This window comes from Tamandua tetradactyla, chromosome 13 (assembly GCF_023851605.1).
Source record: "Tamandua tetradactyla isolate mTamTet1 chromosome 13, mTamTet1.pri, whole genome shotgun sequence".
NCBI lineage: Eukaryota > Metazoa > Chordata > Mammalia > Pilosa > Myrmecophagidae > Tamandua > Tamandua tetradactyla.
In genome coordinates, this window is record NC_135339.1 from 93,182,064 (window position 1) to 93,254,152 (window position 72,089).

Below are 72,089 nucleotides of genomic sequence, written 5' to 3' on the forward strand. Positions count from 1 at the left end.
GGTCTGTCAGCTGTGGGATCCCAAACACACTGGAGGGATGCTTCTTTGTGACCTGGTTCTCCCAGGATGAATAAATCAGAGATTCCTTCCCGTTGCCTCTTCTTTATCATGATGCCGGTGATGTTCTTCAAAACCGGATATTCCAAATATTTCTGGAGCCCTCCCGCATGTTGGACCTGTGCTCGCACAGGGTTAACAAGATTAACCAGACAGATGTGCTCCCTGCAAAACGAAGCTTCACTCAGTGGGGACAGACACTCATCAGAAGAGGACACAGCGCATGGTTTAATTGTAGTTGGGAGACGTGTGATAGAGGAAAATCCCACGAACACTTAATGGACAACCTGGGACATTATTCCAATTTATTTAGAAATGGCTAAACCAGCCCCAGGCACCCACCCCCAGGCAGGTGAGGGCTGGAGAAGGCACCTTGGCCCCTGAGAGCAGGTTGGGTGCAGGATGCTGCCCCTGGGAGCAGGTTGGGTGCAGGATGCTGGCGACAGCTTTTACCTGTTCATCCTGCGCGGTGATGGGAGACCGCCTACAAGGGTCTGCCTCAGGGGACACGCTGTGGTTTTCCACCGCGCCTCGCCACTGGAGAAGCTTGATTTGCATGCTTGCAAACATGATGCTTGGGGACTCCCTAATGAGTGGCCCATCAGGTTGTGTTGGATTTCCAATCAAACTAATTAGGAGAGGTGGGTTTTCTAGGTAAATCATGTCATCAGCACATCGATGTTGAACATGTCTCCTTGGAGGGAAGAGAGTACTTAGGAAATAGCATCGGTCCAAGCTGTTCTCCAAAAATAAATACAAGCTGATTGCCACCTGCTGCAAAATCAAAGTTGATAAAGTTACAGCAGAAAGAGAATTTGTTTCCATACTAATGTCTTTTGGAAACTAATTCCGGAAGGTTCTGATCCTAAAATCCTTTATGAAAAATGAGACTCCGTTTGAATGTAATCCCTGCTGTGTGGATGCCCCTGGACCTGGGGGCTCGTGTGCATGGAGGACGGCCCGGGGGCTGCTGACCCCTCTCACCTGCTGGGGAAGCCGGGGCTTTGTGGGAAGACGAGGCCCTAGAGCCGTGTACCTGCTTCCACAGTGACTCGGAATCCCACGGCCTTTTCTGTCCCATGTGAAACAGCACTTCCCATCAGCAAAAGAATTATATTTGCACTTTAGAGAGCAGCACAGACACAGGGCATTTTTCAAAGCTGGAAAGGACGTGGAGGCTGGTGCTACACGTCTCTCCTCTTGACACGAGCCAGCTGAGAAATTGGGAGGCTAAGGCCCAAGGGCCACGAGAGGTTGCAGTCAGGCCTGCCACTTCCCTCCTTCTAAAATTCTGTTTCAGAAAACAAAGTTTCATCTGGATTTTCTGTGGGGACCAGCAGAGAGGTTTGAGGCACGGATTTGGGGTGTTTCTAAGGAAGTCCCCCCAGACCCCCCCACTAGCTTAGGCTGCACCCTGCTCGCCCTCGGGGGGCCCCCACCTGTTACTGCTCAGCTCTGCACAGTTCCTGCAGCATATGGGGCCTCGGGGGCCGTTTTGCTGGCTGAGCTCAGACCTGTTTTATCCCAGAGAGAAACGAGAGCAAGATTCCTGTGTTTGTCACCATCGCCTGGAGAATGAGGCTCTGCTGACTCCCAGCTGGTGCCTCGGGCCAGAGGGCAGGTCCTGGGGCACTGGTTGACCTTTGCTTCCGGGGACCCGCCTTGCCTCAGAGGGGCTGAGCCCAGGTGCCAGAAGTCATGGCTCACCGCAGTCTCCTGCCTTCCTGGGCCTGTGCTCTCTGCTTATTTGAAGAGTTTATACAGATGAGACAATGTTTATATGGTAGGAACTTCTCCCTGAACTTCTCACTTAACAAGAGCTCTTGAAAAGAAACTTGCTCTCCATGAATATCTGCCATCGGCTCAATCAGTGATATAGAAACCAAAAACTCAGGAGGCATGAACCCACTCCTTAAAATATTCCAGATGAGCATGGCAGGTCCCCTGTGAGGATCCATTTATAACCAGGTTCTGAGAATACGGCTCTTTCTGCTTCCCTAATGGCGTGGTGCCTCCTCTGGCTCAGCTGCCCTCTGGGGAGCTGAACTCAGTTCTTTGGTGTTGCTCATTTGTGGGAGCCAGGAAAATCCCTTAAGCTTTTCTGCAGAATCAGACTGTTACCTCTATAAATTCTGTGCTCTTTTCAGCTAAGTAGGTGAGAGGAAAAATGAGGTGGACTTTAAAATCTGTTGCGTGCTCCCTGGGCCTTTCCAGTTGAGTGATGTCTTGTAAACGTGTTAAATGTGAGCTCCAGTGGTCCCTGTGAGTAGATTAAGTGCCTCCAAGGAGCAGAGTCAATATGCACACTTGGCTTTGAGTCCCGAGGTGGTTTTCGGCCGAGAGAGCTGCTTTGAAGTGGCTGACTGGCTCAGTCAACTCATCAGGAGTTTGGTAACAAGTGTTCTGGCCATGAGATCTTAGAAAAGCCTCCAAGCTATGGGATGGTGGATGCTGAAGTTGGTCATCCATCAATCAATCGATTGCTCAACCCCATCGATCCATCCATCGATCCATTGATCCATCCATCAACCATCCATTGAATTTTCATCAAATGCTTCTATACCTACACTTTGTGCCTAATGAAAGCAAAATGCTATGGAATTAGAACACAGGGATGATTGCTGTGATATTAACTACTTAATTCTCTTACCCTAAAAGCCTTATTTGTACTTGAAGTTAGTAATCATGACAGCTTTCTCTTTTCAAAAGGACACATTTTAAGTATATGTCCCTAGGGCTTACTTTCTATGCGTTTATTCGTGGTGGGTTCTCTGTGGATCTGTAGGTTTCCTTCTTGCTCTCGGGCAGCTCAGGGCAGAAGCTCAGGGAAGAAGCTGGCCAAAGACCTGCTATCAGCCTCGTAGGAAATCGTGCCACTGCCCTCCCCAGGCATCTGACTTGTTCTCGTTTATTGATCTGTCAAAACCTACTCTTCTTAACCATCAATTCCTGCTCTTTTTTGTCGTTTCAACTGCTTCCACCCTAGAAATGTACTGTTTCTATCTTGCTGCTGAATTTTGGAGGATGATATATTAACATTTTCAACAGGATTTTAAATCTTAGCTCTTTCTGTTATCATTCAGCAAGTTGTAGAATGGGAAATGTCAGAGCTTTAGGTTTCTGAAGGCTAATATAACACAGACTTCTCTCCCTGAGTGAGGACTCGTTGGTTGATGAAGTATCTCCCCTTTCCACCCAGCCCCCACCATGCCCTTGGCCCAGCTGCTTCTTTATCAGCTCCAAGGAACACTGGTTCTTGCTAGTTCCCCATCTCTGAGATAAAGCCTGTGCAGGAAAGACATGGCCACATTCATGTCGCAATCAGGCTGATGGTTTACTTCTTTGCTTCTCACTACTGCTTCCTACCTTCCCCAGCAGGAGACGGCTCTCAAACAAACTGGTTGGTATTTTCCATTTGGCTTTACCACTGTTAAATTTGAGAATCTCAGCTTGAAATCCTTGGTGTTTTTGACACTAGTGTTGAACTGGTTGGTTTTGTGTTTCTAAAAAGAAGACTTTTTCACTTCTTGAGAAATTCAAGAACACTTAAAGCAAAATCTTCTTATTTTTCTTATGTTGGTTTTCAAAGAAAACATGAAATTGGAATGGGCCAGTGAAGTTGATTAAAGAAAGCTTTCAGTTCCTGAAATCTGAATTTTCCTTAAAGAGAGTGAACTCTTATTAACCCTCAAAGACCTCAGGTCGAAAGAAAGGTCTCTTTGAAAGTTTATCAGTTCTGCCATGCTAAGATTTGTTTTTGTTTGAAAAACTTTGCAAGCAAATAACGACTGCAGCAATTTTATCTCCTTTCCTGGACTGTTGAAGCTCTTTTTAGAATGGAGAGCTTCAGAAGACTCTGTGAAGTTCCTGGAACTTCTAAATCCCCTAAATTCCATACCACAGTCCTAGTGTTTTCATGCTGCTTATGGACAACTGTCTGTTCCCATATGAATCTAAGTTCCACATGGGTTCCAGTTAGCCCAGACATCTGGTAGGTCCTCAGGGCATCTGACTATTTCAGTTGAAAGGCTGGAGAAGTCAGTCTGTTTACAATCCAAACAATAGATAAGAGGGTATTTGCATTTTTATTTCAAGGGGACAAACGTTAGCATCTGAATGCCCTCTGCAAAGTTTTGTATCCAGATTATCTTCCTAAATCTTGAATTTAAGCCTAAATCTTCTTCCGGAAATTTGCAATCCAAGCAACGTTGGGAAACCACTGATTTATTCAGGCCATATCTTCAGACATTACTATGTTTTGATTATGGAACCTGGAATAAAGTTTCTGTACATTCTTGTTTTAATCTTGCTACTCGGAAGACAGGTGAAGTGTTATTTGTGGAATCTGATAGCAAATAGATTCTAGTTTTGCCTTTGGTTTTCTTTTCTTTTCTTTTTTTTGCTTCATATACTCATTGAAATGACCCCTCTTGAAGAAGACCTTGAATAGTCTCTCTGTATCTCCTGAGTAAGTAGCAAAACTTTCAGGGTGGCAGTCGGGGCTCCCATCTAGACTCAGTCTGTGATTCCAGCCTGTCTCCAGTGCTGCACCGCTGAGAGCCTGTACTCTTGCTGTTTCTTCGGCAGGGGGTGCCCTTTACTCCCCTGGCTCTCATGGTCACCACATTTGGAAACTATGGCCATCTCCATGGCTTTTTCCTTGAGAAACACATTCCTGTTCAATCTCATGCCATGCTGGCCTGAGCACCTGGTTTTGATCTCTCCCTGCTTTGAACCCTTAAAAAATTCATCCATCACTCAATCCGTCTATCCATCCATCCATCCAACCATCTATCCATCCATCCATCCACCAACATTACACAGCTCTTATTATATGTTTCGTCCTTTGATAGGAGTGTAGAAGTGAAAAAAGTAATGGTTTGTGCCCTCAGGAAGCTTCATGGCTGCTCAATGTTTTGAAAGAATCAGCAATACATGCTGTCCTAACTTTCTCTCTTCCATCCCCTCCTCTACTCTCTCCAGCCTAGCTTCTACCCCTACCCCTCCACCCAAACTGTCCACTTAAGGCCACCCATATCATCCATGTTGCTACATTCAATGTAAGTTTTTAGGTTTTGTGTTACTCCATTTTTTTATCAGCTTTGGACCCAGCTAACCACTATCTTCATGCTAGCCCCGGGACATTACATTCTCCTGTTGTGTATATTAATAAGAAGCAAGATCCATTCTGTTAGAGGCAGGAATTACAACATGTTTTATTAGGAGACTAATGGGTCAAGTTTAATTCTGCTGGTCTAGGAGGAAACCTCAGAGGGAACAAGTCAGGAGAGCCAACACTTCTTACTGTTTGTGTTGTGGTTTCCTTCTCAGCTGACACGGCTCTGCTCTTCTTGATTTTTACCTATCAGGATTTCCTCAGGATCTGGTCATAATTCCTGTTCTTATTTCACTGATGCCGTCTGTCTCCCAAAGGTGATATGGCGCATTCTCTTGGTTCCCAGTACCAACCTATGCCACTGGCCACCTGCTGCTGCTGGCTGCACTATCCGCATCACCATTTCAGGTCTCTCTGAGCTCCAGGCTCATATATCCACCTGCCTACCTGACATCTGCTCTAGCGTGTCTCTCCAGAATCTTAAATTGAGCATGTCCCCAACCAAATTCATCACCTCCCCTCAGCCTCCCACAAAGTCACAAGCAAGCAAACTGAAAGGAAAGCCTATTTCTCCTCCAGAATACTCCATATCCACCAACAGTACCATGGACCACTCATCGACAATGCCGTAACCCCTGCAGCCAGTCTACCCAAATTCTGGGAGTCATTACCCACTCTGCCACCGATTCCAACCCAATATTTTTCCTTCTTGAACTATTAAAATAGTCTCTATTCTGCTTTTGTTCCTGCACACTCTGACCCTACCACAATATACAAGAATGACCTTCTAACAACAGAAATCCAGGAGTCATTCTCCTACTGAAAATCCCTCTGAAAAAACTCAGCATTCCAAATCCCTGGTGTGGCCCATGAAGCCCCGCATGATCTAGCATTTTCTTCCACTCCAGTTTCACCTTGCAGTGCTCTCCTCCTTGCTTTCCAACCATATGAACTTCTTCCAGGGTCTCAAACTTTCCCAGCTTCCATGCATTTGGGGGACATGACACTTGCTTATCCCTCTTCCTGGAAGGCTGTTTACCATGCTCGCTCCCACTTTACACAGCAAGTTTCATTCAAAGCCCACTTCCTCAGGCAGTGTTAGATGCCTCCAGTCCACACTCGTACAGAATTTGCTTGAGTGTTATGGCAGCTATCACCACCAAGGGTAAACCATTTTTGTGACAGTATTTTTTCTCTCTATGACTCATCTGCTACATTGTAAACTTTTACAGAAGAGCTCAGGGGCTTTACTGCTGTATCCCCAGGCTCGGGGCTGCTGGGACCTAGGAGCTGAACAACTAAAAGGTTGAACAACTGAAGGCCACCATAGCTGGTGTTTCTTGGTGCATTGGGTGCATTCTTCTGTATGTTAGAGATGTCGAATGTGTGTTCTGCTTCGTGCTACGTGGTTTGTTCCTCAAAGACTCCTTATTCACTCAAGAAGTGTAAGGCGGCCTATTTCTGGTGGTGTGGTGTCTCCACACAGTACCTCCTAGTAGGCACTGGGCACTCAGGGGGCACTCAAAGTGTGACCAGACTTCATGAAATGTATCATTTACTTCCCTTTTCTCCTGGTGACCATCAGGTTTTGTTTTTGAAGTTTATGGCCTCAGTGGTTCAATTGCAGTTATAGTGCCCCTAACAGCTGTTACTTCTTGCAACAGTGGATCAGAAATGAAGCTGAGCTCAGGCTTAATGGAAATTGTCCCTTGAAAGGTTTGCATTTGGAACATTTATTCTCCATTAATTTCAAGTAGACTCTAAATTGAGCAAAACATACCCTGTCTTTCTTTTCAGTTGCAGGTTTTAGCTGAAGAGTGGACACCAGGACTGCCTAACACATCTGCAGAGATTGTAATGTGTAGATTTCAGGAATGTGCACATATCCTCAGCAGACATCCTGCCAGTTGGGTTCTGTACCCCACTGAGCTTAATCAATGCTGAAGTAGTGACTACATTTTGAAGCTCTGTCGAGATAAAGCAAACAGCTCACTTTCCCGCTACGTGGGAAAGACACACAGAGATGGACATGATGGAGAGGCCCAAAGATTCTGCCCTGAAGGGATAAGGAGATGGCTGGAGATCTCTCCACCTCCATCCCACACCACACCTCATTCCCTTCCAGAGACAGGGTTCTTATTGTGTAGACTCACCTTGGGCCAGTGGCAACTCCAGGGTTGTTCCACCACATGGTGCTCATTGGGGGGCCGCGGCCCACTCTTCTCCACCTGCCCCTCTCTCTGGGTCTCTGTGTCTGCTCATGTCTGGGCGGGAAGGACAGGGGTGGAAGGGATCTGTGTCCCTCCATAATCTGGCTGCTGTTGAAGTACATGTACATGTCGTCTGAATGGCAGGTGTCCAGGGCCATCCTCGGGTGGATGCCTCCATGGATGACCTGGAGAAGCTGCTCTCTTCCCTACTGTGGGACAGCTGCTTCAACTCAGCCTCTTCCAACTCCTTCTCACTCTGCCCCTGGCAACCCTAGCTCCGTAGTCTCCTTGTTCTGACCCATTTGGGGGAGTATAAGCAAGGTCAGTTGAGCTCAGCCAGCTTGTGCAGTGTCCACTAGAGGCTGGTCACTGACCACACCCCTTCCTCTCTACCATCTCTACCACTGTTCATCTAAAACAGGAGGTGGGTAGGCAGGCCATTACGTGAGCCATATAACTGTGTAATCCAGGAACAGGATGCCAGCCTGTCTCTTTTTCTGGCTGAAGTTTCCCATTATCAGTCATGTTCTCTGATAACTCCCTCTACCCGGGGGTGGGAGTGGAAGAGCACCCCTCAGCCCGTGGCGAAGGGCACTGAGCTCTGGACACTTTTCTCCCATCTCTGCTGCTTCTGTGGGTTTAGGGTGGAGAGTGTGGGGTGATGACAGAGTGAGCAGAGCCAGTGGGAACCCAATGATTATGGCTCTTTTAAGATGTGAGGTAGTTGAGCATTTCGGTGCTTCTTTGTTCCAAGCCTTGTGTTCTGATAGTAAAATTTAATACAAGAGATAAAGCTGCTCTCAATATCCTGATACAAACCGGTGCTCTCTCAACCCCTACCCTCACCTAACTGCCTCTCCTGTTCTGAAACTGCTGAAGATGTGCCTCTCCCTTCCTCCTCTTTTTTCTTTTTCTTTTCTTTTTTTTTTTTGCATGGACAGGCACCGGGAATCGAGCCCGAGTCTCTAGCATGGCAGGTGACATTTCTGCCGCTGAGACACCATCACACCATGCCCTTCCTCCTCGCCTCTCCATTCCTTTCTCCTCTAGACTTTTGTTTCTTTCACCGTTTATCTTCCTCTGTCTCTTTGTCCTCAAACATCACTAGGATTTGTCAGACATTACCATCAGTGTTTGCTACTTTAATATGATTGGAAAGTTGTCACTATTTTTAGACTCTAAAAACATAATGCATCTTGGCAGCATTTTAAATACTGGAAATGTAGGTCTGTAAAATTTTCTGAGATCAGAGATCTTTTTAATGATGAATCATTGAGAATATTGTCCTATTTATTCACTAGTTTTTGGACTATTTGATTTTTCATCACCTTTTGAGTCCATTTTGTCCTCTTGTTCATTCTAAGTGGAATTTTTCATGGGTTTGTGATAATTTTCATTAGACTCTAAAGGACATGAGCTCGTGTCGGGTTTTTTTTCTGTCTACACCCGTGTGCTTCGGTGTTGGATTTTACTTTTGTCCTCTGACAATTTGTAAGAGGCCAGCTGCAATAAATGGAATATTATTTCTTTCAGAGTTATAGATAAAAAGGCTGTTTGTAAGAAGGTTAAACAACCCTTTACACACCATCTAAATTCTTAGAAAGATTGCCTTTTTAGTGACTCATTTCTTCTAAAAGGTAAAAACAACAACAAAGTCAGTGCATTTGTATATTTAAAGTGGGAACATACTTAAGTGGTCACAAACCAGATGCATTTGCAAAGCTTTCAAAAGCAATACCTCCATCAAGAAGGTGCTTAAATAAAAAAGAAATTATTGCAATTTGCAGGTTGAGTAATAAAGTGTGTGAAATTGCAGCGGCTAACATAGACATTTAACGAAGTCCATCTATCTTCTCGCGGGGCTCCACCAATCAATTTGTGAGCAAGTAAATGTAATGAGGAAACAGCACTGTTCTGTGTAGTTTAAAATCCCCAAACATCTCCTAGCACCTACATTCATCAGCAAATAGTTGGTGTCACCTGTTTGCCCAGGTCTAGGCTGAGTGCCATGGGAGCTGTCACTGGTGGCTCCAGCCGTGGGAGCTTTGGGTCACTTGGGGACATGACAGCTGAGACCCCCAGGGCCCTGGGGTTAGACGGAGGGCTTCAGAGTTAGTCCTGGGTCTGAACCCCAGCTACTTTGTAACTGGCTGGCAGATGTGAGGACATTTCCAGAACCTTCTGGGCTCATATTGTCGCATGTGCTAAACGGGAGTGCGTATACTAATCACGCCTACAGACCAGGGCTGTTAGCAGCATCACAGGCATTTAACACATTCCTTGCCATGGTGACGACGACAACCAAGGTGCTATCAGCCAATAATGTAACTCGCACTGCAGGTCTCTACCCAAAGCTCTGGGATGCCAGAGGCCGTAGATGAGGCTGGGAGAGTCCAGGAGGAGCTGGCGTGCTAGACAGAATAAAGCCTCCCAAATGTCCATGTCCTGATCCTGGAACCTGTCACTGTGCTCCTTTCCAGGGCAAAAGGGACCTTGCAGATGTGATGGATTTAAGAACCCCGACATGGGAAGACCATCTGGAACTTCCAGGTGGGTCACTGTCATCCCAAGGATCCTAAAGAGAAAGTTTTCAAAAAACATAAAGGAGATATGCTGCCCATGAACCCCTCCTCTGCTTTCTCACCCATTTCTTTTACTTATTGCTTCTGTTTCCATACCTTTCAAAACTCACTAGCAACTCTCCTCCTGAAGTTTCTTATCCTTTAGCGGCTCCCCTTCACCCGACTTGGCATCACAGAACCTTGCTAAGAGAGGCGAGTGAAGATGTGGGAGAAATGGAAGGAGAGGCTGCTTCTCTTTGGCAGGTGAGGGGATGGCAAATCTAGGCAATGCTTATACGTCAGTTTAGCAGACTACATGAACATTTGATAACCTGCAACCACGGTATCACATAGAATCTTGCCTGAATTATCATAAGACATTAGCCCACTCAGACTTTCCTAGTAAAGGGTGACTTCGTGGACGTGAGAAGCTGGGGGCCCTTCAATGCAGTTCCAGGGATGGTTGCAGGGAGCTGGACAGCTCGGGCACAGGCCACTCTAACCCAAAACAGTGAACCCTGGTGTTGGGGTGCTTCGAGGGTGACTGATGAAGCCCTCAGGGGCTTAGAAGCTCTGCAGGTCTGTCCCACCTGGCACTGAACACCTGTTCCCCCTTTGCTCTGTCCTTGTCCCGTAGTTGGCAATGAAACAAAATAAAAGGTTTGGCTTTCCTGGTCCCCTTTGCTCTGTCCTATGCCTCCCTGCTAAGCTACAACTGCTGTCCATTCTTCTCTTTTCTTCCTGTTGTTACTTTCCTTTTATCTTCCCTTTCTTTTCCATAATGTTTTTTCGAGATCCTTCTGGAATTCCATCTAGCTGTTACCAGTAAAGAGAGCAAAGACATTAGTTTTTCTTCTGCCTGGGACATAGCAACAATCTTTGATTATTTGCCCATTTTTATTCTCAAGACATGATTGCACTGTTTATAGGTTTCAGAGCAATCCCAGGGAATTGGGTTCCCTGTGTGCTCTGAGGGGAAGTGAGTCAGCCCCTGACCTCTACTTTCTATGGGGGATATTTCCCACCTTCAGTGGTGATGGAACGATTGAGCAGTCTGCAAAGTCTGAGACTACTGGGGAAGAGGAACTGTGTAGAATTTAGAATGTGCTATCAAAAGTCACCTGGGAGATCATTCTAGGTGTCCAGGACTCTATCAGCCTAATGAAAGTGCCAAACCAGAGTGTCCAACACCAAGAGAGACCCATAATCCAATCCTCATTTCACACCCAGGACAGTTTCATCATCAGTTTACACAGCAGCTGAGAGCTGCAGCAGGGTATAAAGGAGTCCAGCAGGGTATAAAGGGGTCCCAGAGGGCTCTGTTGATTGACGGCAGCTGTGAAATATCCACGTGGAGGCTTGAGACCAGGACAGCTCCAGGAGGTAAGTGCTGGGCACACCTTGGTGAGAGGTTGTCCTGGGGAAAGGGTAGCAACTGAAGGAAAGATGAGAGGAATCAAAGTTTAGAGAGGTCAGAGGAAAAGAAAAGCCACAGATGTCTTATGAAATAGTTTTCATGTGAACAAAATTATATATGATACTTATGAAAGGTACAAAGTAAGACTAATGGACCTGTATTAGTTAGGGTTCTCTAGAGAAACAGAATCAGCAGGGAACACTCGCAAATATAAAATTTATAAAAAAGTGTCTCATGTGACCATGGGAATGCAGAGTCCAAAATCCACAGAGTAGGTTGTGAAGCCGACGATTCCGATGGAGGGTCTGGACGGACTCCACAGGAGAGGCTCGCTAGCTGAAACAGGAAGAACCTATCTCTTCTGAATCCTCCTTAGAAGGCTTTCAGTGATTAGATTAAGCATCACTCATTGCAGAAGACACGCCCCTTTGGCTGATTACAAATGGAATCAGCTGTGGATGCAGCTGACCTGATCATGATTTAATTCTATGAAATGTCCTCATCGCAACAGACAAGCCAGCACTTGCCCAACCACCACTTGGCCAACTTGACACATGAACCTGACCATGACAGGACCCAGCACCATAGAACCACCACCCAACTTCTGAGACAGAACCTGGAATCCCTTTGAAGCCTGCTGTGGGCTCTTCCTGTTACTCTCACCCAAGCCAAGACCCTATATGTGGTCATTGCGAAATTAAATTTTGTCGTCACCAATCCTTGCTTCTCTTTATATTTTATTATCTATGTATATCAATCCATAAGCAATTTAGTTTTGCAAAATTGTGGAGTTTGTATAGTGCAATCATTCTACCTTCCTTTCTTGCTTAATATTATGTTTGTGAGATTTGTCCATGGTGATGAATGGAAGGAACTATAGTTCATGCAGTTTTACTGCTTTTTAGTGTTCTATTAAGTGGATATAGAATTATTTATCCATTCCTTTGTCAACAGAGCCTTTTCAGATTTTTTCTATTATAAAAGAAGCCACTATGGATATTCTGGCACTTGTCTTCTGGTGCATAAAAGCAAACATTTCACATGGGTATGAGACTATATATATGCATACCCGTCTTTCAGGGCATAGGGTATGCATAGCTTTAAATTTAATGAAACCAATTTGTTTTCAAAGCGATTGCATTAGTTTCTATTCCTACCCAAAATTCAAATTGCCCCCTTTCTCATCAGCAGTTGCTGCTCTAAGATATTTTAGATTTCCCCATCTGGCAGGCATGAAGTGCTGTCTCTGTGGTCCTGGCTAGCATTTCCATGATGACTCATGAGGCTGGGCATCTTTCCACATGTTTATTGAGTCCTCAAGGCTTCTATTTTGTGAAATATTTGTTTGAGATTTTGGACTGTTTTTCTATTGAATTGATTGAACTTTATATTGATTTGAGGGGTTATTTACAGATTCTGGACACAAGCCTTTTGTTGTTGCTTTTAATTATTGCAAATATGGACAATCCCATGCTTTATGCTGTATTTTATGAGCAGGTGCTTATAAATATTTTTAATTTTAACATAATTTTAGCCATCATTTCTGTTAAGATTGTTTTCTTTTTCTTGTTTAAAATCATTTCTTCTTTCAAATTAATAAATATATTTCTCTAATTTTCTTCTAAGAGTTTTTTTCTTTCTTTTTTGCATGGGCAGGTCCTGGGAATTGCACCCAGGTCTCTGGCATGGCCGGCAAGAATTCTGCCTGCTGAGCCACCATCGCACCACCCTCTTCTAAGAATTTTTAGAAGAACTTTGCTTTTCACATTTAAGTCACCAGTCACTAGGTACTGGCTTTTGACTAAGGTGAGAGGTAACATCACCAAGCAAGGGCTCGCTATCCTACGAGTACAGAAGCTAGTATAAGGACATTGGGATTTTGAGAAAAGAAAAGGCTTTTATTGCAAGGTCGACTAGCAAGGAGGCAGGAGCAAAGCTCAAATCTGTCTCCCTCCTGTGTGATCAGGTGAGGTTTATTTGGGGTTAGGATCAGTGTGGGAGTCTTCAAGCACAAGCCCTAAGCCTAAGCATATGGGGCAAATGCAGAAGTTACACCTGGGAAGTCATACCTCGTAGCCCAGAAAATGGTGCCCTAAGCATGTAGAGAAGGAAGGTTACTTTTGGTCACATTTGTAGGGAGTATGCAAGCGTGGTCTCAGGGAATCCCCAAGAAGCAGTTAGAGCTAGCTGGGGCTGGGGTAGACTGACCCTATAGGGCTCAGATTACAAGGAGGTCAAGGAAGTATCCAGTCACAAGAGCATGGGGTATTGGGCCCTGTGCTGGTTTGAAAGGAAGTATACCCCCTAGAAAAGCCATGTTTTAATTAAAATCCTGTTCCATAAAGGTAGAATAATCCCTATTCAATAGTGTATGTTTGAAACTGTAATCAGATAATCTCCCTGGAGGATGTGATTTAGTCGAGAGTGGTTGTTAAGCTGGATTAGGTGATGACGTGTCTCCACCCATTTGGGTAGATCTTGATTGGTTTATTGGAGTCCTATAAAAGAGGAAACATTTTGGAGAATGGGAGGTTCAGAGAGAGCCAGATAAGAACGACAGAGCCATGAGAGCCCACAAACCAGCGACGTTTGGAGATGAAGAAGGAAAATGCCTCCCGGGGAGCTTCATGAAACAAAAAACAAGGAGAGAAAACTAGCAGATGATGCCTTCCTCGCCATGTGCCCTTCCAGTTGAGAGAGAAACCATGACTGTGTTTGCCATGTCCCTTCTCACGTGAGAAAGAAACGCTGAACATCATCAGTATCTTTCCCTGGATGCTTTAGATTGGATATTTCTATAGACTTGCTTTAACTGGGACACTTTCTGGGCCTTAGAACTGTAAACTACCAACCTGTTACATTCTGGCCAATTAGAACAGGCCCTTTTGCTGGGGCTTCAGTAGGAGTCCACGTTCCTTAGGCTCCCATGAGGATCGTACATTGTCCTGGCCCTGTTTATTGAACAGTATGCGGTGCTGTTTGGTAGGTGTCTATCAGGTTAAGAAATTCTAATTGTAGGTTGTCAAAAGCTTTACTCATGATTTGATGTTGAATTTCACAAATTCTTTTTTCTCAATCTGTGGTGTTCATCATAGTTTTCTTGTTAAGTTAACATGTATTTTTTTTATGTTAAAATAACCTTGGGTTCCTGGGATAAAACCCAACATAGTTACTGTGTTTTGTGTTGCTGGATTCTGTGTGCTCATATTTGGTTTAAGATTTTTGCTTCTGTATTCATGAGCCTGTCAATTTTTCTTTCTTGTACTTTTCTTGTCAGGCTAGCCTCATAAGATAAATTGGAAAATGGGGCCTGTTTTTCTGTTCTTGGGAGTGTTTGTACAAGACTTGAATGATCTGATAATTGAAGCTTTGGTAGAAGTGCTAGTTAAACCATGTGGGCATGATGTTTTCTATTTAAATAGATTTTAAATTAATGGTCCACTGAATTTTAATGGTTAAAGGCTATTCAGATTTTATATATCCTTTTGAGTCAGTTTAGTCAGAATATTCTCTTTAGATATTTATCTGGTTCATCTGATTTTTAATTCATTGGCATGGAATTGTTTGAAGTAGTTTTGTGTTCTCTTCCTGTGACATATGTAGCTACGTTCTTTTAAAATTTCTGTTATTTTTATTTTTTTTCATTTATGTTATGATCAATCATTGCAGGGGTTTAACAGTTTTGCTGGTCTTTTCAAACAACAAATCTAAGGTTTTTTATTTTCATTATAATTTTCTCAATTTTTCATTCTTTTTATCTTTTTAAATTGCATTCTTCTACTGTTTGGGGGGCATTTTATCTTTTGACTTCTTGAAGATGATGATGATCAATAGATAATACTTATTGAAGGTTTATTATGTGCCAGACGTTGCTCTAGGTGTTCCACATATGGTTACTCGTTTCATCTACACAGCTGTCTGAAGAGCTAGGCACTATTGTTATTTGCATTTTATATATTAGGAAACTGAAGCTCGGAGAGAGAAAGAAATTCCGTAGCAGTTCACAACTGTCAAGTGCCAAGGCCAAGATCTGAAATGGACATTTGGCTCCTACTTCTGCACTTTGCAAAATTTTCTTCCTGAAGGAGTTAAGCTGGATGCCTAACTGACCGACTTTTTGTCTTTCTTACTTTGTTTTTCCTAAAGCATTTAAGGCTATAAATATCCTTATAGCCTTATAGCTAAACTGGCTCAGCTCCGTCCCATAAATTTAGATCTATGCTAAATTAAAAAAAATCCTTGTGCATTTTTTTTCATTTCAGTCATGACCTTTTCCATTAAGCTTCAGTCATTTAGAGGTATGCTTTAATTTTTTAATGGTTTTATTTAATTGTAATATTTACATATTGTAATATATATATTATATATATGTGTATATATATATCTATACACGCAAAGGAAAGAAAGAAAAAAAAAACCAATAATTTTCAAAGCGCACTTCAACAGGCAGCTACAGAAGTTTCCAGAGTTTGTTATGGGCTACCATGTGCTTTAATTTTTAAAGATTTGGGTTTTCCAATATTATTTTTTGTTGTTTATTCTAAGCTAATTATATTATGATGAGAAAAAAGTGTCTGTATGTTGCCAATAACTTAAAAATGTCTTGAAATTACTCCATGAGGGAGTAGGAATTCAATTTTTGAAAATGTTCTGGAGGTGTTGGAAAAGAATGTGAGTTCTTTTCCATGAATGTGGAGCACTGTTTCTTAAAATCCCAACAGTCATGGATGGTGCGATGGTGTCTCAGTGGTAATTTCCTCCTTGCCATGCTGTAGACCCAGGTTTGATTCCTGTTGCCTGCCTGTGCAAAAAAAAAAAAGAATCCCTTCAATCATAGCATTTGCTGTATCGCTAAAATCATTCACATCATCGCCAGCTCTTTTCTTTCCTTTTTGTATACACAACTGTCAGCCCTGGAATGATGCTACATTACTGTCGTGGATTTGTAAATTTCTCCTGTGAATTCTGTCCACTTTTGCTTTATATAGTCAATAGCTATGTTGTTAGGTTCCTAGAATTTTGAAATTTTCACATCTCTTAGGACAGTTAACTTTTTTTTTTTTTTTTTTTTTTTTTAAAGAGAGAGAGGGAGGAAGGGAAGGAAAGACAGAGAGAAGGAAGGAAGGATGGAAGGAAGGAAGGGAGGAAGAAAGGGAAACATCTTTAAACATTTTCTTGTTTTATTATATTTTGTTTGTTTGTTTGTTTTTTACATGGGCTGGGGCCGGGAATCGAACCGGGGTCCTCCGGCATGGCAGGCAAGCACTCTTGCCCGCCGAGCCACCGCGGCCCGCCCAGGACAGTTAACTTTTATTGTTACATAGTTACATTAAAAAAATCTATTATGGTGCTTCTTGCTACAAAATAAAACTACCATAACTTCCTATATTTAATGTCTGCCTGATATATGTTTTTTCCGTGCTTTTATTTGCAACCTTTCTTTGACCTTAAGTTTAAATGTGAGTTTTGTGGCGATGCGCAGTTACATTTAAATTCTTATGTGACAATGATTTTTTTTTTTAGGTTTGAACGAGTATTAAGGGTCTTGCTTGTTTTCTGGAGGGACCATCATTTCCCTAGTCTGAGTGCAACCCCATCTCCTTATTTTATGACAATGTTCGTTTTTAACAGGAGACCATTCCACTCATATTATTGTGATGACTAATAAAACTGAAATTACTTCCACTTTGTTACTCTATGATTTCTTAACTTTATTTTTATTTAATTTTACCTTCTACCTACTGAAAGCCAATGTTAATCAATATCTTTACCACCTGCCTGAAAATGCTAGACCTTTACAATATTGTTTACTCTGATTATCCGCTCCTGATGATATAAACTGCTCTCCAGTATTTTATTTATATTGTTTTGCCCTTAATATCAAAAAAATTTTTTTTGCAGTGAAATATAATGCACATGTAGAAGATAAATAAAACTGTAAAAACCAATGGATCATCTGAACACGGGCAAGCCTTTATAATCCCATCGATGCCACGAAGAGAGCACAGCCACACCCCAGGACTCTCCTGTATCCCACCACTGTCCCCCTCCAAAAATGATCATTGTGCTCACTTTTTATGACTCTCATCTGTTTGTTTCCTTTAAAATTCTACCTCCTAAGCATGTGTTCCTAGACACTAACATTTTGTTTTGCCTGTTCTTTGAAAAGAAATAAATAAGTAGATAAACAAATGCCTGCAGTTTCTGTCTAGTCTTATATCTTGTCTTTTTTTTTCCTTTCAATATCCTGTTTACGAGAGCAATTCAGTTTGTGGAGCATGACTGCAGTTTATTCGTTTTCAAAATGTGTAGTATTTCATTATATAAATATCTCACAACTTATTTTTCTATTATTCTCTTGAAAGACATTTGAGTTTCTTTCTCGTTTGGGGCTATTTGGAATAGTGCAGCCATGGATATTCTTGTACATGCTTTCTGTGGCTCATGTGCATGTTGATTGGGAATCTACCTGGAAGAGAAATTTCTGGGTCATAAGATGCTGTGTTTTCAACTGTAGGAGATCGTAGCAGATGTCTCTCCAAGCACTTATAAGAATTAAACCTTCTATCAACAAGATATGCGAGTTCCTTTTCCTCCAAAGTTCTTTACATTTGCTACTCTCAGCCACTTTAATTTTAGCCCTGTCGGTGGATGTATTGTGTGTTTTAATATGCATTTCCTAACTATTAATCTTGTTGACACCTTATCATGCATTCAATTGTTACTTGAATATCTTGTTCTTTCTCTTTTTTTTTCTGTTGTGTTATCTACCATGTTTTATTGTTTTTTATGTCTTCTGGATATGAACCACTTGCTGGCCGTGAATGCTGTACCTGACGTCTCCCACTTTGTGTGTCACTCAGTCACCTTGCCTTCTCATGCCACCGGGGGTGACTGTTGAATGCAAGCTCATAACTGCAGTATGGTCAAGGGAATCTACTTGAGACCGAGGACCATATTCTTTCAGCACCTAGGTGACACTGGCTCCACTCTTTCGGGGACACGCTGATGCTGCAAGAAGCTCATCTGTCTTTTCTCTTTGCCTGCTTTTAAAATCGACTTTGGCTTTGAGGTTTTGTAATTTCTCCATGATATGCTTCAATGTGGATTTCTATTTTTTTTTTACTATAAAAGTTATGAGTTTGCAGAGCAATTATGCATAAAATACAGGATTTCCACTTACTACCCTATTATTAATACTTTACACTGGCATAGTATATTTGTTACAGTTGATGAAAGCATCGTACTAGTAACTACAGTCATTGATTTAACTTAAGGCTCATTGTTTCTATAGTACAGTTCCATGGATTTTTAAAGAAATTTTTATTCTATTACCATCTATACAACCTAACATTTCAATCATTTTAACCACATTCAGATACATATTTTGGTGCTGTCAATTGTGTTCATAATGTTGTGATACCATCACCACCATCCATTACCAAAACAAATCCATTGTTCCAGTCAGGAACCCTGTACATTGTAGATATCTTTTTGTTTATTCTTTGGGGATTTATTTGGTTTGTAATTCTGTAAATATGTGTTTCAGGTTCATGGAGGCATCTCAGACATTATATCTTCAAAAAATTTCCTCTCACCCAAATTTTGTTCCCTTCTGAAACTTCCATTAGATATATGCTGGTTTCCTTAGTCTACCCTCCATCTCTAATATCATTTCTCCCACATTTCCCAGCCCTATATCTTTCTGGGCTATACTTTTGGTAATTTTGTTAGATATATTTTCTCACTCACTAATTCACTCTGCATCTGGTCGAAGCTACTGTTTAATCCCATGCATTTTAATTTTTAAATGCATTTTAAATTTCTTTAAATTTATTTTCTGTTTATTTTTAAATCTGACTGGCCATTTGTCTCTTGTTCTTTGTTAATATTTTGTGTCTCTCTTTTGTTTGTTCATAGTCTACATGTTTTTATTTTGAATCTAATATTCTAATCGCTGAGGATTCTGCTGTTAGTTCTTTCTTTAATTGCTGTGCATGTGCTTTCCCCCCTGTTTTGTGGTTGTTGCTATTGTTTATTTGTTTCCTTAATTGGGACCTTTTTTTTTTTAAAGTATAAGGATTTAGTTCTGGCAAGAGCCTGAGCGATTTACTATCCGGGGTCACTTTTATCTAAATCCACTCCTTGCATTGTTTGGGTCATACTTACAAGGAGATTCCTAAACTCATGTAAAGCCAGGGGCGACAATTCCCAGAGTCAGGACCCTGAGATTCAAGTTTCTCTGCTGCCTTCTGTTGGTTGGAATTTATTTTTGTTTTAGGTGGGGGTTTAGCCTTTCAGGGGCTCTGGCTTTCTACTCTCTTATTCTGCAGGGATCCCGGGCAGTGGAAGCTGAAGGTCACTAGAGGTCAATCTATGACGCAGGCATCCACCAGATTGGGCACTCACCTGATTTTGAATTTTGTTTGTAGCCTTTGAGTATTTTCTTAACTTCTTTTCAGCTTCTTCATGTACTTGAAACCACACCTTTTATAATTTTCCAGCATTTATAGACTTTTTTATAGGCGAAATAATTTATAGTTGCTTTATTCTGCCTGCATTGGTTAAGTTGACTTGGAAGTACCCCTGGATATCCTTCCTTGTATGATTTTTCAGTAGAGTTGCTCAAAGAGAAAGTTGCATGGAATTTAGAGGGTGGAAACCAAGCTGCAGCCATTCCTCCTTGAAAGCCACCTTTCAAGTGGGACAGTAGTGACAGATGGACAGGTTCCAGCAGCTGCCAGGTGGTCCTTGCCATCCCCCACACCACGGTCAGCGCTTACTCCCACTGCTGGTCCTGCTGACCAACTGTGGCGAGCGGTGACTCCAGGCCCTGGGGCGGGACAAAGGCAGCCACCGCCGGCCTGACACTTTGCCACCAGCTCCCCACATGGCCCCACTTGGGCAGCTGAATGTGTCTGGGTTCCCAGATTTGACTGTAAACCATGGTTCTCCTGTCCAGACCTTACTTCCTCAGCCCCTCACAGCTGCGTAGGGCCCAGTTCCAAAGACAAATCCTGTAGTCCACACACTCAGAGCGTTTCTGCTTCCCAGATCACACACACTCTGACTGATGGAGATTCCAGGTTCGCTAGTGGGCCGCATTGCCTCAGACAGAAATTTTAATCAGATCTTTGGCAGTTATGGGCTTCTTTGCAAATTTGGTGAACCTTATGGAACTTCACCTCAGATGTACCAACAGAATTTTGCTTTTACAATTTCAGAGTCTCTGGACTATGGCTTAACAATCTCTGAGGAATTGTTGAAGTCAAACATCTCTTTGACTAGTGTCCAAGACTGAAATCACAGAAAATAAGTCAATCATTTGACTTCATATAATAATGAAGCATTATATGCATGTGAATTTTTCCAGTAACTGAAGTTTGGTTCTTTAAAAATATAAATGCTGAAATTGTTAATTTTTATAACACATTCTAATATAGATTCCATATGTTTATCCCTCCTTCCAACCACAGTTGGCTTATCTTTCTTTCCCAGACTGTTTCCAGTTTATTATAAGCATAGATTCATGTAATCCAAGTGTTAGGAGGGAAAAGTATGGTCATCTTTAATATTAGGTTGGGGGAAGGAAAGGGAATGGTGGGCCATCTACTAAGTGGCTGGAGTGTTCTCTCTAATTTCCATGGATCGCCGTGCTTCTGCCTGGGGGTCAGCAGTGGTGGCGAGTAGAACCCTCCTGCCCTTGGACATTTAGGACGAAGCTCCTTAGACTGACCAGTCTCCTTTCTCCCGATGGCTTCCTCTCCCTAGCCTAGCATCTGCACTGTCTGATCTGATCTTTCTTTCCGATGGCAGGCCTCCGGGATGTGAGTCGTTCCCAGTGACACTCTGAGGCTTTCCTGCCAACTTCCCTCCCCGAAGCCCCTCTCTATTCCCCAGGTGCGCGTCTCCCAGTCCACTCACCACCCAGCTTGTTCTCTTGGTCTGCGCCCCATCTTGTTAGTCGCCTTTCACACTGTGTGGGCGCCCCCCAGCACCCTTCCATGCGGAGGATGCTTCCAACTCATTTCCACTGCAAACAGAACCTCTGAAGTTGGCATCGGTGCAGGCTGCGTACAAAGGAATGACCCCGCCCCAACGATGCGCGACTGCCCTGGGTACAGCACGGATGAATGCTGCGAAACATGTTTCTGCCTCGTTAGGGCATTTGTTTAAAGCCCATCACAGTTCAAGGGACGTGAAGAACAAAATACAAATATTAATGATTTCAAAAATGTTTCTGACGGAAGATTGGCTAAGGGAGGCCTATACCGAGGGACATGAATAATGGAAATTTGGAAAGGGAAGTTGAACTGGCAATCTTCTTCTAGGGATGTAAGCAAGAAAATGTCAGGGAGGCTAATTCCCTTCAATACAAGCTAGTACAAATTTTCATGTTTGAAAATTATACCTTTGACTCATACTGTGCATTTGCATTGGAACATGTGTGTCAGAAGCAGATGTTGGTTGGGCATAGATCTCATCTTCTCTGAACGTGCGCGCTGGAGCTCTTCAGGTGCCACCAGGCTGCAATTAGCAGATGCTCTATTTTTCAAGAAGGGAAGTAGGTCCAGTCATCTGCTGAACGGTCTTTGGCACATAACATCAGAATGTCACAGCTCCAACTTTTCACATCGGTAGGATATGTTACACAGTGAAACAGGGTTTTGCGGCCTCAGGAGTGTAATTCAGAAACCTGCATCAGCGTTTCTCACCTGTCATAACAGGTTAGATGGCTGTAAGTAGGAAGCGCTCACCTGAAAACCTTCGCTTTCCTCTGATTCAACTTGATTGTGTTTAGGTGGAAATTTTTCTTTTTCTTTTTGCTTTCTGTTTTTGGTTTAGGAAGTTAGGAGAGTCTTTGGTCTACTGGACTACATGCACTTTTGAAATGAACCTTGGCTAACCTCAGATTTGTCACCATAGTGTGCATTTGACAGAGAGCTGTCATATTTAGTAGGTATATTACTTAAAAACTGTCATTCTCACATATCTGATCTGTCCCTCATGTAACTATTGCAGCTTTCTCCCTAAAATACTGTTTGGGTCATGTCAAAAATGTCCTTAAAAACTTTCAGGTGCATCCTTAACATTTAAAAAAAAATTTGTTTTATTAACTTCATTGAGGCATATTTGGAATATCGTATAAATCACTCTTTTCAAGTGTAAAATTCAAAGATTTTTTAGTCAATTGGCCAAGTTTGCAACCTCTCCTATAAATTCGCTTTGCACTATTTTTACCACAACGACATGTACACTTTTACTGTCAATCCCAGACCCCTCTGCCACCCTGCTCAACAACTAATCTACTTTTTCTGTTTTGTAGCTTTGCCTTTTCTTGGTATTTTTTTAAAATTGAATTGCTCAATATGTGGTCTCGTGTCTGGCTTATTTCAACAAAGTCATGTTTCTGAGATTCATCCATGTTGTATCCTGTATTTGTAGTTTATCCTTTCTGTGCCAAATATCCATTCTTTGTGTCTCCATTTACTAGCTGATGAACTTTTCGGTTGTTTCCAATTTTTAATACAAATAACGCTGCAGAGAACATCTACTTGCAGGTTTTGTGTGGACATATATTTCATTTCTCTTGGGTAGACCCCTAAAAGTGGAATTTCTGGGTCACATGTAACTTATTGAGAAACAGACAAGTTAATTTTCAAAGAGGCTGCATTAATTTACATTCCCAAAAAGTATGCAAGAGGATTCCAATTTTCCCACATCCTCTCCAACATTTGTTGCTGTCAGTATACTTTTAGTATAGCCATTCTAGTAGGTGTGAAGTGGCGTTTCCTCAGACTTTAATTAACATTTCCCCAGTGATCAGTGAGGTTAAGTGTCTTCTCATGTGCTGTTTGTATACAGCTTCTACGGTGAAATGCCTTTTTAAATTTTGTACTAATTTTTTTATTGGCTTTGTTTGTCTTTTTATTATTGAGTGGTAAAAAATTTTTGTATATTCAGGACACAAGCTCTTTATCAGATATGTGCTTTGCAAATATTTTCTCCCAGTCTGTTGCTTCCCTTTTCGTTTTATGATGATGCTTTGAATTTTAGTAAAGTTCAATTTATCACCTTTTATCTTTTATGGACCATGTTTTTGGTGTCAGGTCTTAAAATTATTTTCTTTCTTTTTTTTTCTTTGTATGCTGTATGGTGGGGGTCACATTTTGTTCTTTTTCCATGAGAATATCTCCTTATTGCAGCACTATTTGTTGAAAACATTGTTTTTTGTTTTTTTTTTTTCGTTTATTTGCTTGTCTGTTTGTTTGGGAAGTGCATGGGCCAGGAATTGAACCCAGATCTCCTGCATGGCAGGTGAGAATTCTACCGCTGAACTACCCTTGCACCCCTTATTTTCTTAACCCAAGGTCTTGAAACTTTTCTCCTATATTTTTTTCTAAATATTTTGTTATTTTAACTCTCACTTTAAAATCTGTGACCCATTTTGAGTTCATTTTTGCATATGGTGTCTAAGTTCATCTTTTTGCATGTGGATATCCAGTTGTCCTAAAACTAATTATTATATAGGCTGTCCTTTCCCCAATGAATTGCTGTGGCACCTTTGAAAAAAATCGATTGATTATAAATTTAAAGGTTTATTTCAAGTCTCTCAGGTCTGTCCTATTGATTGTATGTGTTTATCCTTATGTCAGTAGCATACTGTTGTGATAATTATAGAAGTTTCAAAATTGGGAAGTGAAAATCTTCCAACTTTATGCTTTTTCAATATTGTTTTGGCTATTCTCATTTTTTGCATTTCTATGTAAATTTTAGCATCAGCTTGCCAATTTCTGAAGTTAAGCCTGCTGAATTTGGATAAATAGGTTGTGTTGAGTCTAAGGATCAATTTGGAGGAAAGTAGCATTTTATCAGTGTTCAGTCTTCCAATCCATGAACAAGGACTTTCTTTACATTGTTTTTAGATTTTCTTTACTTTCCTCAGCAATATTTTGTCATTTGCACTTTTCTGTTAAGTTTATTCCTAAATATTTTATTCTTTTTGATGTTATTATGAATGGTATTGTATTCTTAATTTCCTTTTAGATTGTTCATTGTTCATTTCTAGAAATATAATTGAGTATTGCTTATTGATCTTGTATCCTGTGCTCTTTCTCTGTTATTTATTAACAGCTTTTTAAAGATACTATTGTCGGTAAATTACACATATTGAAAGTTCACAATTCGCTAAATTTGGCATACCAATGCACTTGTGCAATCATTATCACAATCAAGTTAGTGAATTTATCACATCACCCCAAGAACTTCTTCACGCTGCATTACACATTCTCTCCTGACTCCCCAAAGAAACATTGGTGTGTTTCTGTCACTATGCTTCCAGAGCTTTATGTAAATGGAATCTTGCAGGACGTTTTTTTCTGCTGCTTTCGTGCATCATAATGATTTTGAAATCCTTCACACTGTTCCATGCATCAATAGTTAATTCCTTTTCAATACTCTTGAGTAGTAGTCCATCGTGTGTGTATGTTTGTTTACCACTGTCTATTTATCAGTTCACCTCTTGATGGAAATTTATTTCCTCTTCCAGTTTTTGTCTATTACAAATAAAGTTGCTGTGAATGAATGCACAAGCCTTTGTATGGCCGTATGCTGTGTTTATTCTAGGGTAAATGCCCAAAAGTGGGATGGCTGGATCATACGGTTAATGTATGTTTAAATGTATAAAGAATTGTATTTCAAAGGGATTGTACCATTTTATATGCTGAGCAGTTAGGCGTGAAGGTCCCACTTGCCCCACATCCTCATTCACAATTCTGTGGTCAGTTTTATTCATCTTAACTCTTCTGATAGGTGTGCGGTGGCATCTCATTGTAGTTTTAGTTTGCATTTCCCTAATGACTAATGTTATTGAGGAAATTTTATGAGATTATTTACTATCTATATACCTTTGGTGAAATAACCATTTAAATATTGCCTATTTTTTTATTGCATTATTTATTTTGTGTCCTAGTTTGAGAGTTCGCTATAAATTCTGGATGTTAGTCCTTGAACACATATGTGATTTGTGAATCTTTTTCCTCCAATATCTTTTACTTCTCTTAACACAGTCATTTGAAGAGCAGAAGTTTACAGTTTTGATGAGCTACAGTTTATCAGTTTGTACTTTTATGGACTGTGCTTTGTGCATGGTTTATAAGAATTCTTTGCCTAACTCAAGGCCACAAATATTTTCTTTCTCCTATATTTTCTTGTGGGAGCTTTATAGTTTAGGTTTCAGACTGGGTTCTGTGATCAACTTTAGGTTAATTTTAAAAATATGGTGTGAGGTATTTGTCAAAATTCTTTAAAATTTTTTTTTTGCATGTGGAAAATCAATATTGCAGCACCACTTCTTCAAAAACTATCCTTTCTCTGCTGAATTAATTGCATTTCCACCTTTGTCAGAAGCCAGTGTCCATATTTGGGTGGCCTATTGCTGGACCCTCTCTGTTGTTCCTTTTACCTATTGTTTGTGTTGATAAGAAAAATACATTTTATTGATTTATGCTGTTTAAAAATAAGCTTCCCAGACAGGTAGTTTCATTCTTCTACTGTTATTTCTTTTCAACTTCTTTTTTGTTATTCTAGGCCTTTTACATTTTCATATGAAATTTAGAATAAGCTTGTCAATCCCAACAAAAAAAAGCTTGATAGGATTTTGTTTGAAGTAGCTCGAATCTACCCATCAATTTGGGGAAAACTGACATTTTGATAATATTGAATCTTTTGACCTAAGAGTAAAGTATTAATTTCATTTATTTAAGACTTCTTTAATTTCTTTTAGCAATATTTTGGCGTTTTAGCGTGCAGGTGTCAACATCTTTCATTGAATTTGTCTCTGGTTATTTCATTTATTAACGCTATTATGAATTGCATTGCTTTTGCAATTTAAATTTTTGATTATTTGTTGCTAGAATATAGAATTAAAATTGATTTGGGGGTACTGGTGTTATATCCTAGCACTCTTGCTAAATGCACTTTTGTTCTAGTGGCTTTTGTAAATTCTTACCATCGAATTTTTGTCATCAGTGATTATGACATCTAACAATAAAGACAATTTTTACTTCTTCCTTTCCGATCTGGATGTCTTGCAGTTCATTTTCTGGCCTGATTGCACTAGAGAGACTCTAGTACAACACTGACAAAGGGCGAGAGTGGGCATCTTGTTTTGTTCCTGGTCTTAGGGGAAAGGCATCCGGTCTTTCACCATCAAGTAAAATAGCTGTTGTTTTGTCCTAGATGCTCTGTATCAGGTTGAGGAAATTCATTTTTATTTCTTTTCACTGAGCTCTTAAGGGAAACGTGTGTTGGATTTTCTCAAATGCTTTTTTTTTTGTTATTTGGTCTGTTAATATGGGGAATTACATTGATTGCTTTTCAAATGTTAAAGAAAATTTGCATTCCTGTGACAAACTTTACTTGGTCGTGATGTAAGGATGTACTATTCTTTTAGTATATTGGTAGATGATTGGCTAAAACTTTGTTTAAATTTCTTTTCGTCTCAACTATAGTTTCTATTTCTTTAATATATATACAGCTATTAACATTATTTTTAGTGTATAGTGGTAGTTTTCCTCTTTTGTGTATTTTTCAATTTTATTGTATTGTTGAATTTATAGGCTTAAAAATGTTCATAATATTTCATAATTATCCCTTTAGTACTTATTGAATCTGTCATTGCTCTCATTCCTGACATTGATCATTTGTGTCTCTTCTTGGTTTCTTGATCAGTCTGCTAGAGCTTTATCAGTTATATTGATAGTCTTAAAGAATATCAATGTTTTCTTTTTCATCTGCTTCCATTTTTATCTTGATAATTTCCTTTCTCTTACCTACTTTGGGGTTAATTTGCAGCTGTATCCCACACGTCTTGAAATTATTTTCCTCTCGATTTTTTCTTAGACTCATGGGTTATTGAAAACCACATTATTTTGTTTTCAAATATCTGGGCATGTTCTAGAAACTTTTTATTATTAATTTCCAGTTTGATTCCATTGTAATCAAACCCATTTCTTTGTGACTTGAGTCCTTTGAAATGTATTTAGGATTATAGTATGGTCCAGGATATGATGTGTCTTTGGTAAATGCCATGCGTACACTTGAAATAATGTTACAGGGTGGAGTGCTATACCAATGTCAGTCATGTTGCTTGATTGTGCTCTTCAGGTATACTCTGCTTCTCGATTTTCTTTTTACTTGTATCAGTTATTGAGGGAAAGTATTGAAATATTTGACTGTAGTTGTGAATTTGCCTATTTCTCTTTGTAGTTATATATTTTTTGCGTAATATGTGTCTATGTTACATTATTTAGTTCATAAAGATTTAAAATTGTTAGAACCTCTTGGTTCTTTGATTATTTGAATACTTCTCATTTTGAAATGAACTTCTTTAAAAACAATCAGAGATATTGTGGCTTTACAGAATAATCGTGCATAAAACCCACTATTCCCATACACTGCTTGACCACCAGTACCTTGCATTGGAGTGGAACATTTGCTACCATTGATGATGGCACCTTGTTCTAATCATTCCATTTCTTTTTAACAGTAATTACCTTTGTTATAATTGATGAACGATTATTAAAATAATACTATTAATTATTGTCCACAGTTTGCATTAGGTGTGTCTCTTCCATATACCACCCTAATATTAACACCTTGTATTAGTGTCATACATTTGCTATAATTCATGAAAGAACATTCTTTTATTTGTACTAAGAACTATAGTCCATAGTCTGTGACAGGGTTCACTGTGTTATATTGTCCTATGTTTTATCTTTTAATTTTTATTCCAATAACATATACGACCTAAGATTATTTTAAATTCCCACCAGCAATGACTGAGTGTTTCTGTTTCTTCAAATCCTTTCCAACAATTGCAGTTTTATATTTTTAAAAATAGCGGTCATTCAAGTGGATGTGAAATGATAATCTCATTGTGGTTTTGATTTTGCATTTCCCTAATAGGTAGTGATGTTGAACATCTTTTTATTTTTAGCTTTTTAGTCATTTGTTGGTCCTCTTTGGAGAAATGTCTGTCCGGTGCCGTCTCGCTCAGCTTCTGGTCCCCGGCCGGCGGAGGGAACAGGAGGGAGAGAGAGACAGACGCAGACAAACCGACTCAAGTGACAGACACGGGTTCGAGACACGCTGCAGTTGTGAGCACAGACCTTTACTGGAGCTAAGCTTGCATTCTTTGTAACAGGTTCCGCGCGGGACAGAATACCCCGCGGGGGAACAACCTCTATGCGGCCGTCAGGTACGGCTCCCTATGGGTCGTCTCCCTTTCCCCGTCCGGGTAACGCCTTTATATACAAAATCCAAACCCAATGGGCTAACGCCACGTATACAAGGGTGATTGGTAGACAGGGTTGGCGGGCGCGTACGTCATACGCGGAGGCAGGATGCGGGCGCCATCTTGGCTCACTCGATGGGCGGGGGGAACTCTAGAGCAGGCCGCAGCGTGTCCACTAGGCCAGACCCGGGAGGCGGCTCTCCACATCTCCCCTTTTTTTATTTATTTTGACCCAGTGTCTCCATTGATGAGTGTGCTCCCGTGGGCCTGAGTGGCCCACTACATGTTTTGGTGCTTTGGGGAGTCTGGACTAGGCTTGCTAGGCACCAACCAGAATGCCACCTCATATAGAGACCGGAGAGCCCGTGAGCTGGAAACCACGTGACTCTCCCTGCAGTGCTTCGCCTCGCAACTGGGTTATGAGGGGGGGCAGGAGAGCGGCAACCAGAGCCGAGAGCGTCATTAGGTGTCTCTGTGCAATGGCCGGAGTCTAGTCTGGCCAGGACCGTGACTCCGCCGTAGAGATCATCCTTTAGACAAAAATTATGACTTCTGGTGCCGCCTTTTACACCCGGGACACGGCCATGGGCTTTGCAGCAGATCCTGTTTTCGAGCGCCCCGCCCTGAGTGGCCGGGACGGGTCATACAGTGAGGGGAAGGACTGGGTAGCGGGACGGTCGTTGCCAGGAGCATCAGGGGCGAGTGACATAGCCAACATGGTAGTGACACGTAATTGCTGCTGTGTCTGGAGCAAGCGTTCTAACAAGCATTTAACAGTGACTAATCCCACTAATAGTCCCACCGCTACGAGAATCCAAGTAGTCAAATTGGGCCAAGAGAACCAAGAGGTGACTCGGTTCCACAGACTTTGTACAGTCTCGCCCAGTTTGGAAAGGTCGAAATCAGCGGGGGTCAACTTGATATCCCCAAGCACTCGAAGGTCTGAATCCACCTGTTGGGAGAGGTTAGTAAAGGTAGGGAGGTTTTAAAGCTGGTCCCCTTTCTATACGATAGAAGGGTGACTAGCGCTCCTGTTGTCATCTTGTCGTTCGTCGCCATCATCAGCAGAGTTGGAGACCGGATCTGGTGGCTCTGGTTGGAGGCTTATCAATTTTCTGGGCAACAGTTCCTTGGCGTCCTCGGGCGACGTCACGGTTCTCACCAGTCTTTCCGGAACCCACACAGGTTGACGTCCTGGTTCCTGGGGAAAAACACAAACAGAGCCTCTGGCCCAGCTGAGCACTGGGTCAGGGCCTTGCCATTGTCCTGACAGGACATCCTTCCAACGGACTAGACCTCTATGTGGAGGACTCGGAGTAGTGTGCTGAAGAGCAGGTGTCATTCCTAGTGAATTTTCATTTAAAAAATTATATGTAAATAAGGCTACAGACAGTTGAGCCTTCGGGGACAGGCCGTGGCCTATTCCCCCTTTCTGTTTTTTGAGCAAGTCTTTAAGAGACCTGTGTGCTCTTTCAATGATTCCTTGCCCTTGAGGGTTGTAGGGGATACCATGTTTTAATTGCACTTCCATATTTGCACAAAATCTTTGGAAGGCTTTGCTGGTGTAAGCGGGTCCGTTGTCTGTTTTTAATATTTTCGGCTTACCCCAAGCTGCCCAAGCGGCAAGGCAGTGTGCAATTACTTGGTGGACTCTTTCTCCTGATTCGGCAGAGGCAAATAAAACTTGAGAACAAGTATCCACTGACACATGCAGGTATTTAACTTTACCATATTCTGAGTGATGGGTGACATCCATTTGCCAAATGTCTCCCGGGATGAGACCTTTAGGGTTAACCCCAACTGAAGGGACTGCTCTTTGTTCTACACAATTTCCGCACGCTCGGACTATATCTCTAGCTGTCGCACGTGGTATATTAAACCGCCTAGCTAGGGTACCTGCATTGATGTGAAATCTGTCATGGAATTCTCGGGCTTGCTGATATGGTGTCAGCGCAGGGAAGATGTGTGGCTGTCGAGTGGCTACATCTACTATGTGATTTCCTTGTGCCATGGGGCCAGGCAGGCCTGTATGCGCTCTAATGTGAGTTATGTAGAAAGGATGTTGTCTGGCACATATTGTCTCTTGAAGTTTGATAAAGAATGGTCTTACTGAGGAGGAATATTTTATAATGCCCACCGTCTCTAAAATATTTACAGAATTTACGACATAAATCGAATCAGATATAATATTTAGGGGATCGGTAATTTCTTTCAGGACTGTAATAATGACCTGTAATTCTACCCATTGAGGTCTCTGTGGTTGGAAGAACACTGTTTTGGGAGAACCTCCTTCTACGCAATATGCTCCTGAACCGGAGCTGGAACCGTCCGTGTACACGGTGAGGGCGTTCACTAGTGGCTTGGGTGAAGTCACTCTAGGAAAGATTACTGGGTGTCGGGTAACGAATTGCAAGAGGGGATCTTTTGGGTATTGGTTGTCAATACTTCCTAAAAAGGTACACCGGAGAATGGCCCATTGATCTATACATCCAGTAAGTGTCTCAAGTTGCTGGGAAGAGTAAGGTACTCTGAGGTTTTTAGGTTGTTGGCCAAAATGTTGTACGGCCCTTTTTATGGCTTCTAAGGCCAACTCTGCAATCGCCGTAGGATAATGCTCTAAACTCTTCTTGGGAGAAACTCCGGGGTGGACCCAGAGTAATGGTCCCTGTTGCCACAGCACCGCCGTGGGCTGTAGCTCTGTTGGCAGTAAGCAGGCCTCAAAGGGCTCATGGGGGTTTATTCTTTTTAAAGCAGCGCTACTGAGTGCCTGTTCTACTTGATATAGTGCTTGCCTCGCTTCGGGAGTGAGGTGCCGGGGCGAAGTTATGTTCGAATCCCCTTTTAGCAAGTCAAATAAAGGCGCTAATTTGGCATTAGGTAATTTCAGGTACGGGCGAATCCAATTGATATCTCCCATGAGTTTTTGCAAGTCATTGAGGGTATGTATGTTGTCTAGCCTAAGAGACACCTTTCGGGGGGATACATGAGTAGGTGTAATTTTTGCCCCCAGGAAGGTGGTAATCTCTGCTATCTGGACTTTTTCAGGGGCTACTTCTAGGTTGGCTTTTCTAAGTGTAAGGACTAAATGTGACAGCGCTGTCTTAAGGAGATCTGTGTCTTTATGAGTCAGCAAAATGTCATCCATATAATGAAGGATTTTTACTTGGGGGAAGTGCTGCCGGGTATCGGCCAGTTTTGCAGCAACATACAACTGGCACATGGTAGGGCTGTTAGTCATGCCCTGGGGCAGGACTGTCCACTCGAAGCGGTGACAGGGCTTCTCTTGGTTAAGAGAGGGCACAGTAAAAGCAAATTTTGGGGTATCTTCAGGGTGAAGTGGAATGGAAAAGAAGCAGTCCTTGAGATCCAAGATGACAATAGGCCAATGTTTTGGTAGAGCTGAGAGGAGGGGCAGCCCAATCTGAACAGGTCCTAAGGGCTCCATGCAGTTATTAATAGCCCTTAAGTCATGTAACAGTCTCCATTTACCTGATTTCTTTTTTATGACAAATACGGGGGTGTTCCAAGGTGATGTGGAAGGAATGATGTGGCCCTTTTTTAGTTGTGCTGACACAAGAGTGTGTAACGCTGAGAGTTTTTCCTTTGGTAAGGGCCACTGAGGCACCCAAACCGGGGTTTCGGTTTTCCACCTTAGTCTTATAGGTGTGGATGGGAATCTCCCCTCAGTGGCCCCTAGGAAAAACCCAGGCCTCGTTTATCAGAATTGGAGACAGCCTGTATAGGTGTTGTGCGCCCCTGCAATGAGGCTCCTAAGCCTTTGCCAGGGACATATCCCATTCCTTTTAACAGATGCTTAGAAGTTGGAGAACAGTTACTGGTCAAAGTAACGTCCATCTGGGCTAGAATGTCTCTTCCCCATAAGGACACGGGCAGGGCTAACACATAAGGCTGAAAGCTACCTTGATGTCCTTCTTCATCTGCCCAATGAAGGGCAGTTGCACTCAGCATGGGTGCTGAGACCTGGCCTATTCCTCTAATGGTGTCCTCCGCCTTGCACGTCGGCCAGGCGGAGGGCCATTCTTGTTGTCTTATAATTGACCGATCGGCCCCGGTATCTAGCAGGCCCAGGAAGGGTCTGCCTTGTACCTTAATAGTCAACATGGGTCGAGACTCCAGAGACATATGGAGGCCCTCAAAAACTTCTCCAGTAGACCCAAATCCCTTATCTCCTCTTTGTCTGGCTTTACTCGGAAAGAGCGGATGTAAGCTGGGCAAGAGCAGGAGCTGTGCCAGCTTATCACCCTCTGCAATGACCAGAGTACCTTGCTGAGATTGTACCATAATCTGGACATAACCTGTGAAATCTGAGTCTACAATACCTGGTATAACTGTTAATCCTTTCAAGGCTGTGGATGCTCTCCCTAATAGGAGCCCCACAGTACCTGTTGGTAAGGGCCCTTTAAAGGAGGTCCCCACCAATTGGACTCCCATGGAGGGGGTCAGTACAAGCCTGGAGGTGGCACAGAGGTCCAGTCCTGCTGATCCGGGGGATGCACGAACGTGGACGGGTGTTGTGTCGTCGTATGGCAAGCAAGGGGGCCCACCGGAAGGGCGGACCCCCTCTGCCCGTTTTTTGGAACCTGCTCAGGACGGCCAGAAATGCGCTTGCCCTGCGCATCGAAGGCTGATCTACAGTCTTCTGCGCGATGGGGTCCCTTGCGACAACGGCCACATAGTCTGGTCATCGCATGCGGCCTATCATATTGTTGAGTGGTGGGTGGTTGGTCTTTATTGGGACAGTTTCTCTTAATGTGTCCCGACCGGCCACAGTGATAACATCCCTTAGGTCTTATTCCTAAGTCTTTGGTTTTCTTTGTATTTACTTGTAAGGAGCTGGCTAGCATGGCAGCTAGACCTGCAGCAGTTAACGGGCTGCCAGCGTCTCTACAGAGACGAACCCACTCCGTCATGCTCTTTCCTTTGTTTTGTACCAGGATAGCTTTACACTCTTTATTGCATTGTTCAAATATCATTTGTTTGACTACGGTCTCTGCTACTCCTGGGTCTGAGAAAATTCTCTCAGCCGCAGTTTGCATTCTGGCTACAAAATCCACGAATGGTTCAGTGGGGCCCTGGTGTATGCTACTGAGTGAAGCTTGAGCCTCTCCCTGGCCTGCCAACTTTTTCCAGGCGCCTATGAAACAGCGGAAAATCTGTCCATAGACTTCTTGAGGGAACCCTGTTTGATTCTGGGAATGGGCACCTTTCCCCAATAGCATATCTGCATTCCACCCGCCACGTCTCCCCGCTGCGTTTTTTGCGGCTTGTTCCTCAGCCAATTCCTCAAACCATGCTTTCCAATCTATGTATCGGCCTGGTGGCAAAGAAGCACGGGCCAACTGATATATATCTGCGGGTGTGTGATTCAGGGCGGAAAGGTTTTCAACCATATTCAATGTAAAAGGGGCATTGGGGCCATACTGATGGACGGCCTGCCTCAACTCCTTTAAGACTTTGTAATCATATGACTCATACTGATTATTACCTTGGGGATTGATAATAACCGGGTACATTTCTGAAGCTGGTTCTGGCTTAAGCGGTTGGTAACCGCCCAGCACACCGAAAGGTCTAAAGGTTGAAAAAGGAATCCAATTCCAGAAATGCCTCCCTCTATTGTTTGATGACGTGGGACCCTGAGGGCCTGCGTACGCAGGCGGGGGGCACAGCTGTAACTGCCCCTCCCTAGACCAGCCTGTAGGGGGTTCCGGGTCTCGCAAAGGAGGGCCACTGTAATTACCTGATTCGGCCACCAGAGGGAGCCCGTGGTGAGGGTTTTTGGCGAGATCACCAAAACCATTCACCGGAAACCGCCGCGCCCCTGCAGCAGGCGCTGGCGGGGCGGAAGGCTGCGTGGGTGAGACAGGGGGCCTCCCCCAATCGATCAGCGGAGGCGCGTCTGCACCCTCGGTCTCATCACCATCTGACTCTGAGTCAGAGGTGTCTGAACTAGTGCTTGACTCTGGCGGCTTACAAGTGGGCGGCTCACTTTCACAGGAGCCGTCCGCTAAAAGGGTCTTTAAGGGAGCTAACAAAGGTGAACTTCCTGACTGCCCCATGCTTGCAGTCGGCACTGGACCTTAACCAATCGGGGAGCTCTCCCGACTCACTGGGGCTACCTGAACGCCCACAGCCCTTAACTCTCACGTAATAGGAAGCACTTACCCTCTCACGTTGATCAGGCGCGGAGGGTCCGCCGTGAACCCGAGAAGCACGTCCTCACCAGCTCGGGGAGAGGCAGCAGAAGAAGGTTCCCCGTACGGGCCACCACTTGTCCGGCGCCGTCTCGCTCAGCTTCTGGTCCCCGGCCGGCGGAGGGAACAGGAGGGAGAGAGAGACAGACGCAGACAAACCGACTCAAGTGACAGACACGGGTTCGAGACACGCTGCAGTTGTGAGCACAGACCTTTACTGGAGCTAAGCTTGCATTCTTTGTAACAGGTTCCGCGCGGGACAGAATACCCCGCGGGGGAACAACCTCTATGCGGCCGTCAGGTACGGCTCCCTATGGGTCGTCTCCCTTTCCCCGTCCGGGTAACGCCTTTATATACAAAATCCAAACCCAATGGGCTAACGCCACGTATACAAGGGTGATTGGTAGACAGGGTTGGCGGGCGCGTACGTCATACGCGGAGGCAGGATGCGGGCGCCATCTTGGCTCACTCGATGGGCGGGGGGAACTCTAGAGCAGGCCGCAGCGTGTCCACTAGGCCAGACCCGGGAGGCGGCTCTCCACAAATGTCTATTCAAGCATTTTGCCTGTTTTAAAATTGGGTTGTCTTTTTATTTTTATTTTTGAGTTGTAGGATTTCTTTATATATTCTTGTTATTAAACCCTTATTAGATATGTGGTTTCCACATATTATCTCCCATTGGGTAGGTTGTCTTCATTATTGTGGCGAAGTCCTTTTATATATGTATATTTTATTGATAAAACAACATACAAACACAAACATTCTTAACATACAAACATTCCATACCTGATGTACAGTCAGTGGCTGACAATATCATTGCATAGTTGTGTACTCATCACCATGATCATTTTTAGAACATTTGCATCACTCCAGAAAAAGAAATGTAAAGACAAAAGAAAAAACTCATACATATTATGCCCCTAACTCTCCCCCACCATTGACCAGTAGTATTTTCATCTACCCAATTTATTTTAAACTTTGTTTCCCCTATTATTTGTTTATTTTCTATCCATAATTTTTACTCATCTGTCCATATCCTAGATAAAGGGAGGTTCAGAGACAAGATTTTCACAATCACACAGTCACATTGCAAAAGCTTTATCATTATACTGTAAAAGGGAATTTTATAAAACTTAACAGTAGCTAACTTTTCTTATGTAAAGAAGGATTTTATAAAACTTAACAGCTAACTTTTCTTATGTAAAGAAGGATTTTATAAAACTTAGCAGTAGCTAACTTTTCTTGCCTAATTTAGCTATTTATATATATTTTAGCTTCTAAATAACAGAAATATCCAGCAAAAACATTTGTGTCATCTTATATTCACTGCTATACATTTGGTGTGAGTTGAAAAGAAAAAAGTTATGGACCCCATCAGGCTGAAGATAAACAATCCTGGCGCCAAGGTTACTTGTTGTAAAACTGTTAAGAAATGCTTATTGTAAAACTGTTCTTATCTGCTTTTTTGCAAAACAGCACCTGTGACCCATGCTCAACCCCCACCCCCCTCATCTTACCCCTTAAAAGGCTTTTGCAAACTCAGACGGGGGCCTCTCTGTTCCTGCGTGTTCAGTGAGCCCCACACATGTGTGGAAAATAAACCCCTTGCGTGTTGCATGAGAGAACGTCTCTTGGAGTCCTCCTTTGCGTGGCAAAACTCTCGAATTCTCAAATTCTTACAGTACAATCATTTTCAAGAAACAAGGCTACTGGAACACAGCTCTGCAGTTTCAGGTACTTCCCTTTAGCCACTCAAATACACCATGAACTGAAAAGGGATAACCTCCAGGATAACCTCTTGACTCTGTTTGAAATCTCTCAGCCAATGAGACTTTATTTTGTCTCAATTCTCTTCCCCCTTTTGGTGAAGAAGGTTTTCTCATTCCCATGGTGCCAGGCCCCAGCTCATCCCGGGAGTTCTGTCCCACATCGTCAGGGAGATGTACACCCCTGGGAGTCATGTCCCATGTAATAATCTCCAGGATAACCTCTCACTTTGTTTGAAATCTTTCAGATACAGACACTTCTTTTTTTTTCATTTCTCTCTTCCCCCTTTTGATCGTGAAGATTTTCTCAATCCCTTGATGCTGGGTCCCAGCTCACCCTGGGAGTTCTGTCCCATGTTGCCAGGGAGATTTTCACCCCTGGGTATCATGTCTCACTTAGAGGGGAGAGGGCAATGGGTTCACTTGCCATGTTGGCTTAGAGAAGGAGGCCGTATCTGAGCAACAAAAGAGGTTCTCTGGGGGTGACTCTTAGGCCTAATTTTAAGTAAGCTTAGCCTATTCTTTGCAGGAATAAATTTCATAGGGGCAAACCCCATGACTGAGGGCTTGTCCTAGTGATTTGGTTGTCCCCATTTCTTGCAAGAGTATCAGAAATTCTCCAAATAGGGAAATTGAATGTTTCCCCCTTCCTCCCCATTCCCCCAAGGGGACTTTGCAAATACTTCTATATTCGCTGTCCATATCACCCTGGGACTTAACAAAGCATCACACAAACCAACAAAATCTCATGCCAATCAAGATTCCCTGTACTTAATGGTGTTCAACTAAACTGACTGTACAAGTTAAATTAGGAAGTGTACTACACAAAATATAAATTTTGTACCAGATAAACATCTCTCCCTTTTGTCTCACACAGGAGTTGAAGTTTTAAGATATGGACGCTATCATCCTTTGCCCAGTCTTCTGAGATAGACCTTAGTCCTATCCAGGTCAGCTTCACTCATATCTCTACTCTGTATCTGATCACTTTTCCAGCTTTTTAAACAGTTCCTGTGTGGGGTGCTGCTGACTTTCATAGCTTCAGGGCTCTGACTCTGAGTCTCTTAGGTGTAACATAAATACCCAAAGTTTCTGGGAAAGACCATGTTAAATACAAACAGCTCAGTATCTCAGAATAGAATTAGCAGTTACATCTCTTGAATATCTGTGCCTTTCGTAAGTGCTTACAATCTAGGGCTCTTTATAATAAGCCCCAACTTGATAATCCATGCTTTCAACTTTAGTTTCCTGAATTTTTATATTATAGTTAGTCCATATAACTGAGGCATGATAATATTTGTATTTGCCTCTTGACATTTCATTCAACATACATTTCTGAAGGTTCATTCAGCTAGTTGCATGGCTCGCAACTTCATACCTTCTTGTGGTGGTTAGGTAGTCCATTGTATGTATACAGCATAGTTCCCCCTTCCATTTCTCAGTCATTGTACCCTAGGCCACTCCATCCATTGTGGATCAGCAACACTCCCTCCATAAATACCAGTGCGCAAATGTCCATTTGTATTCCTACACTCAGCTCCTCCAGGTATGTACTGAGAAACAGGGTTTCAGGATCATATGGTAAATCCACCCCTAGCCTCCTGTGGAGCCCCCACACTGCCCTCCAAGGGGTTGCTCCTCTCATTTCCCTACTGACAGCGAATAGGTGCATCTCTGTTTCCACATTTTCTCTCGCATTTCTCTCTCTCTGACCATTTAAAAATCCAGCCTAAGTGTATAGACGTGTCTTTGCCACCATACTGCATCTGAAGGCATTTCCTTTTCTTGCACCAGGAATTTATACCCCTTTTCCAATGCCCCCACCTGTTTAGTTTTGGCACGATGCTTTTGTTACACTCAGTGGGAGCATATTACAATGTTGCTGTTGACTATAGACCCTAACTTACGTTGATTGTAATTTTTCCCATGTATCATCTCTTTTCAGTACCCTGCAATACTGACATTCTTTTGTTTTTCCTCTTGCAAAAACATTTTTTTAATTTGTACAATTAATCACCATCATTATATACTAATGATTCCTAAATTATACCTTCTAGGCCTTTATCCTCTATCTTTCCTTCTGGTTTCATGGGTGTCTCCAGCCCTTCTTCCTCACCCATACTCATATTCAGCTTCATTCAGGGTACTTACATTATTGTGCTTCGATCAGGTGGTATTGTGCTATCCATAGCTGAATTTTTGTTTCAAATGGAGTGTTAAGTACTTTTACATTGAATATTATTGATTTAGTCAATTTTAAGTCTATAAGCTTATTTGTTTTCTGTTTGTCTCATTTGGTTTTTTTTTTTTTTTTTTTTTTTTTCACAAATAAGACTTTTTATTTGCCACTTTTAAAAGTCCGAATTTTAAACAGATTCTTGGACTGGTGGCTCATATCCATCAGCTCGCTCCACTTTAGCACCTGTCTCATCTCCAGTTGCTTTTCCAGAACTACTACCTTCACCATGAAGCTCCATGAGTTTTCCCAATTCAAACTTGGGCTTCTTCAGCATCTTTACTTTTCTAACAAACACATCATGGAGAGGATAGATAGACTGGCAAGCCTTTTCTATGTCTTTACCAATGCTGTCTGGAATCAGCTTGTTGACCACTTCTTTCAAGTCATTTGTCTGCACCTCTCGGGTCATGATTTCCATCATCTTCTTCCGGATTTGATGGACCTGTTGGTGCTGAGCATAAGAGGTCTTCCGAATCTGATTATTGCGTTTTTTTGTAAAACCAACACAGAACAGACGAAGCAAATAACCATCGGTAGTTTTGACATCAACGTGAGCTTCAATCATGGTCTGCCATTTTTTGACCATGGAACACATTTTGTCACGGGTAAGATCCATGGCATGGAAGTTAGTTAGGCAATTTTTGCCCTGCACATCCTCAGTAATCAGCTTGAATTTTCTAAATGCAACTTCATCATTCTGCAGATCAGCAAGGCTCACTTCAAAAACACGACCCTTAAGGCCATCAGATGCAATTTTGGTTCCTTGAGTCCTTGTAACTAGTGTTTTCCCAATATTTCTTATATTAAACATTGCTGGTGCTTTCACATCATACCAATCTTTCTTAGAAAATGGATCAACCACTTTCTTCTTGGCTCCTTTCTTGCCACCTTTTGTAAGGCACTTGTTCTTGCCAACCGCCATGGTGCCGTGCCGAGAGCCAAAAGGCCTCATTTGGTTTTTGCTCACCTTTCCTCTTTGCTGCTTTATTTTAAATTAATGGTATATATTTTATCTCCATTGTTAGCTATAACTTTTGTTTGTTTAGTGATTATTTTAGGGTTTATAATATGCATGTTTAACTTATCATAGTCTATCTTTAAGTAATATACTATTTCTTGGATACTAAAGAACCCTTTAATAGCACACCATCATTTCTATCATTTTCCCCCTCATAGGGTGGATATGAATTTTTCCGTATCAATGGGGTGGAGAGAAGTAGTTTGGAAGGCAGGAGCCAGTGATCAACTAAATGTGGGGTCTGTGGGGAGAAGAGCAGTCAAGGTTGGTGCCCTCTGGCCTGGTGTGGGCAACAGGTGGACTCCCATGCCAGTTTTTGAAATAGAGAATCCCGGGGGACGCAGCTTGGGAGAAAAGATGCCATTTTGCTATCTTTCTGCCCAGATATCCTTCCTCTTTTCCTGGTTAATTACTCTATTTCTGTGGCTTCCATAATTTATCACTTAGTCCCTAAGTCATTTTATCTTTTATTGGAGTTTAACTTCTTACATGCTTTTCCTGCTGGCCTATGACTGCCATGGAGGTAGAATTTGTGCGTTATTCCTCTCAGTGTCTCATTTGCTATTATAGTCCCTAGGACAAAGCCTCAGCACAAGTGATTAATAAATCTTGGTGACTGAAATTAACAAAAGATCTTGCTTTTATGTGATATACTGTTCATGATTGAATTCTCTTCTGTCATGAAATGGAGTATAGTTGGTGCCCTTTGCCATTTTTTCTGAGGACTCTCTAGGTATGCAGTTTTAATTTCAAGACTTAAATAGATGTGTTGACAATGTGAGGGCAGATAAGAAATCCTCAGCTTGATTTTTTTCACTATCATGGCATTCATAATCCTGCAGAACGAAATATCATTTCCTCAATAAAGAAAGGAAGAAATGAACAAGACACAGGGTGGTAATACAGCTGCCCAAGGTGGTATTTGGTCCAGCCTGATCTTTGTCAGTTTTGATGCTAATAAGTGTCAGGGAGCAAGAGGTAGTCCCTGCAACATGTCCTGATGAAATATGTCTTCAATAGGTAGGGAGCTGAGAGCTACTGCCCTGTGAGCTTCCGACACAGGTTGTCTGGAATTTCAATCTGGGAGCAGAGCTGGGAGGCCATTTCTGTTAGCTGAGAGGCGCCTGCAGTTTATTGTTCCTGATAGAGCTGGGGCTCAGTGGGGTGCCTGTTGATCTGTGTGTCAGGACATCAGTGGGCAAATATCAGCTCTTGGAGGGAAGTCTTTCAGGAAAGAGATGAGCGGCCCAGAAAAATCAATGCCTCTAATACAAAGACGTTTCTGGAGGCACACCTTTCAGAACGAAAAGGCACCAAGCCCTTGCCAATACTTCAGATCTTAGAAACAATGTCTGTTTCTAAAGAATTGGATCTAAAACACAGTGTGACTTTATGACTTGAAGAAACTAGAAAGGTAATCACTCACCACTTGTGTTGCAAGTTCTTGTGGGACATTTCCCAGTTCAAGGCGTGTGCCAAGGACAAGTCCTCCTGGTTTCCCTTTACAAGTTCATTCCCCCAGTGCGCCCCCATAGTGCACACGGTGCTCTCAAGGCCAGCCCTTCTCACACTTTGTCACTGTCCTTCCCAGCCCCCCAGTCCACACTCATGTGAGGGCTCATGTTTCCAGACATTTCTAGAACTTCTACTACTCCCATTTCTGCTTCCCTACCAATCAGTTAACAGCATTGTTCTAATTTGCTAACTGCTGGAATGCAATATACCAGAAATGGAATAGCTTTTGAAAAGGGAAATTTAGTAAGTTGCTAGTTTGCAGTTCTAAGGCCGAGAAAATGTCCAAATTAAAACAAGTCTATAGAAATGTCCAATCTAAGGCATCCAGGGAAATACACCTTGGTTCAAGAAGGCCAATGAAGTTCAGTCTCTCTTTTAAGTGAAAAGGCACATGGTGAACACGACTAGCTGGAAGGGTGCAAGGTGAGCACTGCGTCATCTGCTAGCTTCCTCTCCAGCTCCCCAGGAGGCGTTTTCCTTCTTCATCTCCAAAAGTCACTGGCTGGAGGACTCTCTGCTTCGTGGTTCTGTGGTGTTCTCTGTTGTGGCTTTCTTGTGGCTCTGTCATTTTTTTTCTGCTCTCTCTGAATCTCCCCTTTCTCCAAAATGTTTCCTCTTTTATAGGATTCCAGTAAAGTAATCAAGACCCACCTGGAATGGGTGGAGACACATCTCCACCTAATCCAGTTTAACACCCACTCTTGATTGAGTCACATCTCCAGGGAGATGATCTTATTATAGTTTCAAATATACAATACTGAATAAGGATTAGAAGAAGCGGCTGCCTTTACAAAAAGGGATTAGGATTAAAACATGGTTTTTCTAGGGTTCAAACATCCTTTCAAACCGGCACAAACATTGACGTGTTTTGAAATCTCTGACAGGTTTATAAGAGTGTTATCCTGTTGGATTTCATATTCACTTAGTTTCAAGCCAGTAACATGTTTTTTATATTTACTCATTTTCCATGTGTATTTCTTCTGGTATTATCTGCTGATACCATTTTCCATATATATTTTTCCCATTGACATTTTGGATTCTTAAATCATTTAAGATGTGACCCTTTGCTTTACTCGGCTACAGTAAATTTTTTACCCTTTGAAGCAGGGTGGCAGTTCCTGGACGTTTGTCATATTATTCTTCATGACTATTATGCATTTTAAAAAGTTTTTGAAATATTTACTAAAAAAAGATGCATGCTGGCCAGGGGGGCAGTGCCCTGACCACTCTCAGCCTCCGAGGTTCTGCTGCCCAGCCCCAGGCTTGGAGGAGACACTGGGTCTCTGAGTCGGGGGCAGAGCGAGGCTGTGCGGTGACCTCCTACCTTTCCTCCAGGGGTCGGGGCTGAAGCCTGGTTGTGCCAGGAGGAACCGCCCAGGGGAGTTTTCCCAGGAGGGTCTCCTCCCCTCAGGAAGCCGGGAGTACCCCCCGCCTTGGGGCTCGTGCTGCCCTGTGGCTCTGCGGTCTCATTTCTTCCTGTCATCATGGTGGTCTCGGGGCACTGAAAGGATGGGCTGTGTCCTGGGCCCACCAGACTCTCCTTAAATCTGCCGCTACGCCACGTGCAGGTGTTCAGGTGAGGGCTGAGGCCCCTTGGGGTTGCACTGGAGGCTTCTCACGTCCCCGTGTCTCCTTCTGCCCTTGCCCTGAGCCTGGGGCCACTTGCGCCCACTCTAGGCACCTTTGCTGGATCTTTTAGAGGTGCCCACAATTCTTCTTTCTTTGTTTATTTATTTAATTTTTATTAAAATTTTATTTTGAAATAATTTCAAATACAGATGACAGTTGCAAAAACAATGTAAAACCTGTGCAGAGAACTCCAGCATACTCTTTGCTGAGATACCCAGATACACCAACTTTTAACAGTTTGCCCATTTGCTGTATCAGTCTAAACAACCGTCTGCTATTCCTGCACCACCCACCTATCACCCATCCATTTATATCTATCGTCTCTCCATCTCTCTATCGTGTCTCTCTTGATCGTATGTCTCTCTGTAATCTCTACCTCTTTCTATACGTGTCATTATCTATCTCCCTCTCTTTCTCTCTATCATCTGTCTCTATAATCTCTCTCTTTCTCCAACATCATCATCGTTTTTCATTATCACCATCTCTATCAAATAACTTATAGATTCAAAATTCAGAAAATTTTAAAAAAATTACAGAAAATTCAAAGGGCTACCCAGTGGGATGTTTCCCCACTCCCTCTCTCCCAGCCAATTCTTTTGTAAATTTTATGAAGAGCATCAGGTGCCCCAGTTTGGCTTGACTCTCTTGGGAAGTAGGAGCTTCGGAATTTTTGCACAGGAGAGTGAGGCCAGGAGATAAGAGCGAAGGTTGAGTTTGATGGGGTGAGCGTGAGGCCAGGCCCAGAGCTGCTCCCACCCAGGCCTGTACAGCCCACGGCCGGCTGCCGCCTTCTGCTAATCCCTCCCATTTTCATTATCTCTGAAAAGTATCTGGGCCTCTTCTTGGATACCGTTAAGTAAATAAGATCTGTGGGTTCTTTGAGGGGGGGGAATCTGGGTTATAAATTGCCAAATAAATCCAATCTAATTGTATAAGCAAAACAAAGCATCATTAGAGCTAATTGATGTGGCACATTCATTATAAATACAGGTTGTTCAATGAATAATAGGAGAGAAAACATCCTTCTTTTTAGCATTTATCACAATTGTAATTAAATAACCATATGCGTAATTACTTGTTTAATATCCGTCTCCTTGGCTGGGCTGTAAACCCCTTGAGAGCAGGGAGCCAGGTTTGTCTTATCAACATTTTATTCTGTGACCCACAGCAGATCAAAAGTAATAATGAATATAGTGAATTAATAGATGGATGGGTGGATAAATGAAAGAAAAACATAATTTCCAGAAGTGCGTCAGGAAAATTTACTAGATCTCTTGCTCTCTTAGAAATGCGGTTGAAGCATACAGGAAAGGAGATGCCCATGGGGATTCTTGAGACAGGGCGAGCATTTGTGTGTCAGGGCTGAGGGGAGAGGCGCCAAGGAAAAAATCATGTCAAAACATGAAATTGCTTTAGGGAAGCAAGAAATCCCAGCCAACACTTTTAAATAAGATATAAAATATATGCGCACATGTTTCAAAGCACTGGACCAAGAAGAAAAGAGGACTGATTTATCTCCAAGAAGACATATCCAAGAGTAGTTGATTTAAATTTCGGTGAAAATATTGCCCCTTCCGCTGTTGTCAGAACAAAAAGAAATGTCTTCCAGCAGCTGAACGAAAGCCAGAGTTTAACTGAGACTAACTGTCATAACTGCTGGGAGTTTTAAATTTGGAAAAGGACAGCAAGAGGCCCTGACAAAACTGTCCTCCAGGCAATAGATTTTCATCTTTCTGGGATGGGTACGTGTGCTTATGCCCGGAGACAAGAGGGGGAGGAATCCAACGACCTTCTAAAACTTAAATTTTTAATCCACCTTCTGAGCCAGGTTTTGAAGACTGATGATGGGAAGGACTTGGGAAAATGGCATGAGCTGTCGGTGGGTGACGAGAACATGTCCCCAGGGGGGTGGGTCCAGGTGCGGCTGCAGGGAGCCACCCACTCTGTGCGTCCCCTGCGGTCAGCTCAGCCCACTGGGGGCACAAGGGGGGCACCCCGAGGTGTGGGGAAGCGCACGGGGCATGCAGGAAGACGCCTCCAGCAGGTCCAGCTCCGTGTCCATTTCAGTCCTGCAGGCCCTTCGCCCGCGGTCCTCTCCTCCAGCTGTTGCTTTTCTTTTTTACTCCTAATGACGCTGAGATGCTGAGAAGTCCCCACACCTTTCTGGCAGAATCCTGATTTCCTTTTGAAGCATCATCATCATCTCTATCTGTTAAATAATGTATAGATTCAAAATTATGTCCAAAGTGGGGGATGGGTAAGGGGACAAACCATTCTGGTGGTCACTCAGATCAGCCCCTCCCCAGTTTGGTCCCCTTCCCTGCATAAAGCTCTTGAACACATGTCCTGGGGTCTGTCTGCTGTGGCTGTTGTCGCACCTGGGCTAGGAGTGGCTCCGTGGGAAGGCAGCTAGTGGGGAAGGAGTCCCGCGGATGTTCTCTAAGACAGCAGAGCACACGGCAGGGAAGAGCCCTTGGGGTGGACGGCCCAGCCTCGGGTGCAGGTAAAGGGTGCTCTCTGTGTTTGCCCTCCCCACCCCCCCACATCCCTCTGTCATTTTTCCTATGTCCAAGATTATAGGGGCCCAGCTGTTCTGTCCCAGAGCCCCCCCGTGTTCCCCAAAGCAGCAGCCAATGGAGGCAGCTTCCTTCCAGCCGCTTTTCTGGCTGCAAAGCCTCAGCGTGGCCACGGTGTAGCTGGCACAGATCAGGTCGGGACCCCCCAGCACGAAGCCCACCCCAAGCACCCCCGATGCACCGTCCTCCCCTGAGATGTGTGGCACCAGGAACCCTGTGGCTCCGACTTGATGAGGCTGTGAGTGAAATTGTGCTGAGGCTGCGGCTTGAGAGACGCCGTGAAGATGGGGGTGCTCAGCACGGAGCGGCCCTTTTGCTGGACACACCTGGCCGTGGGGTCACCCCAGGCACGGCCGGGTCCCCTGAGGGAGCCGAGGGCTGCCCAGAATCCGTTTTGGCCACTGGCTGGGCTGCCTGGCTCCGGAGGCAGAGAGCACCGGGTGCCCAGGCACTCGCTGTCCATCTGCTCATCCACACTCCTTCATCCATCCGTTCGTTCATTCATTCATTCACTCTGGCTGTGCAATGGCAATGGAGCCAAGGCTTGGCTACAGTCACCTCTCCGGACCCACCACGGCCTCCCCAGGAAGAAGCTCTGGGTCTGCCGGACCTGCCTGAAAGCAGCCGGGTGAGCGGCAGGGGCTGCAGGGCTTGTGCGTCTTCAGGTGCTTTCCTCTCTTCCCTTCCCGTCTGCCCATCGGGCTGGGGTCTCGGGCCGCTGCTCCCCTATAGGGGAGCTCCTATAGGGCCACAGGCAGCCTGCTCCTTCTCTCTGTCGGAGTCGCTTTTCTCTCTGCGGGGCCCTGGTCACCCGTGCAGGGAAGCAAGCCCGGGAGCCCCAGGGCTTCGTTGGCTCTGATCACTGTCACTTACCTCTGTGGGCTCTGGGCCCTCATTTGTGACTTTCGTGCATTTATTTATTTTGGCATCTGATTTACTTTATGAAGGCAGTGAAGAGACTTGGATGGCCCAAAGAAAGCAATACCTCTTTTTGTTTTCAGCTTCCACATTCATTCACAATGGAAAACCGTGGTTCCTAGAAGGAAGAGCAAAGACTTGGGAGGGACGCACGTGTGGGGCCACCCCTGGCCGTGTCGCTGGGCAGCTGCGACCTTGGGAACGACCCTGACCTCCTGGGCTGCACAGCACCCACCCGCGGTCCGCGCGGCAAGGTGTCGGGGTTGCTTCAAGGACAAACCCCCTAGTTCAGTGACCCCGATGCCTCTCCGTGTTGCAATAAGGAGGGCGGTGTCCGCGCGCTGCCTCCCCGCGCAGGGCTCCCGCTCCCAGTCTGCGCTGCCGTCGGGGAAGGCGGACGAGAAACGGTGGTGCGGAAAGGATGACCCCGGCAGACGGCCCTGCCCGCGCCCCAGGCCGCGGCGCGCCCCCTGACCCTTTCCAGCCGCGCTCCTGTCCCGTCTGAGCTTTTGATGGATGGTCTGAAATATATAAACTGAGTTAAGTTTCTGAAGGCGCTAACCAAATACTCCCCCCATCCTGTGGTAAGTGCTTCCTCTCCCAGTTCTCCGTGCTGGTGTCCACGTCACGCACAGTCCTGGTTTATAGTGGGCTTGGTTGCGGGATATTTTTGTGGGGCCGATGGGACATTTTGAATTTCTGTGCTTTTACAGTGTATTTTAGAGTTTCGTAGGGCGATGATTCTTATTTAAATTCTCTTTGTTACTGGTTGTTTTTCTTTCACACAGTAAATTGATTTCAAGGTAAACCAACAACCAGGTTGAGCTGCTGCATGAACCCGGCGCTGAGTGAGCAGACTCGGCCAGCTGGGTGCCCTGGTGGGAAGCCTGGTGGATCCGGGTCCACACTGCAGGTGTTTGAACCCCAGGCTTGCTGCTTGCTGGATGGCGGTGTGGGCACCACCTGCAGCCTGGGGCCTGCTCGCCCGGGGGGGCAGCATAGGACCTGCTGCCCAGGTGCTCGTCTCTCGGTGCTGAGCTCTGCGTGTTCGCATCCGTTCTTAGAAAACTGCCCGTCAGGAGATGGCAAAGCCTTTTCCCCATATTTGCCTCTGAACTTCCATAATTTTAGCTCTTATGTTTACATCTGTGAATGTTTTCATGTTAATTTTGCTGTATGATGTGAACTTATTTTCTTTCCGTTTGACTCCCAATTGTTCCAGCCCTGTTTGTTAGAAAATGTGTTCCTTTCTTCATTGAATTGCTGTGGCACTTTTGTCAAAAATCAATTGAAGATACATGTGGCTCCATTTCTGGGCTCTCTATCCTGTCCCATTGATGAATGTATCTGTCCTTTTGCCGATACCACCCCGTCCCCGTTATTGTAGCTTTGCAGTGAGCCTGAAATCAGATAGTGTCAGGCTGGCAGTCAGGGGAAGGCACCTCATATACCTTGTGAAACTAGCTGCTGTGCTTAGAAATCCATCCCTGCATTCACTGGAGGACCAGTGTTTTTTAAAAATATTTTTTATTGACAGATCTTTACACACGTACAGTCTATACATGGTGTACAATCAATGGCTCCCAATATCATCATATAGTTGTGTATTCATAACCATGATCATTTTTAGAACATTTGCATCACTCCAGAAAAAGAAATAACAAGAAAACACTCATCCATCCCATAACCCTTATCCCTCCCTCTCATTGACCACTCGTGTTTCAATCTGCACAATCCACTACCCTTTTTTTTTCATATGGGCAGGCAACAGGAGTCGAACTTGGGTCTCTGGCATGGCAGGCGAGAGCTCTTCCTGCTGAGCCACTGTGGCCTGCCCTACTTTACCCTTTATCCCCCTTATTGTTTATTTATTTTTTTGTCCACATTTTTTACTCATCTGTTCATACCCTGGATAAAAGAAGCATCAGACACAAGGTTTACACAATCATACAATCACACTGTAAGAGTTACATTGTTATACAATTGTCTTGAAGAATCAAGGCTACTGGAACAGAGCTCAACAGTTTCAGTTACTTCCCTCCACCCACTCCAATACACCATAAACTAAAAAGGGATGTCTGTATGATGCATACGAATAACCTCCAGGATAACCTCTCAACGCTGTTCGAAACCTCTCAGCCACTGAAGCTTGATTTTGTCTCATTTCTCTCTTCCTCCTTTTGATCAAGAAGGCTTTCTCAACCCCATGGTGCTGAGTTCTGACTCATCTTGGGAATCCACGTTGCCAGGGAGATTTCCACCGCTGGGAGTCATGTCCCACGTGGGAGGGAGGGCAGTGCGTTTGCCTGCCGAGTTGGCTGAGAGAGAGATGGGAAGGGCCAGCCTTACCACACTCTGCTACCATCAGGCATGAAAGCAGCAGGGTACTGGGGCAGACCCCTCCTGGGGGGACAGGGCTTGCCTGGCAGCTGACTTTGGCTCAAGGGCTCCTCCACGGCCTTGCAGACCTCCTTAGATATTGTGGTGGTCTGGGAGGCGTCCCCCAACCTTGCATGCCTCCTCCTCCTCCTGGGGTCAGCCCTCCTCACTTCCTATCACACAGGCATTTTCCTGATAGGACCCTTCCACTTGCTTCTCCGACGACTTGGGCTACCCTCGTAAGTTTCCATTTTCCCCCTTTGTAAATGAAAGTTGTTTTGGGTATTCTAGGTCATTTGTATTTTCATATAAAGCTTTGAATCATCTTGTAAATTTCTACCAAAAAACTAGCTGGGGTTTTTATTGTGATTGTTGAGAGTTTGACTGGGATTGTTTTGAGAAAGAAATCAATTAAGGAGAATTGATATCTTTACCATGTTGAGTCATCCAATTAATGACAATTATATCTCTCCCTTTTTGCAAATTTTATAATTGTGGGTATTATTATAAATGCAATCGGAGTTTAACATTTTATTCTCCTATTGTTTGTAAGAGTATAAAGAAACGTGATTGATTTTTCTATATTAATCTTGCATTAAGGGCCATTTCTAAATTCATTTTTTAGTTCTACTAGCTGTAGTATTTTCCACTTACATAACAATATCACCTGTGATAAAAACAGTTTTCATTCTTTTCCCATCTGGACTCCTTTTATTTCTTTTTCATGCCTTATTGCATGAGCTATAGAAGGGGTAAGAGCAGACATCCTTGTCCTGTTTCAAAGGGTTTGTGCTTTTCCTGTGAGGTATGATGTTGGCTGTGGGTTTATCATAGATGTCCTTATTTCTGTTAAGAGAGTTTTGTTCTTTTCTTTAGTTTGCTGAGAACTTTTTATCATGAATGGCTGGGAATTTATCAAAATTTAAACTCTTCTAATACTAACATTTTAAGCTCTAAATTTCCTCTAAGTGCTACCTTAGCTGCCACCCCAAAGTTTCCTATGTTGCCTTTCTTTTCATTTAATTAAAAGTATTTTCTCAATTTCCTTCTTATTTCTTCCTTTACCAAGGACTATTTAGAATTGAGTTTCATAATTTGCATAAATGTTGGCTTCTAAGGATGTTGTAAATAGTTAATCTAATTCCACACTGGTTAGAGAACATGGCATGATATTTCAGCCTTTTAGAAATTGATTGAAGCTTGTATGATCCCACATGCAGTGTGTCTTCACGGTCATTCCATGCATACCAGTGCATTCTGTGGTTGCTGGATGCAGTGTTCTACAGATGTGTACTAGGCTATGGTGGTGGATTCCGTCAGTTTTCTTCTGTATCTTAATAATTTTTTAGTTTTTCTATCCATTATTGAAGGAAGTGTATTAAGGCTTCTGAATTTGATTGTGAATTTGTTTATGTATTTTTGTCAGCTTTTGCTAAATGTATTTTCATACGTTTTTATTAAAAGTGTTATGCCTTCCTGATGTACTGGCTCTGTTAGCATTCCTTTTACTTTCAATTCCTTTGTGTCTTTGTAATCAAAGTGCAACTTTTATGAATAGCATTTCATTTGTCTTTAAAAAAAAATTAATCTTTTAAAAAAAGCCCCTGCCTTTTGATTGCAGGGTTGAACCCAGTTACATTTACTAGTCACTGACATAGATATATTCTAGTCTCCCATTTGTCTACCTTTTCTCTGTTTGTCTTGTCTACTTGTTCACCTGTTACTTTCTTATCATATTTCATAGTAATCAAATATTTTTCCATTTCAAGTCTTCACTTGCTTTTTAAGCTATGCATCTTTGTGTTAATTACAGGTGGCGAGATCTTTATCTCAATCTACACAGAGTTAATATTGAATTACTTCTGGTAAAGTATAAGAATGTTGAAACAATATGTTTGCATTTATCCCCTTATTGCTGCCGTTGTCATATATTTTATATCATGTAAATTATAAACTCAATCTGATGTTGCTTAAACTGTCATGTATCTTTTAAAGAAAATAGGATTAGGGAAGAAAGGAAAAATACCTCGGGTACTTTTATTTTATTTATTTATTTATTTATTTATTGGCACGGGCAGGCACCGAGAAGCAAACCCGGGTCTCCGACATGGCAGGTGAGAACTCTGCCTGCTGAGCCACCGTGGCTCGCCCTGGCACTTTTATTTTAGCCACATATTAACCATCTCTTTTGCTCTATATTTCTTCCTGCAACCTTAATTTCTGGCAGGCGTCATTGTACTTCAACCTGAAGAAATTCTGTTAATGTTTTTTGTTGTGTTGGTCTACTGGTGACCAATTCTCTGCTTTTGCTTACTTGAAAGTATCTTTATTTCACTTTCACTTTGGAAGGAGAGTTTTGCTGAATATAGGATTTTTGGTGCACATTCCTTTTCCATCAGTATTAGTTACTGTATTTTTCAGCTCCAGAGTTGCTTTTTTAATAGTTTTCATTTCTCAGTTGAGATTTCCTTTATTAAACCCCTTATTAAGATCCTTCTTCCTTTTTTTCTTTGATTCTACTTATAATAGCTGCTTTGGAGTCTTTGCTCACTTCAGCATCTAGGCCACTCGTAGCCAGTTTCCATTGACTGCCCTTTTCCATGTGTAGATCACACTTTTCTGTTTATGTGCAGGTCTTTAATGAAGAGGGCATGGTGCTGGGATTCTAGAGTATTCATTGCTCTTGTTTCTAACATGCAAACTTGCCTCAAATTGCAAACTTTACTTCCCTTGTGCTATGCAGCAACTGAAATTTCTGCTCTGCTTTTATGGCCTCCTGCTACTACTGATGTGGCTTGCTTTTGTAAATTGAACTTGCTAATATTTATATTTCAAAATATAAATCTTCTAAGACTAATTTGTCATGACTCTTCATGTATTTGGACATTGTGCTTGCATAGCTTAATAATCAGTCACAGATTTAGACCAAAATTCTAATCAGATTTGAGGGTTCAGCTTTGCTGTGGTTTCTTTGCTCCTAGGGATTTCCATTAATTTCCAGCTGCTCTGCCAGCCTTAGGCTCTGTCTTCTGGTATGTGACGCTCATTGGGTTTTAGCATCCTGCGACCTGAGCTGCGCGTCTGGAGATGGGCTCAGCTCACAGAAAGACTCACTCAGAGATCTGGCACAGGTCAGATTATCTAGACTAGATAGACCCCTTGCTGGTCACGGTGGGCATTTAAAATATTTAAGTATTTATTACTCTTGTTTTGTATATTCTTCTAACATTTATTTTCTTTTTCAAAAGAACTTTTAGAAATATTTTGTCACATCAAAATATCTATTTGTGATTTCTATTGAAATTACATTAAATTTGTAGATTTAACTTGGGAAAATATGACACCTTTCAAATATTGAAATGCCTATCTAGAAACAAATCAAAGTCACTTGGTCAAGTATGTATATGATTTTCCTAATAGGTATAGTTTTATTTATATAGGGCTTACATACTTCAGGATGCTTTTATTCCTAAATGCATGGTTTGTTTGGGTGCTATGTAAATGAAATCTTTGATATTATTACATTAAACTTGGTTGTTACTGAACTATGGTAGTTAGGAAGTTTAGACTATTTACTCAAATTTTAAAAAATTAGCTAGAATGCATTTTATTTGGTTCTGCAAGGTAAAAATTCCTATCACCTGTAAACAATTACAGTAAATAATCTATTATTTATGCCTATATTTGTTTAATGCACTGACGTCAGAAATAGTACTAATAATGAGCGTCTTTGTCTTGTCTATATCTTCAATAGGAAAGGCTAATAGCATAAATACATGTTTTTATTTTATTATGAAATGTCATGGTCAGGTTCATGTGTCAGCTTGGCCAGGTGGTGGTGTCCGGTTGTCTGGTTGGCCAAGTGCTGGCCTGTCTGTTGCTATGAGGACATTTCATGGACTTAAGTCATGACCACGTTGGCAGCATCCACAGCTGACTGCATTTGCATTTGCAACCAGCTAAGGGGCGTGTCTTCTGCAATGAGTGATGCTTAATCTAATCACCGGAAGCCTTTTAAGGAGGATTCAGAAGAGACAGTCACTCTTCCTGCTTCAGCCTCTCCTGAGAGTTTGTCCAGACCCTTCATGAGAGCTGCCAGCTTGTGGCCCACCCTACAGACCTTGGATTCTACATCCCCATGGTTACATGAGACACTTTGATGAATTTTATATTTACAGATATCTTCTGCTGATTCTATTTCTCTAAAGAACCCTAGTTACTAGGTTTGGAGTATTTGTTAAAATTATGAACATTGCTGTTTCCAAACTTGTTTAACAAAATACCATAAAATATAAACAAACCAGTAACCCTGAGGTCAACTGAAATTTTTGTACCAACATTCTAATCAAACTAAGGTTTTTTCTATCATATAATACATTATGTCATGGTAAAACGTAGAATTAGATACAGCCAAATATATTCACATGGAAAGATTTCTAAGACTTATTATTAAAAGAAGATGGCAAGTTTCAAAACATAAAAGAAGTCTCATATATTCTTAGAAATAGTCTTCTATCCTCATTTGAAAAATAATTTACAAACAATCAGAAATGAATGTTGAACTTGACCAAATGGCTTTTATGACAATTGTTACAATTATTTCTTTTCCTTGTACTTACTTTGATAAATTATATGGAGACATTTACTATTCTTTTATAGAATAAAATATTTTTGGTCATGTTCTATTATTTTTAATGTCCTAATAGATTATATTTGATAATACTTCTTTGGAATTTTAAAATATTTATTCATAGTTAAGATTATTATGTAGTTTCATTTTTGTGCCTCTAAAATTAGTTTAGTTTCAGGGTTATATACAATGAACTGGGAAGGTTTCTAAATTTTCTATGTGCTATAATAATTTAAATAGTAGAAGAACGATCTCTTTTTGAGTTTGAAGGAATTTACTAATAAAAATGCCTGAACCTAGCATATTTTATGAGGTTAATGTTTGGACAACTTCACGCGTTTCATTTTAAATTGATTTTTAACTACAAGCCAAATATGAATACTTTTGTTATGCAAAATTTTAAAATACAGATAAACTGAAAGTCACCCTGGATTATCCCTGTTCTAGTTTGCAAGCTGCAGGAATGTGATATACCAGAAACAGAATGGCTTTTATAAGGGGGAATTTATTAAGTTGCAAGTTTACAGTTCTAAGGCCATGAAAATATCCCAACTAAAGCAAACCTACAAAAATGTACAAATTAAGGCACCAACAAGAGGTCACCTTCACTCAGGGGAGGCCAGTGAAGTTCAGGGTTTCTCTCTCAACTGGAAAGGCACATGGCAAACATAGTGACATCTGCTGGCTTCCTCTCCAGGCTTCTTGTTTCATGAAGCTTCCCCGGGGATGTCTCTGGCTGCATGGGCTCTGAGTTCTCATGGTTTTCTCATCATTTTCTCGTGGCTCTCTTGGAATCTCAAGTCTTTTCCAAAATGCTTCTTCTTTTAAAGGATTCCAGTAAACTACTCAAGACCCACCTGGGATGGCTGGAGTCACATCTCCCTCTAATCCAAGGTTAATAATTGGGTGAGTCACATCTCCATGGAGATAACCTAATCAAGTGTCCAACCTACATTATTAAATAGAGATTAAAAGAAATGGTTGCTTCCACAAGATTGGATCAGGACTAAAACATAGCTTTTCTATGATAAATAATCCTTTCAACCAGCACAGTGTCCATGCTCAACTTCCCTCTTCCCTCAACGGAAACAGATACTGGAGGTGGATTGTCCAGAATTTTCTGTGTGTTGTGAAACATGTGTAAGCACTTACAGAAATATGAAGTTTTCCTCCCTCTTATTTTGTTTTACGGAAATTGTATAATATCAAATTTATGTTTTGAAACTTGCCATCTTTTAATAACAAGTCCTAGAAATCTTTCCATGTGAATATATTCGACTCTATCTAATTCTACATTTTACCACAACATAATGTATTATATGATAGAAATAACCTTAGTTTGATTAGAATGTTGGCACAAAAATTTCACTTGACCTCATAGTTACTGGTTTGTTTATGTTTTCTGGTATTTCCTTAAACAAGTTTGGAAACGATTTTCTTAAAATATCTTTAATTTCACCAGATTGCCTTTCTTCTTCTCTCCTTTCCTTCTTTCCCTTTCTTTTTTCCCTCTCTCCCTTCATTTCTTCCTTCTTTCAGCAAATATTTCTTGAGGACTTGCTGAGTGCCAAGCACAGTTCTTCAGGCTCAGTCTGTTTCTCTGACCAAAACAGTCCCAAATTCCCCGGCTTATGCTGCCCACCTTCAGGCATGCTTTAAAGTTACCAGGTTTGGAATATCTGTTAAAATTATGGATATTAAACAGATTAGTTCTAATATTTAAGTATTTTATTGTGATTATTCTCCTTTAAAAATTTTATCTTATCTGTGATGATCTGTTTTCATTCCCAATGTTTTATACTTTTGTTTTCTCTTTTTCCCTGCTCGATTAGAATGCACGTATATTTATAGTTCTATCTTCCTTTGTAATCATTTTTTTGCCATAATTAAAAGCCCACAATGAAATTTATGAGCTTTGCTACTTTAAAGGGTTTTAATTCTTCATTTTTCTTCTTAACTACATTGATTTCGGTTTAGTTTCATTTTACTGATTTTCTCCTGGAATCTTAATTTAGGTACCTAGTTTCTTTCTTCTTCTTTTTCTTGTTTAAACATTAAAGTGTCTTGGGTCTTGTATGTTCCTCTGGAAAAGCTTTGGCATTCATCATACTTGTCTGTTTTCTTGACGGTTAGTGGCAAATACATCCATTTACTCTCTATTGCAGCTCTGCTCTCTATCGCACTTAATATTCCAAGAATTTTGGGAACCATGGGGAGCTTCCCCTGTGTTTTTCCATCGACTTCCAGAGAAGGAAAAGAAGTCCAGCAATGCCATCTACGATCTGGGCAGTGACCTTCCATACCCTGAGGCACAGCCACTGCCCTCTGGAGAGTTGGTGAAAACAACTCAATACCTATGAAGAAGAGGCGACATCTCAACCAACCAAAATCTTCCTCTTCTCTACTTAAGCTGCTTCATCTTGTTAGAACATTGACAATAGCTTTCCATGGGTCTTAACTTTTGGAAATTTTACTAAGTTATGTGCAGACGCAGACCTCCTCCTAAGTTTTCTGATAATTGCACCAACCCTTGTTTTGTATTGAGATTAATAGAAGCTATTTTTCATGTGCTTAATACATGCCAGAGAACGTCCTGAGGACTCCATGGCCTTCTTTCATCCTCAGAGCAACTCTGCAGGCAGCTCCAATATTTTAATTGTGAAAACAGACTCACAGTGTTAGTAAGTGACAGAGCTGGAATTTGAACCCCAGTTCTTGCAGCTCCAAAACCTGCACTTTCCACCACTTATTTTTAAGAGCACATAGACATTTTATTTTATTTTTATTGCTCTCTGTTTCCCTTTTCTCTGTAGTCTAGGGAGAAATTCTCCAGCTGGTCATCTAACCCACTGATGGAATTCTCTCCATGTTCAATTCCCTTCTTTCTCTCCATGTGCTTTTTAATTCAGTAATCATGCTTTTCAGCTGAAAGCAATATTCTTGATTGCAGAGTACACTGTCATTTGAAATTTTATTAAAAAATTCTAAGTAGGAAGTAAAAACATTTTCCTTTGGTTATTTGCAGCAAGTCTGTTTCATCAGAGGACATTTCTGAGTACTCACACTGATGTTTTTCTTTTAGTTACTAAATCATTGTGCATGTAGGGAGACATTTTCTTTGTTAGTTGATCTCCTCAGAGAGCTGCAGTCCATGGTTACTTGTTATTGAATTGGAGCTGGGTTCTTGCAGATGTTTTGTTGGACTCTGTTTCACATCTTCCCGAATGAGGAGCAGTTGTATTTGCTCTCATTTTATTGTACCAAATTAGAGGGGCTATTGTTGGATGCTGAGGATGGGTTGGGAGCTTCGCTGTGCAAACATTTCCTGCTTGTTTGTTGCTTTTCAAATTGGCTTTCCTGCCGTGGATTGCCTGGGCCACAAACCCTCCCTGAATAACTGAAGATCCATTCTGTTAGGACCTGTCAGCCTGTTACCACCATCACCTCCATCAATCCCATTATCCCCATCACCTTCATCACCCCATCACCCCATTACCCTATCACCCTATCACCTCCATCACCCCATCACCCCATCAACCCATCGCCCCATCAGCCCATCGCCCCCATCACCCCATCACCCCATCAACCCATCGCCCCCTCACCCCATCACCCCATCACCCCATCGCCCCATCACCCCATAACCCATCGCCCCCATCACCCCATCACCCCCATCACCTCCATCGTCCCATTGCCCCATCACCCCATCACCCCATCACCCCCATCACCTCCATCGCCCCTTGGCCCCATGGCCCCATCACCTCCATCACCCCATCAGCTGCTTTTTGACAGCCTCACGGTATTGACTCCTCATGACCTGACTGCCAAAGTGAACCTGTGCTGACGCGCACACGTGTACCCTGCTCCTGTGTGTTGAGCCGTTTTAACCCGAGTGTAGGATAAATGTAGGATCGCATTTACCCCCATGTAACTTACCCTGCACAGGTGTTCCTCCCCTCCAAGGAACCAGCCGTTATACTGTGCAAAACAGTTTGTCTATGCAATCTCATTTGTCTCACTGAGACTTCACAAAAATCCCACAAGGCAGGGTGTTACAGTCCCTTTTACAGAGATTAGAAAATTAAAGCCTTAGGGAGGTTCAAACCATACCCAGTGCCAGCAGGTAGAACCCGGGGCTCATGTCCACCCATGCATTCCCATGCCCTGCTCCCTCCACAACACTCCTGCCTCTCTCCTGGAGTGTTGGACTCATTACATGGTCAGTACAGAATTGTGGGGTTCTTTTCTGAGGATTGGCATTTCTATTTCAAGTCATCCTTCTTCTTTATTGCATTTTTCTTTCCAAGGATTGCTTGTCTCTGCAACCTGTTATTACCCAGATTAGTAAGCATCTAACCACAACGAGTTACTCCTTACTCTTCAGAATTTACTTCAAAGTGTATCTTAAAATCAGTTTCTTTCCTGAGAGGATGTGGTCCCATTCTCCTCCTGCCTTCGATGAGCCCAGAAGAGAGGAGGGGCTTTACCTTAAACGTGGCCTATTCCCAACTCTTCCCCACGTTCCTGGACTCAGGTCCTTGCTGCATCTGCCTCTCCTTGGGGCCCGACTCACAGGTGCAGTGTGCCTCTTCATTGTGTGGCTGCAGCACACTGGGGACTCGAGTCCTTGCTGCGTCTGCCTCTCTTTGGGTCCCGACTCACAGGTGCGGTGTGCCTCTTCATTGTGTGGCCGCAGCACGCTGGGGACTCGGGTCCTTGCTGTGTCTGCCTCTCCTTGGGGCCAGACGCAGAGATGCGGTGTGCCTCTTCATTGTGTGGCTGCAGCACGCTGGGGACTGTGACAGGTCACACCAGGGTCTGGTTATAGTCCCTGTGGCTGCAGGAGACCCTCGCAGGGACATGTGGCCAGCTCACGGTGAGAGCTGCAAGCGGTCATGCGCTGTGGGCTGCAGCTGCCATTCCAGTCGTGCCTGTACCCTCATCCAGGTAACAGGTATGCTCTGTAATGGTGCTTCCCAGGGGGTCTGCGGAGCTGGCCAGCAGAGAAGCGAATGAGGCCACTACTTATATTTATATGTTTATATCTGCCCTCTCTCCAGGAGTAAGTGCTGCTCTGACCCCTGGTCTCCCCACCCTTTTGGGGACTCCTGAGTCTGTCCGAGGGCCCTCTCCATCCTGAGGGCTGCAGCTCCTGCTGCTTGTGCTGGCTACCTTCTCCCTGCAGTGTGGGCATCTTGCAGGGCAAGGCCTTCTGCTACCCAGGCTGGGAGAATTCTTCCACAGATGGGTCACATCTACGTGTAGACGCCATTCCTGCACTCCTCCTGCCCCAGAGCACTGCCTGGCTGCCCGCAGGACGTCGCACAGACACCAGGAGTCTCCCAACCTGAGTTTGCTTTCTCCTACCAACCTGTGCCCCTTTTCATTTGCATTTTAGATGCGGATGACTCCCTCTGCCAACTGCCTGCCTCTTCCCAAAGCCCACAAGGCAGTTTCCTTCTTCACCACGGCAGCCAGGGTCTCCGTGGTCTGTGCAGGGCTGACTCCTCCAGCCGCCCTTGTTATGTTCCCCCAGAGCCCCAGCTCGGCTAGGAGACCCATCTACAATGCCTTCAGAGATCATGCTCCCTTTTGCCTCCAGAACTTAGCAGAGTGTTTTTACCCCCAGAATAATCTATTGAAAGATAATTAGAGATTGTGAGAGTACAGAAAAAAAATACAGAAAGTTAAACTGAATAGTTAATAATGTGTAAATGGTTATAGGCCACCGTGCCATGGTAAATCAGGATTCCCACTTCTCCAAAAGAGTAACAGGCATTTATTTTCGATTACACCATAGTGAGAGAGTTTTCCTCCCCTGCTTACTGCTCCCTCTTCCAGTGACACATTCTCACTCCTCCTTCAGCAATGACCTCACATATCACTGCTTCTAGAAGGTTCACCTGCCCTCTCCAGGAAGGCGGCATCCTGCATATTTGTGTACAGCCCTGTGCCTGACTCTTGCAGAGCTCTGCACAGAGTGGTCATTGCCTGTCTCTGCCAGGGACCCACCAGCTCCCTGAGGTCAGGTGCATGGTGGCGTCTCAGTGACGATAACCCAGGGCTAATTGAACAGTGGTTGAAGTGAGAACCCACTGGTGCTCTTGTGATTCTAAAGCAAGTCACTTCGTCACATCATACCATTTGGGCATGTGGGGGGGACCCACCAGCAAATTCTATTAAATATTTAATTGACAAAAGATGACAATCTTATACCCCCTTCAGGATGACAGGTGAAGGGACAATTCCCCCATCATTTCTAGAACCTAGCATAGCCTGTAATCAAACCATCCCAGGAAATTTGAGGAAAACGCACTGCAGACCAATATTCTTGTGAATCTAGGCACAGAATTTCTTATAAAATGTTAGCAGTCCAAATAAGGCATCATGTACGCACATCCATACATGATCTATATATCATACATAGATCATGTACATGTGCACACATCATGGCCAATGTGTAGAGTGTATCTCAGAAATGTTAGGTTGGTTAGCATTTGTAAATTGATCACTATAATTCATCACATTAAAAAAGAAAGGAAGTAATAAAGCAATCTTCTTAGATACAGAAAAAGAATTGGACAATATTCAACCCGATTTGTGTTGAGCTCCCTAACCTGATTGAGGACATCTACAACAAACAACATCTAACACTGCACTTAATAGTGAAAAAGTAAATGTTTTTTTCCTAAGATCAGAAGCAAAGAAAAGATGCCTGCTCTTTGTACTTCTAGTCAACGTTGTCCTGTTAGCTCTAGCCAGTGCAATAAGGCAAGAAAAATAAATGAACAACAACTACAAAAAGATTGGAGAAGGAGGAGTAAAACTCTCTTTATTTGCAGATGGCATGTTTGTTTATATAGAAAATCTTAAGGAATCTTCAAAACTAACTAGAATTATGAGACACCAACATCGAAATTACTATAATTACCTTTTTTTTTGGGCATGGGCAGGCTCTGGGAATCGAACCCGGGTTTCTGTCTCCATAGATGAGAATTCTTGCCACTGAGCCACTGTTGCACTGCCCACTATAACTGTTTGTTCAAGAAAATAAATGGTAAACAATGTAACAGAAAGCTAGAAACTGCAAAATGTAAATGAGTACATTTGACAAAGAACCAATGAGAAATTCCAGAAATGAAAAATATAATAACAAATGAAAATGCAATGGGCTAGCTTGGTAGCCAATTAGATACTGCTTAAACTACAATAAGTAAACTGGAATATATATCAGAAAAACTCTCTCCAGAATGAGTCACAGCCAATTACAAAAATTAAACATACAGAAAAGAAGAGAAGTAGAGAATATAGCAACATCAACTAATATACATTTAATTGCAGACTCAGGTGAGAGGAGCTGAATGGGGCAGAAGCGAAATTGGGATTTTCCAAAACTAATGAAAGACTTCAGTCTACAAGTTTAAGAACTTCTTAACTTGTAGCCTCAAACGGCACACATAAAGCAGAAACTGTGCGTAAACATAACGTAGTGAAAATGTTAAAACCTAGAGACAAGGAGACTCTCTTGAAGGCAGCCAGAGGAAACATGAATGAGTGACAGCTGGTTCCTCCATGAACCAACCAATTGACCCACAAAAGAACAGAAAACAATGGCATGAAAATAATTGCTAACTTGGCAAAACAGTCCTTCAAGGATGAATACATTAAATTAAAAGATTTCAGGAAAAATATCCCCAAATGTCTCCTTTATCAGCAGCATAAGAGCATCGAGGACAGTACTGAAGGGTCTTCTTTAGACAGAAGGAAAACATAATCACAGTGTATGCAGGGGAAGAATGAAGAACAGAAAAGCGTTAAGTGAGTGGGTGGAGATAATGAATATTGTCTTTCTAAAAGAACACCGTAATGTACTGTGGACGATTTCAGTAGCCAGGTCAAAGAAGAAAACACTAGCTTGTGGGAGAGACTCTGGGAGAAAGGGGCACCCCTCACCGCTCTCAGTTAAGTTCCCCACCCTTCTCTGCTCTGCTCTGTCCGGCTTTCGAGACTGGGTCTAGACAAGGTGTCCCTGTAGGTGAAGAACGACGGGGAAGCTCTTGCTCTACCAGATTTCAAGGCTGCAGTAGTTGGCAGAAGGGCAGACGGGAGCAAATGTTATAGAATAGAGAGAGTCCAGTAATAAAGAGTCACAACAAAGTTGTCACCACAAAATTGGAACTTACTAGATGTGAGGCAGGAATGGTCATCCAAAAAATTTTGCTGTTGTACCCTTTGGATAGCTACATGGAGGAAATGAAAACAGAGGACAAAATGGCTAATAAACATATAAACTTGCTCAACTGCATTAGAATTCAGGGAAATATAAAGTAAAATCATACAATGGGATACCAAGACCTGACGGCAAAGATTAAAAGGATGGGAAATTCTGGGTGTTGGCAAGACTCTGAAGCAATGGGGGCTAATATACTCTTGAACCTGGATACAAATTGGAACAACCTTTGGAAAACTATCTGTGTAAGTTGAACATAACCGTACTCCAAGGCCCAGTGATTCCGCCCTTAGGTATATACCCAACGACAAGGTTTGCACAAACGTGCTGGAAAATACCCTTAAGAACGCCCAGCACGCCATCATCTGCGATAGCTAAAAATTGGAAACAACTCAAATGTAGAACTGATAAGCACCTCAAGGAGCCATAGCTGCACACATCAATGTGTGTGAATCTCACAAAGGTAATGCTGCTCCAAAGAAGTCAGACGCTCTAACAAAAAGGTTAATGTGAAAGTCAATGTATGAGAAAGATGATCCAAACAGATCACTGTAAATTCATCACCTACCTTGTTAAAGAGTTTGCTGATGTCCTAGGCAGAAAAAGTCCCAAGTAATCCAGATTCTAGCTTTCCGAAAGAATATTCAACCTGAACTCTGTGCTGCCGGAGAGCGTGTAAAAACCTCTCCATTCTCTCACTCTTAATTTTTACCTGCCAGCTTCTCTATTATTTACCATCTTGTTCTGTCCCTGTCTACTCTCCCCCATTTTTGTTTGTTGGAAGGAAGGCAGAAAGAGGAGTCTGGAGACAGTGTTGTTATTTAAGAATCAAATGATATCAGCCACCACCCAACCAGGCAGACAAACACAGTGTTGGGTATGATAAGTGAGATGGAAACCCTCTTAGATGGAGGGTTCAGACGCAAGGGAGAACAAGCACACGTTTCCAGCATATCTTTACTTGCTTGAAAAATTATGCAGAGGCTCTTGGAGGTGCATTGCCACTCTTAGAACAAGTGCAATTTTCATGGGTGATTTTATTTCCAAGAGGAAACATGTTTTTTTTAGTACAGACCTGAATGCAGAGAACCATAGAACGTTGGGTCTAATGACAAAGTGAACAGAATGTATAAATGTTTAATTTTGGCTCAGATAAACCCGATGCAAATTTCCTGTTTCCTCAGGCAGTGCAAATACTGGTCACTTATGATTACTTCAAATAAGGGTCAACTTTTGGCTTAAGAAAGCACAACTAAAGCATTAAATATTTATGGAACAGAGTTATTGCAGCAGGAGGCTGAGATCACGCGGGGGTTTGCTGCTGAATCACCATCACCATCCTGGCGCCACAAGCGGCTTCTTCATTCCCTTTTTCTCTTCTGGCTACTTGAGGGTTGGGGGCAGGACAAGTTCATTTATTAACTAGGAGCAAACCAAAGCCAAATGCGGCTTTTCCCTAAATCAACAGAGGCTGCCATGGAAGGATGTGGAAAGCCAAGCATTTGTGCCATAGTGCCAGTCGCTTCAATGCGGCTGTTTATGCGAATTGTGCTGTGGCCTCTCCTTGCTTTGGCTATGGGAGGGGTGGATGATGTGCTCTGTGCTGGTTTGCTCAAAGGACACCATACATCTGGTAGCAAAAGAAGCTGTCAACTACTCAATCCGAGATTGTTAGCTAGAAAGCCCCCCTGTATTTCCCTCCTGATAGACTGGAGTGGGAAGTGCCATCTGGCAAGTCTTTTGGACTGACAGAAAGATTTCGTCCCTGTCTCATGGTGATGAATTTGGGAAGGAGAGTCATTTCCATTCATTTAAAATATGCATGTGGGCTGATCATATATGTATGTGTGAGGTATGTTTATTCATTATGAGTGTGTGGGCGTGTTTGCAGACTCATGCACACGCACTCCCACACATGTTCGACCTGGGGCCGTATAGAGGGTGGAGGGGCACCTGGGAGCAGGACCTGACGTGGTGCTTGCTGTGCAGTGCCCTGATTCCACCGGGAACTGGGCGATCTCAGCCCTGCATGCTGGCCTTGCTGGCACTGTCACCTGTCACCCTTGATGTCGCTGAGAGTGTGCAAAAACATGGCTTTCCCTGATGTGTGGGTATTCCTTGGTTGTCCTGCAAAAGCTCATAGCTCCAACCATGGTTTCCAGGGCGGTATCCACGAGGCTTCCTCTCCACAAAGCGAGACTGTGCCCTTGCCGCTAGTCAAGGCAAATCTTAGATTTAGCGACAGGTCGGTTCGCGACAAGCCAATTCAGTCCACGGTGCCGCATGAGCAGCGATGCATGTCAGCACAGCCAGAGCCGCCAATTGCAGCAGCTGCATTGCCTTCCTGCAGGGTTCGGCGACCTGCTGTGCTGATTTAGAGCTCACCGGACATAGCCCTGTGTGACCTGGCACTTTACATCCCTGAGTACCGCCTTCTCTCTCTTTGAGCCATTTTGTCCCCTTTCAGGGTAGAAGTTAGTGGAAGGAGCTGAGCTGGTCTCCACAGAGCTTCTCTGTCTGCCGGGGTGCACCAGGATACTACACAGTCTGTCCAGTTTTCTGGGCGTATGGGCGCACTCAGCTCAGCTCTGATACCCTCGTAAGAGACTCTGCCATCTCTTTACCTCCCAGGAACGCCCCCTTCGTAAGAGACACCTGCTGGCTAAACTAGGTCCAAAGGCGTCTACCTGGGGCAGCACAAAAGGCCATTTCTCGCCCAGCTGATTTTCACATGGTCGAGCTGAGTTCCCTGGGATGGCATGTTGATTTGGGAGATGAAGGGTCTCTCTGGGGAACTATTTTGTGAGATTGCAGCTGCTTACCTCTTCCTGAACTGTCATTATGAAGCCCCTGGTTTTCCTTTAATTTGCCTTTTCATGCACCTCTTGCTGTACTCACTCCTGGTTCCCACTTGACCCCTTGTCCTTCTCGGCATGAAGGCAGGGCTGCACACGTCATGGCCTGAACCCAGGGGTCCATCAGTGCTCAGCTCTCAGAGCTCACTGGGCCGTGGCCATGGGTTGTTCTCAGGTCAAGAAGTGGGCTCTGTTTCCTGGCAAAGGAACACGCCCTGAAACCTCATGGCTTCTGTCTGTTTTCTCGGTCCCTGGAGCTGGAGGCCCAGTGCCCCTGATGGTCTTTGAGAAACCATCCCTTTTCCTGGACAGACACACATGTGACTAGTTGAAACAAGCCCTAGAATGACCATGTTTGCAATTAGCATCTAAAAGGAAGGAAGAATCAGCTGTAGATGGTGAATTGACAGCATCTATGTGTCTCCCAAACGCCTCGCCAGCAGGGGCTCCCAGCTGGGCCGGCAGCTCTCCTCTGGGGGCTTTGGGAGTGGGAGGGCATTTTTGGTTGTCATGCTGACCAGGCACCCTACTGGCGTCTGGCATGTGGGGCTGGGGTGTTAACTATTAATTATTCTACTCAGCTTTTCAGGAGGTGGCCCATGCTTTGAGTGTCCTCTTAGGGTCCAGCAGGTGGCTTGGTGCCGGTCCTGCTCTTGTATGTGTCACCGTCCATGGACCTTCTGGGAGGACTGTGTTGTCTCCAGACAGCCCTGAGATGATTTGTTTCTCTCAGGCCTCACCTGGCACGTCAAACGTGACCGGCATCGCATTTCCCAGTCTTCTGCTCTGCTCCAAAGACAGACAGGCTGCGTTTTCGTGGTCACAAATGGACAGTTCCAGTATGACTTGCTCTCTGTCCTTGGGGGTGTGTACCTCTGAAAGCCCAGTTGCCTGACTTCATTTTATAAGTGAATTGTTCTCTGGGTTTTGAAGGGCCCACAATCCAAGCAGATATCATGTCTGCAGGCTGTGCTTTCCTTCATATATTCCCAGTTCAGCTGGAGTTTGGATCAAAGAGCTATATTTAAAGAACGATGATGGCAATTGATATGGCTCTATATGTAGATAAGATTTTGAACGAGGGGAAATTGCAATAGAAGCATTGTGAATAAAACATAGGTTTGTCTTTTGAAAATTTCATAAACCCTCTCACAAGTCTGGAAAGAGAGGGAAGATTTTCAAGAGATGAAACTGAAACATGCAATAGTGGGATGTCCTTAAAAACAACTAATTATAGCATCTAAAATTTTCGAATCACTTCATTACTGAAACATGCTCCCCACTTGTCTTAGTTTGCCAGGGCTGCTCTGACAAATCTGCTTAGGACACTTGGCTGACCACAGGGCTTTGATGGCTCCCAGTTTTGGAGGCTACAAGTGGAACATCAAAGTCTCCATGGGCTGAGCTTTCTCCTGGAGTTGCCAGCGCTGCTGGGTGCTCCTTAGCTCATGCATCTCTGCTCCTATCATGTGGCATCTCTCTCTCCTTCCCTGGCTTCTCCTGCCTGGCTGGCTGTGTGCAAGTTTCCCTGCTCATAAGGACTCCAGTGACATGGATTAAGATACACCTGGTTCAATTTGGCCTCATCTAAAAAAAGATCTTCAAAGGTCCTATTAAAAAATGAGTCGAGGGGCGGGCCGCGGTGGCTCAGCGGGCAAGAGTGCTTGCCTGCCGTGCCGGAGGACCCCGGTTCGATTCCCGGCCCCAGCCCATGTAAAAAACAAACAAACAAACAAAATATAATAAAACAAGAAAATGTTTAAAAATGTTTCCCTTTCTTCCATCCTTCCTTCCTTCTCTGTCTTTCCTTCCTTTCCTCCCTCTCTCTAAAAAAAAAAAAAAAAAAAAAAAAAAAAAAAAAAATGAGTCGAATCCCACAGGACCGGGGATTAAGGTGTGAACACGTCTTTGATTCAATCTCCCATAATACACCTTCTGGATCCCAAAACGACATGTTCTTGCAAAACACATCCATTCCACACCAGCAACCCCAAAGCCTTAAGCTGTTTCAGCAACTACTCTGTCCAAAATCTCATCAAAATCCATTAGGGCTGCCCCTTGGGGCAAAATTTCTCTCCATCTGTGGACCTGTGAAACTTAGAAAACCAAATTATTTGCTTCTAATATATAATGGCTAAAAGAACTCCCATGTACGCTTTACCCAGATTCACCAATTTTAGTATTTTGCCACATTTACTTTACTGGCTCTTAGTTTTCTTAAGAACCCATGAGTTCACGCTTACATAAATTACTGGTTTAATGATATTGACAGATCATTTATTATAATATCACTGATACGATAATATTAATGGATTTTAACTGATTTTTAATTAAATGAGTTAAAATCCTTTAATATAATGATTGGTTTTGAAGCTCAAATTTTCTTCTATTTGGTTGATGAGAACCCTTTCCAACTGGCTCCTCTGTGCTTTGATATATCTCTAACACCTTTTGACCATTTCTTTATTTTTTTGCACAGCAATACATGACAGCTCAACTTGTACCTCCTTCCCTGACCCAGTGCAGAAATGTGTCACTTATTTAACTCTCTTATCCTTTTAAGGGAAAATAGTATTTAGAAACCAAATCTGTGCACTAGATTGACTCATTATTAATGGAATGTCATTGATTCTAAGCATCCCTACAAATAAAACTAGGAAATCTATCTGCCTACCATTTCTCTATCATCATCATCGATTATCTATCCAATCTGTCATCTTTCTGTATCTCTACATGAGTTCATGATTGTGTCTCCCATTTCAATCCTGCTGGTACTACTAATAACTGTGGGCTTTATCCACAATTCATATTTGTCCCCCTGCTCTCTGCTAACAGTGGGGAACCTAGCACCAGCATCACCACTGAACTGACCTGGCTGCTCAAACCTCCAAATGCAGAGGATATTTCCCGAATTGCTAATCTAGTCCACTATGAAAAGCAAACCTACCAAAGCCTTCTAATTTTAATCAGTAACCTCCTGCCTTGAACAACTGGAAAATGAAATTAAGATGTGGAATAAGGTTTCCTGCCCTTCAACAACAGATGGCACAGGGCCACACTAATACCTGAAAGAGAAACAATGATGGCCACGTGATTGCCGAGCTCTGCCTTGAGGCAGCGTCCAAGCGGCTCTGCAGCCTGGGGCACCCCAGGCAGAAGCAGCAGTATTGCCAGGATGGAGGGTGGGAGATTGCTGCTTGGAGCTGGAGGCAGCTGGAACGTGCAGGGCAGAGAGGAGGGGCCGCACAGAGAGAGAGAGAGAGAGAGAGAGAGAGAGAGAGAGAGAGAGAGAGTGCTGGGATCTTCAGGGGGCCCTTTAAGATATTTGGCTCAACACTAATCTGATTATGCGGGATCAACTCCACTGTGAGGGGTATTTTACATTCCCACCAGCCGACTAGGGAGACGCTGCAGAGTTCTCGGAGAGCTGCTGGCTTAGAGGTGAGCATTACTTCTCCGTGATAGGTGGTGTAAGCGCTGCACCCCACCTGGTGAATCTACTCCTCACGCAGGTACAGGTCAGGAACTGTCAGCGCCACGTGCGAGCTGGAGTTGAGTACATAAGCTCTGAGCTGTGCACGATGCGAGCTGACTTTCTCAATGTCAGAAAAGAATTTACAAATAATCCAGGAGGGAAGATGGGCACGAGTCCCATGGGGCTGGGCGAGGGCCGGAGGTACCAGCAAGAGCTCACGTTTATTTTCACACGTACAGACTGACACCGAAACAAACAAGAGAGAATGGAACTTTCCCAAGGATAAATGGTGGTGTGCGGATAACTGTTTAACAACTGGTTCTTCAAGAATAACAGAGCCCTAATTGCAGCGTTTGCCGGTTTCTGCATCGTAAATATTCCCGCCGTGACTGATTTCCAGCTAACACTGTGAAACCACTGAACACAGAGCCAGGCAGGAGTGCTGGCAGTTGGCTCCCACAGTTACTGAAGATAAATTGTATTCTGGGCTGCAAAACAAATCTCGATATATTTAAGAGAAATAAGAAGAAATAAGAGGGAGACACACGTCCCAACTCATCTTATAAGGTTGGCAGTATCCTAATACCAAAATCAGAATAATATACTACAATAAAGTTAAACTAGAAACTAATATTCTTTATGAACATATGTGCAAAGTCTTTAACCAAATAATAGCAAGTCGAATCCAACATTATAACAAAAAGTTATTTCAGGCTGATCAACTGAATTTTATTTATGAACATAAAGATGGCTTGCTGTGGAAATATGAAAGCAGTTCACCACAATAACAGGATAAAAATAAAACCCAAAGAGCATTTGACAAAACTCAAAACCTATTCATGGTAAAAACTCTCAGAAAGTTAGAAATAGAAGGGATCTTTTTTGAGCTGATTAAGACTGTCTATAAAAACCTATAGCTAACAGCACTCCTGATCCCCACCCCTGCCCCAATCACCAGCGTAATAAGGCAAGATAAATAAATAAAAATCATATTAGGCTGGGAAGCAGGAGTAAAACAGGATTGTTTTTCTTTAATATGCTAATGTATCAACAAAAAAGCTACTATAAAACTGATGAATAAATAAGATCACAGAATACTAGGTCCATATACAAAAATTAAATTTTATTTTTACATTTTAGTAATGAACAATTATAAATTGAACTCTAAGTATGCTGTTTACAAGAGGATTCAAAATGAAATAAAAAGTGATTAAAAATAATGTTTATATTCAACACCCGCAATAGATACATCCCCTCAAAACAGGAAGTGCTTAAGAACTGATGTAACAACATAAATGTAAGATTTGTAGGGTGAAAACTACAAAACACTCCTGAAAGAAATGACAGAAGACTTAAATAAGTGGAGAAAGATACATTGTTCATGTAACAGGAAGCTCAATATTGTTAAGATGTCCATTTTCACCAAATTGATCTGTAGATACACGCAGGTCGAATAAAAATCACAGCGGGCTTGTTTTCCTCTAAAATTTATATAGAAATGCAAAAGACTTACCAAATTTAGAAGTGGAGGGATCACATTCCCTTATTTCAATTCGACTATATAAATCTGCATGGGTTCAGAGGGTGGAGCTGCCAAAAAGGCAGAGGCTCACAGCTGTGGACAGAGTAGAGCCCAGAGACGGGTGTACACATAGCTAGTCAACCGGTTTGTAATAAATCTGCCAGGGAAAGTGAAAGAGGGAAAGGAGAATCTTTTCAGTAAATGGTGCTGCATTAATTGCATATACACATACCAAAAAAATATGAATCTCAATCCTTACTTTATGCCATACATAAGAAATTAACTCAAGGAGGCTTACAGATTCCCCCCCCCCCCGTAAAACACTAGAACTGTACAACTTCTTAAGAAAACACTGGAGATAATTTTTGTAACTTTGGCTGAGGAAAATATTTCTTAGGACCTAGAGAAGTCAGACCATAAAATAAAAAAAAAATTAATAAACATGACTGCATAACTTGAAAAATAATCATTCCTCAAAAGACATTGTAAAGAAAATAAAATGGCAAGCCACAGAGAGAAAGACAATATCTGCATTGCATATCTGATAAAGGACATGCATCAACAATATTTAAATAAATTTTACAATTCAATAATAATACAACACAATAAAGGAGGGGCAAAGATCTGAGCATGTATTTTATCTAAGAAGATATACGAATGACCAAGAACATTAAAAAATGCTAGCATCAATAATTATTGGGGAAATTAAAATTAAAACCACAATGAGATATGGGGAAATTAAAATTAAAACCACAATGAGATAATATCCTTGCCTATTCCTTAGAATGCCGGCAATGATCAAGATGGACAATTATCAAGTCAGGGTGAGGATGTGAACCAGACTTCGGGATTGCTCGTGGGAACGTAATATGATATGACACTTGGAAAAGGAGTTTAGCACACTTTTATAGTTAAACCCACTTAGCACTTGACCTGGCAATCCCAGTCCTTACTATTCACCAAGAGAAATTAAAATCTAGATCCACACAATGGCATGGACACGAACGTTCATGGAATATTTATTCATAATATCCCCAAACTGGAAAGCTACCAAGTGTTGACCTATTGTTGAATGGATGAACAAATAGTGATATATCCACGAAATGAAATACTTTTAAGCAATCACAAAGGATAGCTTATTGGTAAATGCAATAATACATATGAATAGTTTTTTGCATGTTGTATGATGGGGTCACATTTCATTATTTTTTCCATCTGAATATCCCGTTATTGCAGCACCACTGGTTGAATTTTGTTTGTTTGTTTCGCTTGTTTGTTTGTTTTTGGGGGAAGTGCATGGACTGGGAATCGAACCCCAGTCTCCCGCATGGCAGGCGAGAATTCTACCACTGAACTGCCTTGGCACTCCCTTGGATGATTTTAACAATGTTATGCTGGGTTAAAAAAAAACAGGCACAAAGTGCACATATTGTATTATTCCAATTATGTGAATTTCTGGAAAAGCCAAAATTATAGTGACAGAAAGCAGATAGGTAGCTGCCTAGGGCTGGGTTTGGGGGAGGGATTGGCTGTGGGAATAGAAATCTTGTCTAGGTTATGATGGTTATACACTATACATTTGTTAAAACTCACTGAGTCATATGCTTAAAATTGGTGAATTTAATTGCATGTAAACTATGCCTCCATAAAACGGATTGAAAAGTACGAAGCAAACCATACAAAACAAAAGCCTGGAGAGCCGCTGCTCCTGGCCTCCCCAGGGGCCAGCCTGAGCGCCCAGTGCTGGTCCGGCTCCCTGCCCTTTGTCTTCCTTCACTCATGGAGAGAACAGCCATTAAACTTCTAACTGGGGGCGGGCCATGGTGGCTCAGCAGGTAAGAGTGCTTGCCTGCCATGCTCTAGGACCCGGGTTCGATTCCCTGTGCCTGCCCATGTAAAAAACAAAAAGAAACAAAAAAAAACTAAAAAAAAAAACCAAAAAACTCCTACCTGGGCAGCACCTTCTGGAAGTGACAGGGGTCCTGGCTCCCTGGGGACCACTCTGGCTCCTGGAGGCCGAGGCTGGTACAAAGATGACGAGGGTCTCCGCTTGTCGGCTCTTCCTCTTTCTACTGGGTTCTTTGGATTGATTAAACACACTTGTTTGGTCCCCAAGCCTGCTCTCTTCAGGGACGGCAGCTCAGGTGAAAGGATATTTGAATTGTGGATGGAAGAATAGAATCTCTTTTTCTTGCCCTGCCTGAGATCCATGTCAATAGCATTTTTAACATTCAGCTCTTCAGTCCGGTGCACAGAGCAAACTGGTGTAATTGCTGTGTTTTCCCTTTGGGTCCAGGGGCTCTGTTGTTATTGATCAAACACGTTATCTTTTCCTGTTCATCGGAAAATCAGTTCTCTGTGTTCAGAACTCAGGTTGGAAAAGCACTTGCTAGTGGCAGGGAGGGGAGCTGGAGGAGGCACAGGGGGCTCTTGGTCGGCTCTTCTGGGCTCCCTTTTGACTTTCAGTTTCC

General features: G+C 42.8%; 1 pseudogene; it reads right to left on the reverse strand.

Moving 5' to 3' along the window:
- Positions 1 to 38,928: 38,928 nt before the first annotated feature.
- Positions 38,929 to 39,814, reverse strand: LOC143654454 (small ribosomal subunit protein eS1 pseudogene; annotated as a pseudogene).
- Positions 39,815 to 72,089: the final 32,275 nt, after the last annotated feature.